The sequence below is a fragment of the Salmo salar genome, chromosome ssa25, assembly GCF_905237065.1.
Source record: "Salmo salar chromosome ssa25, Ssal_v3.1, whole genome shotgun sequence".
NCBI classification, from domain to species: Eukaryota; Metazoa; Chordata; class Actinopteri; order Salmoniformes; family Salmonidae; genus Salmo; species Salmo salar.
This window is the reverse complement of record NC_059466.1, coordinates 32,075,701-32,146,198: the sequence shown is the minus strand read 5'-3', so window position 1 is coordinate 32,146,198 and position 70,498 is coordinate 32,075,701. Positions and strand designations below refer to the sequence as shown.

At 45.6% G+C, this 70,498-nt stretch overlaps 3 protein-coding genes across 15 annotated transcripts; 2 read left to right on the top strand and 1 right to left on the bottom strand.

The window, feature by feature from the left end:
* Positions 1-14,006: 14,006 nt before the first annotated feature.
* Positions 14,007-40,865, top strand: rnf17 (ring finger protein 17). Of its 5 annotated transcripts, none has more exons than XM_014174081.2 (37): positions 14,007-14,233; positions 14,700-14,812; positions 20,170-20,267; positions 21,454-21,517; positions 21,689-21,778; positions 22,025-22,128; positions 22,318-22,507; positions 22,592-22,668; positions 22,791-22,865; positions 22,949-23,376; positions 23,493-23,600; positions 23,739-23,900; positions 24,031-24,202; positions 24,325-24,466; positions 24,694-24,884; positions 27,429-27,579; positions 27,687-27,864; positions 28,928-29,043; positions 29,201-29,321; positions 29,437-29,557; positions 29,707-29,967; positions 30,215-30,362; positions 30,582-30,694; positions 30,919-31,009; positions 33,786-33,907; positions 34,033-34,337; positions 35,385-35,548; positions 35,712-35,831; positions 35,907-36,014; positions 36,202-36,327; positions 36,455-36,508; positions 36,660-36,767; positions 36,871-36,994; positions 37,156-37,291; positions 38,172-38,358; positions 38,807-38,924; positions 40,652-40,865. In XM_014174081.2, the coding sequence occupies exons 1-36, from the start codon at positions 14,155-14,157 to the stop codon at positions 38,900-38,902; spliced, it is 5,043 nt and encodes a 1,680-aa protein (XP_014029556.2). In that variant the 5' UTR covers positions 14,007-14,154; the 3' UTR covers positions 38,903-38,924; positions 40,652-40,865. The 5 variants fall into 5 exon arrangements, with proteins under 5 accessions (XP_014029556.2, XP_014029559.2, XP_014029557.2 ...); XM_014174084.2 differs by having other exon boundaries at positions 14,073-14,233; positions 22,396-22,507; XM_014174082.2 differs by having other exon boundaries at positions 14,073-14,233; positions 22,339-22,507.
* Positions 40,866-40,906: 41 nt separating this feature from the next.
* LOC106586611 (centromere protein J) lies at positions 40,907-48,985 on the bottom strand. Of its 5 annotated transcripts, XM_045707483.1 has the most exons (19): positions 48,851-48,976; positions 48,061-48,480; positions 47,665-47,791; positions 47,284-47,508; positions 46,931-47,099; positions 46,708-46,813; positions 46,160-46,537; positions 45,860-45,982; positions 44,918-45,764; positions 44,690-44,798; positions 44,402-44,567; positions 43,863-44,144; positions 43,688-43,766; positions 43,420-43,562; positions 43,130-43,216; positions 41,787-41,927; positions 41,579-41,663; positions 41,385-41,478; positions 40,907-41,200 (listed from the first exon to the last, which is right to left on the bottom strand). In XM_045707483.1, the coding sequence occupies exons 2-19, from the start codon at positions 48,457-48,459 to the stop codon at positions 41,008-41,010; spliced, it is 3,753 nt and encodes a 1,250-aa protein (XP_045563439.1). In that variant the 5' UTR covers positions 48,460-48,480; positions 48,851-48,976; the 3' UTR covers positions 40,907-41,007. The 5 variants fall into 5 exon arrangements, with proteins under 5 accessions (XP_045563439.1, XP_045563436.1, XP_045563438.1 ...); XM_045707480.1 differs by having other exon boundaries at positions 45,860-46,537; positions 48,860-48,985; XM_045707482.1 differs by having other exon boundaries at positions 43,688-43,757; positions 45,860-46,537; positions 48,851-48,977.
* Positions 48,986-49,058: 73 nt separating this feature from the next.
* On the top strand, positions 49,059-56,683 carry ttf2 (transcription termination factor, RNA polymerase II). 5 transcript variants are annotated; one of them, XM_014174078.2, is made up of 23 exons: positions 49,059-49,174; positions 49,514-49,628; positions 49,804-49,890; positions 49,995-50,064; positions 50,194-51,207; positions 51,327-51,447; positions 51,556-51,732; positions 51,851-52,008; positions 52,131-52,212; positions 52,347-52,466; positions 52,609-52,759; positions 52,888-52,993; positions 53,111-53,268; positions 53,385-53,538; positions 53,613-53,704; positions 53,800-53,888; positions 54,022-54,161; positions 54,603-54,776; positions 54,889-54,947; positions 55,339-55,492; positions 55,601-55,683; positions 55,762-55,836; positions 55,980-56,683. In XM_014174078.2, exons 1-23 carry the CDS (start codon positions 49,147-49,149, stop codon positions 56,122-56,124), a joined length of 3,552 nt encoding a protein of 1,183 aa, XP_014029553.2. In that variant the 5' UTR covers positions 49,059-49,146; the 3' UTR covers positions 56,125-56,683. The 5 variants fall into 5 exon arrangements, with proteins under 5 accessions (XP_014029553.2, XP_014029554.2, XP_014029552.2 ...); XM_014174079.2 differs by having other exon boundaries at positions 53,084-53,268; positions 53,800-53,843; XM_014174077.2 differs by having other exon boundaries at positions 53,084-53,268; positions 53,800-53,879.
* The last annotated feature ends 13,815 nt before the right edge of the window (positions 56,684-70,498 follow it).

Here is a 70,498-nt window from a genome sequence, read left to right as displayed (position 1 = left end):
AGTCCACATAGTTCCTCTGCTGCGCCTTCCCCCGCTGCTTGGTCTGTTGTTGGTGGGAAGTTCTGTAACGAGTGTCGTACGGAGTAGACCAAGGCGCAGTGGGTTGCGTGCTCATTTGAACTTTTATTGAACACTTAACAAAACAAGAAAACGAACAAACGCACAGTATTGCAGGCTACACACACAGCTATGCAAAAACAACTTCCCACAAACGACAGGTGAAAAAGGGCTACCTAAGTATGACTCCCAATCAGCAACAACGATGTACAGCTGTTCCTGATTGAGAGCCATACCAGGCCAACACAAAGAAATATACAACATAGAAAAACCATAGAAATACAAAACATAGAACAAAACCCCAAAACCCAGACCACACAAAACAAACACACCCCTGCCACGCCCTGACCAAACTACAATGACAAATAACCCCTTATACTGGTCAGGACGTGACAGTACCCCCCCCCCCAAAGGTACAGACCCCGGATGCACCTGAAACAAAACCCAACAAAACAAATACCCACAACAACAAAAAATCCCAAAACTACATGGGAGGGAAGGGAGGGTGGCCACCGTCGCCGATGGTGCTTCTGCAACACCCCCCCTTCCCAATACTCCCCCCTACGGAGGTGGCTCAGGAGCGGGACGCAGACCCCGCTCCACCCCTGGCTCACCCCACTTACATGACGTCTCTAGAGCGAGGTCCCTCTCAGTCGACCCCGGACTGGGGACCCTCGCAACGGGCGATTCTGACTGCGTCGTACTGGAGGGCGACTCTGGCTGCGTCGGCTCCAGACTGGAGGGCGACTCTGGCTGCGCCGGTTCCGGACTGTAGGGCAACTCTGGCTGCGCCGGTTCCGGACTGGAGGGCGCCGGTTCCGGACTGGAGGGCGACTCTGGCTGCGCCGGTTCCGGACTGGAGGGCGACTCTGGCTGTGCCGGCTCCGGACTGGAGGGCGACTCTGGCTGCGCCGGCTCCGGACTGGAGGGCGACTCTGGCTGCGCCGGCTCCGGACTGGAGGGCGACTCTGGCTGCGCCGGTTCCGGACTGGAGGGCGACTCTGGCTGCGCCGATTCCGGACTGTAGGGCGACTCTGGCTCAGGGCTGAGGAGTGTCTCGGCAGGCTCCGGAATGTGGGCCGTCTCTGCAGGCTCCGGACTGTGGGCCGTCTCTGCAGGCTCCAAACTGTGGGCCATCTTTAGACGGGGCACTGTTGCCGGACACTCTGGACGGGGAACTGTTGCCGGACACTCTGGACGGGGCACTGTTGCCGGACACTCTGGACGGGGCACTGTTGCCGGACACTCTGGACGGGGCACTGTTGCCGGACACTCTGGACGGGGCACTGTTGCCGGACACTCTGGACTGGGCACTGTTGCCGGACACTCTGGACGGGGCACTGTTGCCGGACACTCTGGACGGGGCACTGTTGCCGGACACTCTGGACGGGGAACTGTTTCCGGAAGCTCTGGACCGGGCACTGTTGCCGGAAGCTCTGGACGGGGCACTGTTGCCGGAAGCTCTGGACGGGGCACTGTTGCCGGAAGCTCTGAACGGGGTACTGTCATCGGAAGCTCTGGACGGGAACTGCGCACTGAAAGCCTGATGCGTGGGGCTGGCTTAGGAGGCGCCAGCCTAAGGGCACGCACCCCAAGGCTAGTGCGAGGAGCAGGAACAGGATGAGTTGGACTGGGCTGATGCACTGGAGGCCTGGTGCGTGGGGCTGGTAGTGGAGGTACCAGACTGGAGACACGCACCCCAAGGCTAGTGCGAGGAGCGGGAACAGGATACACTGGGCCGTGGAGACGCACTGGCGGTCTCGAGCGCAGGACTGGCACCACCTGTACTGGCTGGGTGCCCGCTTCCCTCTGGCAAATGCGGGACACTGGCACCGAGCACACCGGCCTGGGAGTGCTCGACCTCGACGCCGTGCGCATCACCCCATAGCACGGGGCCTGACCAGTATCATGCAGCCTTCGGTAAGCACGGGGAGTTGGCTTGGGGCTCAACCATGGCCCAGCCAAACTACCCGTGTGCCCCCCCAAAACATTTCTTGGGGCTGCCTCTCACACTGTCCAATCGGCACGTAAAATGTCTCATAACATTGCCGTTCCGCCTTGGCTGCCTCTATCTCCTCCGGTGGGCGACGGTATTCACCAGCCTGGTGCCATGGTCCAGCCCCGTCCAGAATTTTCTCCCATGTCCATGATTCCTTGTAGTCCACATAGTTCCTCTGCTGCGCCTTCCCCCGCTGCTTGGTCTGTTGTTGGTGGGAAGTTCTGTAACGAGTGTCGTACGGAGTAGACCAAGGCGCAGTGGGTTGCGTGCTCATTTGAACTTTTATTGAACACTTAACAAAACAAGAAAACGAACAAACGCACAGTATTGCAGGCTACACACACAGCTATGCAAAAACAACTTCCCACAAACGACAGGTGAAAAAGGGCTACCTAAGTATGACTCCCAATCAGCAACAACGATGTACAGCTGTTCCTGATTGAGAGCCATACCAGGCCAACACAAAGAAATATACAACATAGAAATACAAAACATAGAACAAAACCCCAAAACCCCGACAACACAAAACAAACACACCCCTGCCACGCCCTGACCAAACTATAATGACAAATAACCCCATATACTGGTCAGGACGTGACAATTTCTGTTTATTTTATTGTTTTACTACAATCCCTACCATTAATAGTGTTGGATGTTCCATTTTATTTAGAATAGCCATGGAGTGGTCTTGGTGTCTCAGAAACAGTTGGTTATCAATGTATAGCTTGTCGACTACGAGAGCACTGAGAGCACTGTATATTCTTAACCAAAGACCAAAAGCTACAGCCAACTCCTCTGTGTGTCAATATCCTCAAAGGCTAAATAAACTGGTCCTGATTTCTTCATTGCTGAAGCATACAGTACTGTAAATACATACCTCTAGACAAAGACCATGAGTACAATGGAGGATTTAAGTCAATGGGGCGAAAAATCACGTTGCCACTTCCTCTTTTGTTGAAAGCACATTCCACATATTTCTGGGCATGCTACCTGAATTTACAGATAGTTTTATTCCAATCTTGAAGTTGAAATGAGGGGATTAAGAAAACTTGAGCATTGGAATGTGGTCGTACAGGAATCAAGTGAATGGGGCAATATGTTGACATTATGTTCGGTCTGAAAATGTGTTCTGCTCAACCTTCAGTCCTATTGACCTATTTTCACAGAGGAGAGACCGACAGTGCTGGGGCCAGGCTAATGAGGTATGGCTGGATTCCCATTTGGCCCTCACTCCACCCACACTGTAAAACAAAGCAAAGAAACACAAAAATGCACAACGCTCAAATATTTAGAGTCTCACTCAAGCTTAAGAGCTGTGACTGCAAATTTTCTGATTGGACTGTTTTTTTCCTCCACTGTTTTTACTGTGTAAATCTGATCCACTTGTGCAACATTGTCTGTTTGACAGGTAGAGCATATAGAACACAAACATATTCATTCCTCTCATCTCTCACTCTGAGCCGACTATGGCTCTTGTGCAAGATCTTAAAACAGCCCGAAAACCCAGTTCACAGTTATGTTGTTGTGCGTAGACCCAAACGTCAATGAAAACCTGTCTTGTTATTATCCTAAATATTGTGTAGACTCTGCCTCAGCATGAGAACCATTACATTAAAGTCTTAATGGATGTCACAGATTGAGCCGCTGCACAACACCAATTAAATAAAATTATATTTCCAGATTACATTCAGAAAGTGTTAATCAAATCCTGTTCCCCAATAAACTGTGAATACCTCAACATAATATATCGCCATGGTAACCCATTGTTTTACAAGATGGTGGCAGTATCCAACGGGCGAGGTCTTCGGTGTGGGCAGATTAGTTCCACATGTAAATGACTCAAACCCAGTTGGATGGAGAGACATCATCAGTCCTATATCACATAAACAAAGGGGCGTAGTCCCAGGCTGATGGTCTATGCTTGCATCTGGCTAATATAGTGCAGTAAAATCCCAAGCACATGACATCAGGGTGCAGGGGTATAGGGAGACATTACAATAGGCAAAAAGTGGCCTAACAGCCTCACTTAGAGGTATTGTCATCATGACCACCCCTCAAGAGAACACCTGGTTTGACAAGCACTTCATCAGTCAGTACACACAGAGAACTGTGTCTAGCTACCAAAGTGTGTTAGTGTTGATCTTTTCATTACAGTGACATACATCCCAGAGTCCGTACTAGTGTGCTTGTGTGTGTGTGTTCATTCGCGCATGCCTGTGTGTGTGTCTCCCTGTTAGGTTGAGTGCTAATGCAGCGCTGCATCACCTAGAGCAGTGTCTTCTCTCATTAAGAAGTAGTGTGGAGCCTAGAGCTGAGTGATGGGAGCTAACTCTCAGTGGATTAACATGAGGGGACGTCCACGGTCATGAGAGTGTTAGCTAGGTTAGTGGTTATGCTAATGCCAGGAAGCCAAAGGGCCATTTAAGGCACCATATGAAATGTGACTAGGGATGAGCGAACGACGACAGTGAAGAGAGAGACAGAAGGCAAGATAGGGACAGAGAGAGCAAGCCTGGAGAGAGAAGAGAAGAGGGACGGAAAAGGGAGGGAGGAGAGATAGAACATCAAAGACTAGAGGGAGTGCCTGCGGAGGGCATCGGAAACCCCGGCAGAGTGAGGGGGTGACACAATGGGCAAAGGAGTGAGTGTGTTTGTTTGTTTTTGTGTGTGTCCATACGTGCACCTAAAGATATCTGCCAGTCAAACCATCGCTTGGTTGAACCCATGACCTCAATTAGATACGTCTACCAAACATTGTCATTCATTAGAAAATCCACAAACAAACACAAGACTACCAAGCATCCAAACTGTTAGGCTACAAGTGCTGTGCCTTGTGCTCTCCATGCATTTGAGAACAGCACATGTACAGTATATGTACATACTACCTCAATCAGCCTGACTAACCGGTGTCTGTATGTAGCCTCGCTACTTTATATAGCCTGTCTTTTTACTGTTGTTTTTATTTCTTTACTTACCTATTGTTCACCTAATACCTTTTTTGCACTATTGGTTAGAGCCTGTAAGTAAGCATTTCACTGTAAAGTCTACACCTGTTGTATTCGGCGTACGTGACAAATAAACTTTGATTTGATTTGAGGCCCGTGGCAAAATGAACGGAGCGCTGGTCATGTGAGAATACACATCCACTACAGTTTTGAGTTTTGATAAAGAACTTAAATTTGTCTTAATTGTCATGGAGTCCCCCGGTACTGTTGCTCATTCCAAGCACCAGTTTCGGAGGTCTACGTCACCGGCCTGAACTGTGTCATTATGCACACCTGGTCCCCATATTCTCCCCTGATTAGTAATTGTATAAATGTGCCCTTTGGTTCCCATTGAGTTTTCGATTATTGTTTCAATGTCCGTTGTGCCTGTGAGTACCTGTGCTGTGTTGTTTTGGCTTTTGTACCATTTGGATGTGCATATATGATTACGGGTCTCGTCCCGTGGTGTATCATTGTGCGCTTGTGTTTTCGGGTCTCGTCCTGTGTATGTATTCGAGGTACTCCTCGCTCTTTTGTTTGGGTTCAACTCTGTGTTTTGTATATGTGTTTGTTCGGTCTTTGTCCCCATGCCTTTACATGGCACGCTGTAATTTGGGTGGACATTTTAAAAAACAATTACGCATTCCTGCGCCTGTCTCCCGATCCTTCACACAACGTGACATTAATAAAAAGTATGTTATCTTATATCTATTTCCACAGAATTCCTCATGGTTGGTTTTATATACAAACATGGCATGCCTTTGTAGCTTAAGACCAGGTGTAAGATTTCTCTTAAACTGGAGACAAAGATTCTCCCTAACTAGAGCTGAAGTGACTTACAGCATATCTCAGGAAGCTCTTCATTAGAGAGGGCATGGAACCTCTTCCCTGTAGATAAGATTTCTCTCTATCCTGAAACAGACTCGAGAGAGTAGGCCAGAGCTCTACCTTCAAATGTCCAATCAGAATGACTATGATGATGGAGAAATGTATGGAACCAATAGAACCAATGCCTTCCTTGAATTTGATATGCTTCAAGAACTGAGCCCTGGGGGACACCAGTGGTGAGAGCACGTGGTGCGGAGACGGATTCTCGCCACGCCACCTGGTAGGAGCGACCTGTCAGGTAGGACGCAATCCAAGAGTGTGCACCGGAGATGCCCAACTCGGAGAGGGTGGAGAGGAGGATCTGATGGTTCACAGTATCAAAGGCAGCAGATAGGTCTAGAAGGATGAGAGCAGAGGAGAGAGAGTTAGCTTTAGCAGTGCGGAGAGCCTCCGTGACACAGAGAAGAGCAGTCTCAGTTGAATGACCAGTCTTGAAACCTGACTGATTTGGATCAAGAAGGTCATTCTGAGAGAGATAGCAAGAGAGCTGGCCAAGGACGGCACGCTCAAGGGTTTTGGAGAGAAAAGAAAGAAGGGATACTGGTCTGTAGGTGTTGACATCGGAGGGATCGAGTGTAGGTTTTTTGAGAAGGGGTGCAACTCTCGCTCTCTTGAAGACGGAAGAGACGTAGCCAGCGGTCAAGGATGAGTTGATGAGCGAGGCCAGCCGTCACAAGACGCAAGATTTCATCTGGAGAGAGAGGGGAGAAAAAGGTCAAAGCATAGGGTAGGGCAATGTGAGCAGGACCAGCGGTGTTGTTTGACTTAACAAACGAGGATCGGATGTCGTCAACCTTCTTTTCAAAATGGTTGACGAAGTCATCCGCAGAGAGGGAGGAGGGGGGGAGGGGGATTCAGGAGGGAGGAGAAGGTGGCAAAGAGCTTCCTAGGGTTAGAGGCAGATGCTTGGAAGTTAGAGTGGTAGAAAGTGGCTTTAGCAGCAGAAACAGAGGAGGAAAATGTAGAGAGGAGGGAGTGAAAAGATACCAGGTCCGCAAGGAGGCTAGTTTTCCTCCACTTCCGCTCGGCTGCCCGGAGCCCTGTTCTGTGAGCTCGCAATGAGTCGTCAAGCCACGGAGCAGGAGGGGAGGACCGAGCCGGTCGGGAGGATAGGGGACATAAAGAGTCAAAGGATGCAGAAAGGGAGGAGAGGAGGGTTGAGGAGGCAGAATCAGGAGATTGGTTGGAGAAGGTTTGAGCAGAGGGAAGAGATGATAGGATGGAAGAGGAGAGAGTAGCAGGAGAGAGAGAGCGAAGGTTGCGACAGCGCAATACCATCTGAGTAGGGGCAGAGTGAGTAGTGTTGGAGGAGAGCGAGAGGGAAAAGGATACAAGGTAGTGATCGGAGACTTGGAGGGGAGTTGCAGTGAGATTAGTAGAAGAACAGCATCTAGTAAAGATGAGGTCAAGCGTATTGCCTGCCTTGTGAGTAGGGGGGACGGTGAGAGGGTGAGGTCAAAAGAGGAGAGGAGTGGAAAGAAGGAGGCAGAGAGAAATGAGTCAAAGGTAGACATAGGGAGGTTAAAGTCACCCAGAACTGTGAGGGGTGAGCCATCCTCAGGAAAGGAACTTATCAAGGCGTCAAGCTCATTGATGAACTCTCCAAGGGAACCTGGAGGGCGATAAATGGTAAGGATGTTATGCTTGAATGGGCTAGTGATTGTGACAGCATGGAATTCAAAGGAGGAGATAGACAGATGGGTCACGGGAGAAAGAGAGAATGTCCACTTGGGAGAGATGAGGATTCCAGTGCCACCACCCCGCTGACCAGATGCTCTCGGGGTGTGCGAGAACACGTGGGCAGACGAGGAGAGAGCAGTAGGAGTAGCAGTGTTTTCTGTGGTAATCCATGTTTCCGTCAGCGCCAAGAAGTCGAGGGACTGGAGGGTAGCATAGGCTGAGATGAACTCTGCCTTGTTGGCCGCAGACCGGCAGTTCCAGAGGCTGCCGGAGACCTGGAACTCCACGTGGGTCGTGCACGCTGGGACCACCAGGTTTAGCAGATGCTATTGTGGGTGTAGTGAAATGCTTGTGTTTTTACCTCTGACAGTGCAGTAATATATATCAAGTAATATCTAACAATTTCATAACATATACCCAATACACACAAATCAAAGTAAAGGAATGGAATGAAGAATATATAAATACATGGATGAGCAATGTCAAAGCGGCACAGACTAAGATACTGTAGAATAGAATACAGTATATACTGTACATGTGAGATGAGTAATGCAAAATATGTAAATATTATTAAAGTGACTAGTGTTCCATTTATTAAAGTGGCCAGTGATTTCAAGTCTATGTATATAGGCAGCAGCATCTAATGTGCTAGTGATGGTTATTTAAGTCTGATGGCCTTGAGATAGAAGCTGTTTTCAGTCTCTCGGTCCCAGCTTTGATGCACCTGTACTGACCTCGCCTACTGGATGGTAGCGGGGTGAACAGGCAGTGGCTCGGGTTGTTGTTGTCGTCCTTGATTATATTTTTGGCCTTCCTGTGACATCGGGGCTGTAGGTGTCCTGGAGGGCAGGTAGTTTGCCCCCGGTGATGCATTGGGCAGACCACACCACCCTCTGGAGAGCCCTGCATTTGTGGGCAGTGCAGTTGCCATACCAGGCGGTGATACAGCCCAACAAGATGCTCTCAATTGTGCATCTGTAAAAGTTTGTGAGGGTTTTAGATGACAAGCCACATTTCTTCAGCCTCCTGCGCCTTCCACTGTGGGTGGATGATTTCAGTTTGTCAGTGATGTGTTTGTCGAGGAACTTAAAAGCTTTCCACCTTCTCCACTACGGTCCCATCAATGTGGACAGGGGGGTGCTCCCTCTGCTGTTTCCTGAAGTCCATGATCATCTCCTTTATTTTGTTGACGTTGAGTGAGATGTTATTTTCCTGGCACCACACTCCCAGAGCCCTACCCTCCTCCCTGTAGGCGGTCTCGTCATTGTTGGTAATCAAGCCTACTACTGTTGTGTCATATGCAAACTTGATGATTGAGTTGGAGGCGTGCTTGGCCACGCAGTCCTGGGTGAACAGGGAGTACAGGAGGGGGCTGAGCACGCACCCTTGTGGTGCCCCACTGTTGAGGATCAGCGAAGTGGAGGTGTTGTTTCCTACCTTCATCACCTGGGTGCGGCCCGTCAGGAAGTCCAGGACCCAGTTGCAGAGGGAGGTGTTTAGTTCCAGGATCCTTAGTGTGTGTGTGTGTGTGTGTGTGTGTGTATGTGTGTGTGTGGCCTTCTTCCTAGAGACACTGACAACATCTGTTGCATCATTTCTCAAAAGCGTACAGACATCCCATCTCTCTTCATTCAATGACAGAGATACAGTGTACAGTAAGGTCTAACCATTCACGCTATTTTTTTTGTATTTTTTATTTCACCTTTATTTAACCAGGTGGGCCAGTTGAGAACAAGTTCTCATTTACAACTGCGACCTGGCCAAGATAAAGCAAAGCAGTGCGACAAAAACAACAACACAGAGTTACACATGGGATAAACAAACGTACAGTCAATAACACAATAGAAAAATCTGTATACAGTGTATCCAAATGAAGTAAGGAGGTCAGGCATAGTGGTGAACTAATTACAATTTAGCAATTAACACTGGAGTGATAGATGTGCAGATGAGGATGTGCACATAGAAATACTGGTGTGCAAAAGAGCAGAAAAACAAAAACAAATATGGGGATTGGCTAGGTAGTTGGTTGGATGGGCTATTTACAGATGGGCTGTGTACAGCTGCAGCGATCGATAAGCTGCTATGACAGCTGATGCTTAAAGTTAGTGAGGGAGATATAAGTCTCCAACTTCAGTGATTTTTGCAGTTCGTTCCAGTCATTGGCAGCAGAGAACTGGAAGGAAAGGCGGCCAAAGGAGTAGGGACACTATGATGTCCAGGGACACTATTCATATTCAGCGGATTTTCCATTCATTTGTCTCATCTAGTTTGGTTGGGTCTCCACCAGACCAGGTGTAAGCCTGAGTCACAAGGCACAAGACAGCACACTACACCCCTCTATGAAGAGTCATAATAAACAGTGGTCTAAGTTATATGGACTTCAATCCACTTTGGTTTATACTAGAGCAAAGCTGGGAGCTTTAGTAGACAGTAGGAGAACGTTTAAGTATAGATTAAAGTGCCAATCTGCGATTGCTATATTAATTTTTTTATTATTTACACTCCCCTGCATATGTATTTGGACAGTGAAGCTATTAGGCGACAGTACAGAATGTCATCTTTTATTTGAGGGTATTTTCATACATATCTGTTTTACTGTTATGTATCTAGTCCCCCCATTTGAAGGTGTCATAAGTATTTGAACAAATTCACTTATATTGTATTTAAGTAGTCTAAAGTTTAGTATTTGGTCCCATATTTTTTGCACACAATGACTACATCAAGCTTGTGACTCTACAAATGTATTGGATAAATCTCGGTTTGTTTTAGTCGTGTTTCAGATTATGTTTTGCCCAATCCTGAACTGAATGGTGAATGATGACTGGAGTCATTTTATTTCTAAGTGAGTGGATATAAGATGTTTCTGAACCCTTATAAATGAATCCTGATAATGCCATGATTAAGAGAAATCATGAATGAATCATGAATAATGATAAGTGAGATGTTGTGGGATGGAGTTAACTTTCCAGATGTTTATGGAGTAAATGGAGTGGTATCAAACCTGGTTTCCATGTGTTTGATACCATTCCATTCACTCTATTCCAGCAATTATTATGTGGAGGAGAGACATGTAGGCCAAATGTTCAAGTAGTGAGTCATCATCAATAACACACTGTGGTGTGAAAACCAAATCATGTTTTGTGTCAAACTATATTTATGGACAACAATTACTGGTACACATGAAGAGTTTTGATGTTTGTTACAATATATCTGCCTCTTCCAAGTTTTCTAAATAAATATTTGTCATAATGTTGATGTAGTAACTAGTGAGTTATGCATAACAAGGCCTGAGAATGAAATCAAAGAGATTACAAAGACGAACACATTTTTTTTTAAATGCCCTATTCTGTACTGTTTGACGAAAGTTTGTGTTTCATACAGTACTTATAGTGAATGGAGACCTACAGATAAAACACATACACATACATTCTCGCTCTCTCTCTGTCTCTCTCTCTCTATCACTCATTCACAAACACACTGAAACGCACTCACTCCTTCACACACACTGGAACCCTCAGTAACAACCCCCGCCTCGCCCTGAGAATGTGTATCAATGCTGAGAAGCAGGTCAAGCATTCTGAAAGTGCAGCAAAGTGAGATAATTGTCACACTGTGATTTACCCAGACAGCTTAGGGCTTACCACTCAAATATACCCCCACCTCTAATGACCCCACCCTCCGCACACCCCGGCACAGTACCATTCAAAAGGCCACTGTTTCAAAGGCAATTGTCCCCGATCAGAGGGGGCGGGGGGAGTAATACCTGTTTATGACTGACAGGCCCTGGGATGGTTGGCGACAGTGTGATTAGTGCCCTGGCGAACGAAGGCCCTCTGATGTGGCTGTGTGTGATATCCCCGGCTATTAGGGCCTCCAGTCACTCCTAAATACCCCCTTTAGGTCCGACTGGTACCTCCACCTCCCAGCACTGCTTTGAAGACAGGGTAAATAAAGAGTGGAAGGGATGGGGGAATGGATGGGGGAATGGAAGATGGGATGGGGGAAGAAGGAAAGCCCTGAGAGAGAGAGGACCAGGGCACCTGAGGGTTCACACAGAGTAGTATGTCGTGGCATCCACTTCTTGAATTCAAATTAACTTGGAGAACTTAGTTCCCAACTTAAACGAGAGCAATATTTTCCAGAAACTTCAACATATCCTCTCGCATCTAACAATATTATATACTGTACAAAGAATAATAAATCAATGTTGGTTGTTAAGAGCCATATTGGCTTTGAAATTTAAGGACTGATTCCAGGAGCTGTTGGTTAAAGACGAAAGACCATCTGAAGACAGAAAACCTCTCTATTGAGTAGGCTTATTAATACATGGACCCAATGAGCACATTGAGCAGGATCAGTGTATTGTGGGGATACAATACGGCCCTCTATATCTCTCCCATTACCTTTCATGCAATAACGCCATAGGCACAGCTCATTTCACAAAAAGAGCAATCCTGTTTGTGTCAGCTGACCTAGATTTAATGAGAAGATCTACTGTATGTCTCTATTTTCCCTTTCCAGCCATTGGAGATATCTACAGATTTAGACTAATGAATGGTAAATCACAACAAAATCATAGCACAACTATTTTTGGGTAAATACTCGTTAATACTGTATAATGTTTGTCGTTTTGATCAATACAGTAGGAGTGCCTATGCAGTTTGCACATGGTGGAATCAAGTGCTTTCAGGTCAACAGCTCTTCCTTTTGAGTGCATGGCAAAGGCTTTCAGAGAGGAGGACAAAGAGGCTGAAAAAGGTAAAGAGACGTTTGTTCATTCTTTGCCCATGCACTTTTCACGTCATGACCGACTAGCCCAGGGGGGTGGGGGTGTACTTAGTACCAAACCCCGAGTGCGAGTCTCCTGGAGTGTCTGCTGACCTTTTCATGTGTTCCAGAGACACAGGCCTGAGCAGGGAGACAAATGCTGTTAGAACACCACACTGTCAATCCGATGAATCCAATGAATTATTGGGAATTTGGTATTGTTGTTATGAAACATGGAGTATGAAACCAGGGGTGGGGGGGAATCACCCGAGGATGGGTATTGACCCACATTTGGGGGGAAAGTTGGGGTATTCCCCCGTCGACCCCCAAACCCCCCTGGGCAGCCCACCTCATTGGTTCATTACCCGTGGTAAACATGCTTCTCCCCCTGCCAGTCTGCAGCTAGCCCTGGTAAATACCATAGGCCAGATTCCTCCACAGACAGACTCGTACATCTTATTTGCACTCTAGGCATCTGTCTGACAGGCTACAGTCAGTAGGATGAAGCCATGCCTCTTTTTTGCCATACTTATCCTAGGGCTGTGACGGTCATGGAATTTTGAATGACATATTTGGTCAGCCAAATGAATGCGGCCAATGTTATAACTGTTCTAATAGCAACAAAAAAATGGTGTTTTAAGATGCACATTTTCTCCTCTTCTCGACTCTGCTCCTGACTACATGTGCTGCTGCTGCAGAGAGGGGTCATTGCCTAGGCAACTAAAGACTTGTTTGCTACAACACCTTGATGGTTTCAGCAACAATGTTTCATCAGGTTCTAGAGTCCATGTTACAGCAGGAACAGACTCAACTACACGAATGCCCGGCTGTCCCGTTTTCAGTCTGCTGTGCTTTTTTACTGATTGGTTCTCCTCTGTGTCTTTCTCACTCAAACACCCACATGGACAGCCACACACAGCTCACAAGCCTCACCTGGTTGAACGTAGGGCCTACTTTTTTCCTTTACCTCAGGCTGGTGGACGCAGGCTGAAGGGCAACGTTGTTGTATTTGACTGTGTTTACTACATTACCTATGCCGTCTGGCCTCTCTGCTCCTGGTAACCTGTCACTTCCCATTATTCAGCCCCATTGCACAGCTTGCGCTGCCCTTAGGCACCGTGTTTGGAATACTGTAGCTGCATACAGATCGAAGTCATGTCTCCTCAGCCCCACTGCTGCACATTAATGAATGTATACTGTGGGAATCAAACAGTTGGTCACAATTATGAGATATAAATATATAGACATTAGATCAATTAGGTCAGCTTACATGTAAAACAAATTTTAAATTGTTCTTTCTCACTGTCTGCCCCAAAGCACTTGTTTCACCTGTACAACCAATTTAAATATTATTACTCATTTTAAATAGAGGGTTTACCATCGGGCTACCCGAACGGCCAGTATTAAGTAGTTTAATCTTAGCCGTCAAAAGTGATTCTATGCAGCCGGGTGTACACTCATATCCCCTTTGGACCGGTTCGTAACAGTGCACAATGGTCAACGTGTTCTTTAGCCTGCCTGTTTTGACCACAAGACTCACAGACTACATCACTGCCGGGTGCAGGCGGAAGGCCAGGGATTGCTAAAGTATGATATGGCGCCCTCAAGTGGGAATTCTGGAGAAAAAAGTAACCTTTTCCATCTATCCTGTCGTGTGCACAGTCGGCGCTTTCCATCTGCTCTTTCTTGCCTTTATGAGCACGTGACATAATTGGAAGCAAAGAGGGCTTTGACAGAACATTCTTTCAGTCGATGTGAACCGTAGTCGTCCGTTCAAAAATGTCGGACAGATCGCCTCGAGCCGACAACCCGAACTCTGTGGTTTGTAACATATGCGGTATTGCTTACACTTTACCAGGTAAATTCATTGTAATAATTATAATTTACCAGTCCACATATTGTCATTCATGTTGTTTAAAGTTTGAGCTATATCGAGCTAACGTTACCTGTCAAATTGCACACCTGTTAGCTAGCTTCGGACCACGTTGTGGCTACCAAAAGTTATACGGTCCATTTTCTTCAGTAAACAGGCGAACTGTATTTATACAGTAAAATTATATAGTAGCTAATAATACATTTTGTTGACTTGAAGAAGCTTATCAAGAGTTTGGTCCGGACACATCATCTCATAATGCCGATAGCCTGCCACAGTGCCAAAACGTCTGGACTGGACCATTATGGCCAGAGAGGAAGTATCTTCCATTAACGTTAACTCTATTATGGCACAGGAACATTTTTTGTTGCAGGTTTAGGCACCTCCTTCCCCCAACCTAAAAATGCACAAAACGTTATAAAATACATTTTAATGGCATTCATCTTTTCAGAGGACGAAATCGTTGGCAACCTTCCCAATGTCCTCCTGTGTTCCCACATCTTCTGCACTACCTGTCTGCGCTCGCTGGAGTTTAACAATGTCATTCTGTGCCCTGAATGCAAGGTACAGTACAGTACAGTACTAGCACCTGATGTCAGCTATACAACAAACACTACATGAAACTGATGGTCATATACATATTTCAAAAGGGGTAAGGCAATAAATGCAATGGTGAATGTATACACTTCCCTGTATATCTATAGTTCCTATATTTTCAACATTTTCACATTTACAGTAATATAAATCAAATCCAATTATATTTGTCACATGTGCCGAATACAACAGGTGTAGACCTTACAGTGAAATGCTTACTTACAAGACCTTAACCAATGATACAGTTTTAAGAAAATACCTTAAAAAAAAGTAAGAGATAAGAATATCAAATATTTAAAGAGCAGCAGTAGAATAACAATAGCGGGGCTATATACAGGGGGTACCGGTGTCGAGGTAATTGAGGTAATATGTACGTGTAGGTAGAGTTATTAAAGTGACTATGCATAGATAATAACAGAGTAGCAGCAGCATAGAAGTGGGTGGGGGGGGCAAATAGTCTGGGTAGCCATTTGATTAGACTTTCAGGAGTCTTATGGCTTTGGGGTAGAAGCTGTTTAGAAGCCTCTTGGACCTAGACTTGGCGCTCTGGTACCGCTTGCCATGAGGTAGCAGAGAGAACAGTCTATGACTAGGGCTGGAGTCTTTGCCAATTTTTAGGGCCTTCCTCTGACACCGCCTGGTATAGAGGTCCTGGATGGCAAGAAGCTTGGCTCCGGTGATGTACTGGGCTGTACGCACTACCCTCTGTAGTGCTTTGCGGTCAGATGCCGAGCAGTTGCCATACCAGGCAGTGATGCAACCCGTCAGGAGGCTCTCGATGGTGCAGCTGTAAAACCTTTTGAGGATCTGTGGACCCATGCCAAATCTTTTCAGTCTCCTGAGTGGGAATAAGTTTTGTCGTACCCTCTTCACGACTGTCTAGGTGTGCTTGGACCATGTTAGTTTGTTGGTGATGTGGATGCCAAGGAACTTGAAGCTCTCAACCTGCTCCACTACAGCCCCGTCGATGAGAATGGGGGCGTGCTCAGTCCTCCCTTTTCTGTAGTCCACAATGATCTCCTTTGTCTTGATCACGTTGAGGGAGAGGTTGTTGTCCTTGCACCACACGGTCAGTCCTCTGACCTCCCTATAGGCTGTCTCATCGTTGTCAGTGATCAGGCCTATCACTGTTGTGTCATCGGCAAACTTAATGATGGTGTTGGAGTCGTGCCTGGCCGTGCAGTCATGAGTGAACAGGGAGTAGAGAAGGGGACTGAGCACGCACCCCTGAGGGGCCCCTGTGTTGAGGATCAGCGTGGCGGATGTGTTGTTACCTACCCTTACCACCTGGGGGTGGCCCATCAGGAAGTCCAGGATCCAGTTGCAGAAGGAGATGTTTAGTCCCAGGGACCTTAGCATCGTGATGAGCTTTGAGGGCACTATGGTGTTGAACGCTGAGCTGTAGTCAATGAATAGCATTCTCACATAGGTGTGAAAGGGCAGTGTGGAGTGCAATAGAGATTGCATCATCTGTGGCTCTGTTGGGGCGGTATGCAAATTGGTGGGTCTAGGGTTTCTGGGATAATGGTGTTGTGAGCCATGACCATCCTTTCAAAGCATTTCATGGCTACAGACGTGAGTGCTACGGGTTGGTAGTCATTTAGGCAGGTTACCGTAGTGTTCTTGGGCACAGGGCCTATGGTGGTCTGCTTGAAACATGTTGGTATTAGACTACACTACATGATCAAAATGATGTGGACACCTGCTCGTCGAACATCTCAATTAAAAATCATGGGCATTAATATGGAGTTGGTCCCCCCCACCCTTTGCTGCTATAACAGCTTCCACTCTTCTGGGAAGGCTTTCCACTAGATGTTGAAACATTGCTGCGGGGACTTGCTTCCATTCAACCACAAGAGCATTAGTGAGTTCGGGCATTGATGTTGGAAAATTAGGTTTGGCTCGCAGTCGCCGTTCCAATTCATCCCAAAGGCGTTCGATGGGGTTGAGGTCAGGGTCTGTGCAGGCCAGTCAAGTTCTTCCACACCAATCTCAACAAACCATTTCTGTATGGACCTCGCTTTATGCACGGGGCATTGTCATGCTGAAACAGTAACGGAAGTCTGTTGCAACAAATATTTCCCTTCACTGGAACTAAGGGATCTAGCCCAAACCATGAAAACCAGCCCCAGACCATTCTTTCTCCGCCACCAAACTTTACAGTCGGCACTATGCATTGCGGCAGGTAGCGTTCTCCTGGCATCCGCCAAACCCAGAATCGACCGTCTGACTGCCAGATGGTGAGGCGTGATTAATCACTCCAGAGAACGAGTTTCCACTGTTCCAGAGTCTAATGGCGGTGAGCTTTACACCAATCCAGCCGACGCTTGGCATTGCTCTTGGTGATCTTTGGCTTGGTGATCTTTCCATGCTCGCCCATGAAGCTCCCGACAAACAGTTCTTGTGCTGACGTTGCTTCCAGAGGCAGTTTGGAACTCAGTAGTGAGTGTTGCAACCGAGGATAGACAATTTTTACGCGGTTCAGCACTCGGTGGTCCCATTCTGTGAGCTTGTGTGGCCTACCACTTCGCAGCTGAGCCGTTGTCGCTCCTAGATGTTTCCACTTCACAATAACAGCACTTACAATTGACCGGGGCAGCTCTAGCAGTGCAGAAATTTGACAAACTTACTTTTTGGAAAAGTGGCATCTTATGACGGTGACACATTGAAAGTTACTGAGCTCCTCAGTAAGGCCATTCTACTGCCAATGTTTGTCTATGGATATTGCATGGCTGTGCTCGATTTTATATACCTGTCAGCTAGGGTTGGGCGATGTGACGATAGAAAAACGTTTATCGTTTCATATTATGCTCAATCGTTTATTTCGTTGTGTCGCAAATCACACTCTTTATGGCAATATTTTTCGTCAATTGGACGACGCTTTGCGTTCACGTGTGGAAAGAAATTTGCAACACAAACAAACATGGAGGAGAGTGAACGTGGCACGGAGACACAGAGCTCGTACCTAAAAGAGGGGCTACTTCGGTTGCATGGACATCGTTTGGGTATGAAAAGTCTGACACAGACCAGAAAACTGTCCTCTGCAAAATATGCCGCAGGCTGGTCCCGACAACAGAATCAAACACCACTAACCTCTTTTACCACCTACACAAGAATAATGTGAAACAGTACGGAGAGAGTCTACGGATGAGACCCAAAAAAGTACAGTCGAGTGCTCAAAACAAACCCCCCAAACTCAGACGTTGCAAGAGGCTTTTGCCCGCGGCACACCATTATGGCAAAGAATCACGAAGATGGAAGGAGATAACAGCTGCCCAGGGGCGAAAATCTGATATCAACTTTGGAGGGGACAATTACATGACATTTTCTCAAGAGCAATTCCTGAGGGGGACACCAAAAGTAGTGCTGTAACACATAGCCTACATTGTAATATGGTAAATGTATATTGAGGAACCAAAGAAATAAGGTGTTTGCCGTACTCCTAACTACCGGTACCCAAAACAGCAATACCATTGCCTTTAACAAATCTTAGTTCAGTCACCAGTTTAAGTTGAGAGTGGGGGTATCCATGGCATTTTCCAATTATGTTCCTATTTTACAAGTCAAAAAAATTGAGAACCTTTCATAATGTTGCCAAACAAAGACTCAACAAACTTACCTGAGACTCCCTGTCTCTGCCAGTCTGTCCCTGCATATCTGTCCCCAACTCTGCTGTCTGTGTGCCATCTGTTGCCTGCTCTGCCTAATGACATCATTGTGAAACATTTCCATTAGAATTTCATTTCTTTCTTATGAACATTTTATCAACTAGTCTTTGAGATATTAGGCTACTAGGGTTCTTACTATGCGTTTTGGTGTATTGAAAAATACTCTGATGTCCGTCTTTTATTTTTCTGCCATTTTTCTACCTGGCTGGCTGGCTGGCTACACACACACAGTGTGTAGGTTATTTACAGTAGGAGATGGGCTTCTATCATCTTCAATCATTTTATTTGGGCTTCGATCTAAAAGGTAGCTAGCAAATGTGAAACGGATTAAAATGACAAGAGTTGACAGCTGTATGAGTTCACCATTTACACAACATATGCCGCAACCTTTTGTAATTTTACTAGTTTGTTTCATATTGGCTGGCTTCCAACAATAGCTGAATTTGCAAAGCTAGCGAGCACCAATTCAGTTTCAGTGGTGTTTGCTATGATCTTTGCTACCCGGGTTAAATAAAGGTGAAATAAAGTAAATAAATAAAAGTTCACTTGCGACAATTTAGCTTTTGCAACGAGACCATTAAATATATTTAAGACAATGGTAGAAGAGAGTGTAGTTCTGTTCAGATTTCAGTTTATCGCTAACCTTATCACAGGGACTTTGAAGCACTAACTTACATCATCTGCATGCTGATTCCATCTTTGACGACGCCACATAAATGGAATGGGTACTAGCTAGCTTAATAGTTCATATTTGCGCGCTAGCTCTGCATATTCAGCTAGTGTGTGTGCGCGATTGACTGGATTAACCTCACGTCAGTTACGTGCATTGAGTGCCTTTCAGACAGTAGATATGACCTCTGTTACCTAGCAAGCTAAGGAACTGGCAGGAGATCAAACCATTGTGAGGCAAAGGGTGGGGGGGTTGCAATCTTTTGAAACGTACAAATGCGCTATTAAGTGTCTATAATCAGCACAATTGCTTTCATTGCGTATTATTAATATTATTTAAATTACATAGTTATGTTTCAGTGATATATTGGGGGGGACAAATCATATTTTTCCCAGGATGGGGGGGTCGTGTGTCCCCCGGGATTTCCGCCCCTGCAGCTGCCGTTACAATTTACATCTGCAAAGACATGGCCCCAATTTACACGGTTGAGAAACATGCAAAACAGGCAAGCCCCCCCCAAAATATATATATTATTTATTTTGTTTGCAACTATAGTTGAAATGTTTTCTATTTACCTTTTTACATTTTATACATTAATATTTTGTTTTGTTACATGCTTAATTGAAAATTTGCACAAAGGTTCTAAATTAAAGGAGAAATAATCAAATGAGTAAGTACCTTTTTATTTGTTGAGTGTAATTCAAAGAGAAATAGGCCTTTACATGTGGTCATTTTATATAAACTATTTATTCATTGAATTTACAGAAAATGTGCTATATCGTGATATGTATCGTTATCGGGATATGAGATTTTGGCCATATCGCCCAGCCCTACTGTCAGCAATGGGTGTGGCTGAAATAGCCGAATCCACTAATTTGAAGGGGTGTCCACATACGTTTGTGCCAGTTCATACAACTTACCAGCAGGCTAAGTGGCTGCAGTGTGAATTAGTAGTGTAGTTGTATGAAATGCAGTGGGTGTTCCTGCAGGTTGAGTCCACTCTTCCTGAAGGAGGGGTGGAGGGACTCCAGGTGGACAGCAGAATCATCGGCCTCATCTACACAGCCAAAATGAACAAAATGAAAAGGTATATAACAGTGTATTTCACATACTTATAAATACACACATGCCAGCCACTATGATTCACTTTGGCAGTTTACAATGCAGAAACTGAATTGCTGTCCAGTTGACCGTACACACATATTAAGAGCATGATTATAAATGGAAAGCATTTCAATATTATTTCTCCCTATTCTAATTTTTCTTTTCAGTGTCCATTTAGCAGCTAACTCTGAGCGAACACTCTATACCATTCTCCTCAGACCATTATGGGGCCATTAGTTGGGAATCAGAGATTCTGTCTCGTATCTCAATGATGAACAAACACTCCAAACTGGAAATATAATGCATTTGGAAAGTATTCAGACCCCTACATTTTTTCCACATTTTGTTCACATTAGACTTATTCTAAAATTGAGAAAATTTATATATTTTTCCTCCTCATTCTACGCACAATAACTCACAATGAAAAACCGAAAACACGATTTTTGAAAATTATGAAAATGTATAAAAAATTATAAATCTTTATTTACTTCGTAAAGTATTCATACCCCTTGACTTTTTCCCCAAACAATTACGTTACAGCCTTATTCTAAAAGGGATTAAATTGTTTTTTTCCCCCTCATCAATCTACACACAATACTCCATAATGATGAAGCAAAAAGTTGGTACTTTTTTTTTTGCTAATTCAAAATAAAAAACTGATATCACATTTACATGAGTATTCAGAGTATTCAGACCCTTTTACTCAGTACCTTTGGCTTGGTTTTTGCTCTGACATGCACTGTCAACTGTGGGACCTTATATAGACAGGTGTGTGCCTTTCCAAATCATGTCCAATCAACTGAATTTACCACAGGTGGACTCCAATCAAGTTGTAGAAACATCTCAAGGATGATCAATGGAAACAGGATGCACCTGAGCTCAATTTCGAGTCTCATAGCAAAGGGTCTGAATACTTATATAAATAAGGTATTTCTGTTTTTTTTTTTTTTTTAAATTAGCAAATATTTCGTAAAACCTGTTTTTGCATAAGAGGTTTTGTGTGTAGATTGATGAGAGAAAAAAGAACAATTTAATAAATTTTTTAATAAGGCTCTAACGTAAAAAAATGTGGAAACGGTCAAGGGACCTGAATACTTTCCTAATGCACTTTATGTAATCGTTCTCATTCTGTAGACAACCTTTATTTTTGTTTATTAAAACTCTGGTAGAGACAGACCGAGGCATCACAGAGTCAAATCCTTGTCTTCACCTGTCGAGGAGGACACAAAACAGGTATGGTTTAACGTTAATATAAGTGTGCTTGGCCTGTCTGATCGGTAATATCCAAGCTCCTGGGAGTCGGTCAGCCAAACACAGATGCAGGGCATTGTTTAAAGAATGCTGCAGAAATGGACACATTTCTGTTGTTTCTATATAGTAGGCAATATATGTATTCTGTTCTAGGGTCCAGATGTAGAGACAGCACTGAAAGCAGTAGAAGAGGCTCTGTCTCAGGCCTCTGAGAACATGGCCAATCTGGACAACATCCATCAGGTGAGCGACAAAAGGACTGTCCCACATCTCCTGTCCTTCCATCTGTACTGATCCAATAATACTATGGCCTGGTTTCCCAGACAGATTAAGCCTAGTCCTGGACTAAAAAAAACACATTAAATGGAGAATATACATTGCGCATGCTTTGTAGTCCAGGACTAGGCTTAATCTGTGTCTGGGAAATCAGCCCTGTATGAAAGCAAGATGTTACCTGTAGCATACCTGCTGTGTTGCTTGCCTCTGCAGACTCTGGTGAAAGGCTTGATGGTGCAGGTGAAGAGAGAGAAGGCCAGACTGCTGATGGAGATAGATGAGGCTATGGACAGGGCCTTCACCATCCTCAATAGAAGGTACACTACTCTACAACCACCTCATACCTTCCTCTCACTAATGGGCTAGTGTGTTATGTGTTTGTAGCTTCTGCTACTTATTGTGTGTGTATTGGGCTTGGCTGTAATGCTTTTTATCAGGGCTGATCAAATAGACGCCGTATACAGTGAGTGGACCCTCCCATTATTTTTCTGATTTCATGGGGTGAGGTGTAATTCCTGCATTGTCAGGAAGGGGGCACTGGTGGCTGAGCTGACCAACATGGAGCAGCACTTCCCGTCCAGCAGGAGGGAACTGGGCCGGGTGGAGGAGAGGATGAGGGCCCTGGACACAGCCATGCAGAAGGCCAAGCAGGTCGGACAGCACCCCTCCCTGGAGAGCTACTGCGACCTGGAGCAGGTACATACATACACACACACACATACTAAACGCACCTTCTGGTTGCACTTCAAGGAATACGAGGTGTGTTTGTGTGTTGAACAGTTGTTGGAGACCCTGCAGGCTTCTGTGGATGTACAGTCATTTGACCTAAAGTGTCTGTCTCTGGGCTCTGGACTGAGGTGAGTCAATAAAGTTGACCTGAATTACAATTTGAAACCCTGTAGCTATGTGGCCTGACCTGAATTCTGCTACTGTAGTTTGAACTCACGTCTGACCCATGGTGCGCATGTGTATGTGTTAGCTGCATAGCACAGCAGGATGCGCTGGGCAGGAGTCTGAAGGCGTGTCTGAAGATCAACATTGGGAACGCCAAGATGTACGTCCTGTAATTGACTACAGATATATATTTTTCTATCTTTGTTTACATGGTTTAACTGCCTTTTGAACTCCCCCCCTCAGTCTGACAGATGAGCTGATCCACAGAGACAGAGAGAGGCCCCAGGAGCAGGCAGTGCCCAATAGGAAGGCCCCCCTGCTCCCACACTCCCTTAGCACCAGAGAGCCCAGCCGCCCCCAGCAGCAGCAGCAGGAGAGCCAAACGATGATGAGGCCTCCCCCACCTAGCACCAGAGAGCCTGTTCCACCTCACCAGGAGCAGGAAAGCCTGAGGATGACTAGGCATACCTGGGTACCCTCTCCCAGCGCTGGCCCTCGGCCCTTACCCAGCTCCAGCCCTGTCTCAGACTCCGGACCCAACGTCATCATAGAGGAGATTATAGAGGAGATTGAACAAGGAGGAGAAGGGAAGGACGAAGTCAGTTTGAAATTCTGCCATCAATTCACCACAGCCTCATCCAAAACCACTGCAGCAGGGTTTTCAGTTGGAGGTTAGTGACAATGTCACAGCAACATTTAGAGAGCATGTCAGTGCATGTCTGCTGAGGTAAACTGCATCCCCATTACCCATAGGATTATAATGGTGTTTCTTGGTTTCTGCTTGTAGTTGTCCCAGCCCATCTGTCTGAGCTGCAGCAGGCCAGTGAGAGACAGAGAGCCCAGAGGAGCAGCAAGAAGATCCAGGAGGACCTCCCACCTGTCAGTCAGGGGAAAGGTAGAGGAGAGACAGACATATAGTCTGGGCACTGTTGATCCGCACAACACACATTTCACATGATAACATGCACAACAGTTATGGCCACGTAATCTATAACTTCATGAATAGAGACACATAAACTGTGAGTGTGTGCAGTGTTCCAGGAGTGGGTGATGGTGACCCATGTGGTGAACCCTAACCACTTCTACATCCGCCACGTGGCAGAGCAGAGGGCCTGTATTCTGCTTTCCAAGAAGATCAACTCCCTCTGCTCTGGAGAGAGAGGACTGTTCACAGCCAGCGACATACTGGAGACTGGTGAGATCACTGTGTGTGTGTGTGATACCTTACTGTGGGTATGTCCCTCTCTCTAGGCTCTATGGTGTTTGTGAAATGAAAGCAGTGCGATGTTGCCACTCTGACTATTGCGCGTGTGTGTCTCCGTCAGGCTCCACAGTGTTTGTGAAGTGGAAGGAGGGGATGTGGTGTCGGGCCACCCTGACAGAACTGTTCCAGAGAGGTCACCTGGACCCGGTCCGCAGCTGTCCTGTTCCTGAACTTCACCGTGTCAGAGTCTACTTCCAAGACTACGGTTTCTGCAAGGGAATAGCCCTGCAGAGGTACAGACACACACGCACACACGTGAAAAACCTAGTAAGCATGAAAAGGGACAGAACATTGATTTGTTTTTTCAGTCACCCAGGTCTGTCTTTCTCTTCCACCTCTACTTCCCCATTCCCAGTGAGGAGGCGGGTCCAGACCTGTTCATCAGGGACATGAATGAGCGTCTGAGAAGAGTGGACGTGGCCGGCCAATCAGAAATGAGCCGCTGGCTCCCTCAGGCTATCAAGTGTTCCCTCAAGGACATTGTGCCTGCAGACCTGGTAAGTGGAGGACTGCATGCCTGCAGTCCTGGTAAGTCGATGACATCGTGCCTGCAGACCTTGTAAGGGGCACACATTTGCATATTGTCCATATTCTGACATAACATTTGTGTATGTCGCCATCTATCTTTTTCTTCAAGTGAAGGGCTGTTGTACAAGTGACTAGGATGAGTTTAGATTTGTTTTCTTTACCTGCATCCCCCTCCTTTTCCTCTCCTCTCTCCCAGACTAAAGGCTGGAGTGCGGAGGCCCAGGATGAGTTTCGTCGCGTGGTGGGCTCAGCCTCAGTAGAGATGCAGGTGTTTGGTCAGGAGAGAGGTGCTCTGCTAGTGGACCTGAAGAAAGCCCCCATGGACAGCGGTTCCAGCAACATGCCCATGTCCCTCCGAGAGTACCTGGTCTTCCTCGAGCTCGCCAGGTACATACATACTCAGGGTTCGTATGGTCATGAAAATCCTGGAAAAGACATGGAATTTTTTTTATGATGTTTTCCAGGCCTGGAAAGGTTTTGGGAAATGATCAAATCTGAAAAGTTGTGGAAATAATAATTTCTGTTAATGTAATTTATTTAGAGACCATTTTTAAATATTTTATCAATCAAACTAAAATCCACATATCAGCCAGGATTGGAATGACACTTTTGCACAGCTGTGTTTACACGCATCACCTGCATTTGTGAGAAAAGAGTGGGCTGTTGCTCAAGGAGAGCATTGCAGCAGCAGGTAGGCCTAGCCTATAAAATATGTTATACAACGGGTGGGTCTAATGCTGATTGTTTAAAATCGCATTCCAGCCGGTGTCTATTACATAAGTTACCACCGGCTGAATCTATGACGTTAAAATGCGTATTTACTCTGTTCCATCTGACTGGGCAACCCGCTGTCCATCAGCCCAGCCAAGCAATTTATCAACTCGATCTCCACTGTAAAAATCATCTAGACATTATCTCACATTTCTTTTAGACTAACATTTAGTTTTCAACGGCAGAGATTGGTATAAACCTTGCTGTCTGTCTCCGACATTTTCAACATTGTTTCAATATTCAAATTTGATCTCCAGCTGTCCCATAGTAATGAACGTGACAAGACAGGCAGGCAGCGTTTCTCAGCCAGTCGAAATCATGAATCAGCTGGCATCATTTGTATGGGTATATACAAAGAAATGTCAATTGAAAAAAGGTAAAACTAAACGAAGTGCAACTAGTTTGCAGTCTTTTCAGTTTGAAGTTGTTGGCTAGCTCCTCTGAACAACAGTGTACTGACAAGTGAGCACATTTCTATGCCAGGCGAAATTGCGCATCATTGGCTCATTGTTATGGATGTATCCAAATAAATGTCACTAGAAAACAACTTAAACAAATGCAACTACTTTGCTGTTATTCTGGCTGCACTTTTTTACGTGACCGTAAGTTAGCCGTAGTTGGCTAGCTTGCAAGCAATGGATAAGAACATTGCCAGCTAGAATTGCAATGGAACATTTAGAACGAACGATTGGGTCACATCCATAGATGCAGAACAAAAAGACTGAATGACTGGGTCGCGTCTCTGGCAACCGAACCGATAGAACGAACGACCAGCCTGCTTGGTTAGCAACCTTAGATTTGTGTTGGGACTATATCTTGCGGAAGGATGAAATAGTATGAATAAATTCATCAAATTAATGTTTTTTTCTTTTTTTATGAAAATATGTCAATCATTATTGTAATATGTTGGTAACGCGTTGTATAAAAGTGATAATGCCCTCGAAGCCGGTGTTTGGAGGATATATTGGCACGATTTGGCCCTGGACTTTGTCTCGGGCCTAACAACACCCATGCCAACTTCTTTGGCATTATCACAGAAATAGAGAACAGACTAATAACTATGTAGCCAATTCAAAACATATCTTGTGCCCTTTAGTTAACTGTTTAGCTATTGTTAGCTTGTATTAATGTTTTCGTCATTTCCAAAACACTCGCGAATAAGGCCATACAAAGTTGATTTACTTTTTTGAATGACAGATTCATTTTAAACTATTCTTTTTTTATGAAACAATCAATACACTTCACCATTGTATTAGTTGGGATTTGGGTCAAATGCAGTGAATCAAAATAATAATTTGTGAATCGTGAACAGTAATTTTAGGAAAACGGATTAGATGTAGCCTTTCTTTTGGATTAAGTGGCTTCAACTTGTTTTGTTGATACTTATATTTTATTTGGGCATCCAATGTATAGGACATTGCAACTCAATAGATGCTAGTCAACCTGCAACGTAAACACTTCTAAGGTAACTCAAATAAATTAGAAAAGGTACATTTCCTGAAGAAAATGTGTGGGCTTGCTTCAGCTGAATAAAAATAATTGTAGCCTATCAAAGCCATTTGATCTTTTGATATATTGAATGAGCAAATTATTTCAAAAGGCATAAAATGTATTTGGTTGCAATTTTATACATCAAGGGTGGTCAACCATCCTCGAGGAGAGCTAATGGGTGGGCAGGCTTTTATTCCAGTCCCCCTCAAACAAACCACATTTTAGAAATTAGCTGCTGAACCGGACTTGATAAACTGTCTCTGTGTTTGAGCAGGGCTTGATCAAAAGCCTGCACACCCAGTAGCTCTCCAGACTGACCTCTTGCTTTGTACAGTTGCCTAACAGGTATTCTACTTTGTGGGGGGTTAAGTGCTTTGCACAACGACAGGAGATGTTACATTGGATCAGAGAGCAGCCTACCAGGGTCGATACCACATTACATACTGTTTTATACGTACACATAGACAATGCCAATTATTGGTCATGGAAATTTGGTTAAAAGTTATGGAAAAGTCTTGAAATTCCATTTGTCAAAATGTGTATGAACCCTGCATACTGTACTATATCCAGTGTTTCCCTTATATGAGTTTTGCAGAAGGCTGCATCAGTTTCTTCCTTGTTGCCATGGATAATCAGTAGTAATATGTTTGTCCCGTTCTGCTGCTGTAGGTTTTACTCTCCGGTGGCGTGGAATGCCAAGACTGTGCCGTGTGGCAGGAGGCCTCTCCAGTTCTACCTTCCTGTCTTCCCTCGTACCAACGTAGAGCTCAACGCTGTGGTGTCCCACATAGACACACCCTCACACTTCTACATCCAACTGGTGGGTCACACACAAACACACATACATTCCACACATGTACATGAAAGCATTATCAGCTGATATTCCAGTGCCGTCTCTAACTCTTCCCCCTCGCTGATTAAACGCAGGTTGACAACATGGAGTTCCTGCTGCTGACAGCCAAGCTGCAGGAGTGTTACAGCTATGACTGCCCCAGCAGGGGGACCAGAGGAGAGGACCAGGACTTGGAGGTCTACTGTCCTGTCCTGGATCAGGCCTGTGTGGCACGCTTTGACGACAAGGTCTGGTACAGGGCCCATGTCATCGGTCAGTACACTGTGTTTGTGCGTGGGTACACTTAGGGCAGTTGCGGTGACCAAATTACCGCCACACCGGCAGTCATGAGTCACGTAGGCCTACATGAATGCTCTCTGTAGGCCTACATGAATGGCGCTGATGCGTAAGGTAGTATAATCAACTGACTAATGAATGGCTTGGTACTCAGCGCCCTGTTGTCCCTCTAATCTGAATGACCAGGATAAATGGTGATGGGAGTGCCAAAATGGACCCGGGGCTTTCCCAGACGGACACAATATGCACAAGTACACTTTTTAACATAGAGACCCGGTCAGGTCCACAACCTAGCATAAGAAAATTCCATTTGTTTTGGTACTTTATTAACCGGAGTGGAGGAAAGGAGAGGGAGAGCAACAGAATGAGCATGGCGCTAGGGAGAAGGGGCCTGCGGTGTGTGTGTGCGCAGTGAGTGACACAGCAAGCACTGTTAACTCGCGCTAGCAGACTTCTTGCTTGTTATTTCTCATCCTATCTGATTAAATAGTACCCGTCTTGACTGCGTCAAACTGAGAATCTAGCTAGGTAGGTTAATTGAGGCTAGTCTACATAACGTTACTGCGCTTCTTTTCTTCCTTCAGTTACAAATAACTCCATTCAGATTATTAAGGAGCAGCCTACCTGTTTGTTTTTGGTCTTTGAGACCGTGAGACTAGCAGTCATTGGCATGGCGGTTACCGACTGACAAAATGTAATGACCGCCACAGCCCCTAGGTACACTTATTGAGGTCACAATGTGTTTTTTTTTTTTTACGGTATTGTCCCCTTAGATCAGTGGTTCTCAAACCTCTCCTGGGGGCCCACAACCGTTCCATGTATTTTATCTATTCCAGAACTAGCACATCCTGATTTCAAATAGTCAACTAAGTGAAATCTGGTGATCTAGTTCAGGGTTACAACAAAATTGTGAAATGTCTGGAGATCCCGAGGAGAGGTTTGAGAACCACTGCCTTAGATAATAAATTATATGCAAACTCCAAAAATGTATGGAAAAGAGTCTACCTAAAGACTAGAATGGTATTGTGTGTGTGTGTAGGTATTCCCGGGGGCAGGAAGGTGGAAGTCCAGTTTGTAGACTTTGGCAACAACAAGATTCTGTCAGTCAACGACCTGAGGAAGATCAAGGATGAGTTCTTTGCCCTCCCAGCCATGGTGAGGTCACACTACACTAGAGTATGTTGGATGGAGAATAAATAAGGCTGACTATCCATATACCATCTCAGCATTAACTGCTAGGGTTGGTAGACCAGGCAGGGCACTCCTATTATTCATCTGGCTCTCACAATTACCTCCCCCCCCCCCCACCCAGGCCATCCAGTGCTACCTGGCTGATGTGATTCCTCTGGAAGCGGGTGAGACGTGGAGCGAAGCGTGTATAGAGAAGTTCAAGAGTCTTGCTGACCAGAGACTTGTGACCGCTGTGGCCACAGGTAAGACAGGTAGAACTGGAGAGTTCTCCTTTCACACGGCACTATCTTGGCATCCCACGACAACCATGAGACTGTTCTGTAGTTGATTGATTTGCGTGTGTCTTCGAACCCTCAGAGGCTGGTCGAAGGGGCAGGGGTCTGCCAGTCAGGCTGTTTGAGACCAGTGATTCCAGCGAGCCGTTAGCAAACATCGAAGATCTGCTGGTCAACGACCAACTGGCCTGCTTTAAGAAGGGGTGAGTGTGTGTCTGTCATCTCACAGAAGGATACTTCATGGGGTAAAATCAATAACTAATCTTATTCAGACTTTTTGATACCTGCACACACAGATGTGGGTATGGTTCCAAAAATATGTTTTGTTTTACCCCATTTCCCTCTCCCTTAGCATCAAATCTAAGGACACCCAGGCCCCGGTGGTAGACACCACAGTGTGGGACCCCCCACTCGAGGGTCTTCTGGGAGAGTCTGAGCCAGCCCCTACCTCCCTGGGCCAGGAGACCCCAGAGCAGGACCAAGACCCCCAAGAGATCCAGCCCTACCTGATGCTGCCGACCAATCTGAAAGACCTGAGGGTCAGGTTGACCCACGTGGTCTCACCCGGGAGCTTTTACGTCCAGCTGCTACAGATGGACACCCAGCTCAAGAGGTCAGCCAGTGGGGATGGAGAGGAGGGCAAGGAGAGACAGACAATGGCTTACTGAAGCCTCACCGAATCCAGCAGAGAATCTTGGGCTGTGTTCACGAGGAATCTTGTAACTGTAGAGTGGATTGACAGACATTGACTTGATTTTCTATGATGTGTGACTTTAGAATGAGATGCTGATGAGAGGTCTGTGTCATTTAGTTATCGCTCTCTCTCCCTTTCCCTCTCGCTCTCCCCCTTTCTGTTTCAGGGTGTATGAGTTGTTGAAGCAGGAGTATGCCCGTACAGAGCCCCAGGAGATAGAGTGGAAGGCAGACATGTACTGTGCTGCCTACAACAACGGGGTCTGGGAGAGGGGCCAGCTCTGCTCTCCTGTTTCCCTCGGCTGCATTGCCGAGGTAACACACGAGCACACACACACACACACACACACACACACACACACACACACACCTATCCTTTAAGAGCCACAGAAGTGGACTAGGAGTGGATTTAGAAGTAATAACATTGTAGCAGCTGATTGCAGCCGATTTGTCATTACTGTTTCATCAGTGATTGACAGATGGGTACATCCAGCTGTAACTGCAGTATGGTGTTTTGTCTCCACATGGTGTTAGGTACTACGCTGTGATTTTGGCAACAAGGTGAAACTCCACATGAACAACCTGAGACCACTGCTGCCCAGTCTGGTTGGCTGTCTGGTGCTGGAGTGTTCCCTCAGTGAAATCAGGTGAACACACACACACAAATGCAGGTATACGAAGGGCTGACCTCAAACACTGATCCCTGGCAAAATGTCCTGAATTAGTAGGCCTTTCACAAAAATAGATTCTGACAGGTTTCCTCAGGGCATGAGCTAGCTATCCTAATAGTGGAGCAAGGGGCATGCTAAATTCTTCAAATTTCTCACTCTTTCTCCCTCTCTCGCTCCATTTCTTTCTCTCTCCCTCTCAGACCTGCAGGCGGTCGTTCCACCTGGACAGCCACAGCGTGTGACTTCATCTCCTACTACCTGACAGGAGCCATGGCCATCATGACCATCAAGGTGACGCCACATCACACACACCTTTTCCTAGCCCTACCACTTCCCCTAGTCCCTACCCCTTCCCCACACTTATGTGAACTCCAAGCAAAGAGGGCTAGGGGTGGAGATGGAGCCTAGTCTCTGATGCCTCACTCTTTTGCGTTATGGCATATTTGACCATCCATGTTTTTTTGTTTTTCTAAATATATATATAAAAAAAACTTGAATGAGTAGATGTGTCCAAACTTTTGAAAACATTTACACAGATCAGACACGGACAGAGTAGGTTTCTCAGTTTCAAAGGTGTTTATTAAAACAATAGTTCAAAAAGAAAAGAATAGGTCTCCCCCATGAGACCCTCTCCGGGAAACCGTCTTCTTGGCTCCAGGTCTTGCTGTATCCTGTGGGGATCAAAAACTGAACTCACTCCTGTTACCTCTGCAACTCACTCCTGTTACCTCTGCAACTCACTCCTGTTACCTCTGCAACTGTCTCCAACTATACGGGAGTCCTTTCTTCACCCACTCTCTCCCCTGTGTGCTGCCCTTCTGGCAGCTTTATGGGACTTGTTCAGCTGGTGAGCAATCAGCCCTTGATTACTCCCAATCAGCCCCAATTAGTCCTGGCTAGAGAGCCCATCGAGACCTGGTACGTCCAGCAGATGGAGCCATCGCCTTGTGATGTATACTCCGTCTGTCACCAGGCCTCCACGAGTCTCCCCTGGTGGCTGACCTGCTGCATGTGTGATATATACTGCTCAAAAAAATAAACGGAACACTTAAACAACACATCCTAGATCTGAATGAAAGAAATAATCGTATTAAATACTTTTCTCTTTACATAGTTGAACGTGCTGACAACAAAATCACAAAAATAATCAATGGAAATCCAATTTATCAACCCATGGAGGTCTGGATTTGGAGTCATACTCAAAATTAAAGTGGAAAACCACACTACAGGCTGATCCAACTTTGATGTAATGTCCTTTAAAACAAGTCAAAATGAGGCTCAGTAGTGTGTGTGGCCTCCACGTGCCTGTATGACCTCCCTACAATGCCTGGGCATGCTCCTGATGAGGTGGCGGATGGTCTCCTGAGGGATCTCCTCCCTCCTCAAAAAAATAAAGGGAACACTTAAACAACACAATGTAACTCCAAGTCATCACACTTCTGTGAAATCAAACTGTCCACTTAGGAAGCAACACTGATTGACAATACATTTCACATGCTGTTGTGCAAATGGAATAGACAACAGGTGGAAATTATAGGCAATTAGCAAGACACCCCCAATAAAGGAGTGGTTCTGCAGGTGGGGACCATAGACCACTTCTCAGTTCCTATGCTTCCTGGCTGATGTTTTGGTCACTTTTGAATGCTGGCGGTGCTTTCATTCTAGTGGTAACATGAGACGGAGTCTACAACCCACACAAGTGGCTCAGGTAGTGCAGCTCATCCAGGATGGCACATCAATGCGAGCTGTGGCAAGAAGGTTTGCTGTGTCTGTCAGCGTAGTGTCCAGAGCATGGAGGCGCTACCAGGAGACAGGCCAGTACATCAGGAGACGTGGAGGAGGCCGTAGGAGGGCAACAACCCAGCAGCAGGACCGCTACCTCCGCCTTTGTGCAAGGAGGAGCAGGAGGAGCACTGCCAGAGCCCTGCAAAATGACCTCCAGCAGGCCACAAATGTGCATGTGTCTGCTCAAACGGTCACAAACAGACTCCATGAGGGTGGTATGAGGGCCCGACGTCCACAGGTGGGGGTTGTGCTTACAGCCCACCACCGTGCAGGACGTTTGGAATTTGCCAGAGAACACCTAGATTGGCAAATTCGCCACTGGCGCCCTGTCCTCTTCACAGATGAAAGCAGGTTCACACTGAGCACATGTGACAGACGTGACAGAGTCTGGAGACGCCGTGGAGAACGTTCTGCTGCCTGCAACATCCTCCAGCATAACCGGTTTGGCGGTGGGTCAGTCATGGTGTGGGGTGGCATTTCTTTGGGGGGCCGCACAGCCCTCCATGTGCTCGCCAGAGGTAGCCTGACTGCCATTAGGTACCGAGATGAGATCCTCAGACCCCTTGTGAGACCATATGCTGGTGCGGTTGGCCCTGGGTTCCTCCTAATGCAAGACAATGCTAGACCTCATGTGGCTGGAGTGTGTCAGCAGTTCCTGCAAGAGGAAGGCATTGATGCTATGGACTGGCCCGCCCGTTCCCCAGACCTGAATCCAATTGAGCACACCTGGGACATCATGTCTCGCTCCATCCACCAACGCCACGTTGCACCACAGACTGTCCAGGAGTTGGCGGATGCTTTAGTCCAGGTCTGGGAGGAGATCCCTCAGGAGACCATCCGCCACCTCATCAGGAGCATGCCCAGGCGTTGTAGGGAGGTCATACAGGCATGTGGAGGCCACACACACTACTGAGCCTCATTTTGACTTGTTTTAAGGACATTACATCAAAGTTGGATCAGCCTGTAGTGTGGTTTTCCACTTTAATTTTGAGTGTGACTCCAAATCCAGACCTCCATGGGTTGAAAAATTCGATTTCCATTGATTATTTTTGTGATTTTGTTGTCAGCACATTCAACTATGTAAAGAAAAAAGTATTTAATAAGATTATTTCATTCATTCAGATCTAGGATGTGTTATTTTAGTGTTCCCTTTATTTTTTTGAGCAGTGTATAATAGTAGATCATCTGCATACTGTGACAGTTTGTTCTTCACCAGCTCGGTGGAGACCATCCATGGTTTTACTTGAGTCTCTCTTTACCAGCCTTTTCCTCTTCTCTGCAGGAGAACACAGAGCAGCGTCCGGTGCCGGTCTCTCTGTGCTGCTCCAACCGGGCCGGGCAAGATGTCAGCATCGCAGACTTCCTGGTTAGTGAGGGCCTCGCACTGAAAGAAAGGAAGCCACAGTGAGTAACAGAACTCTGTGTGTGGATGTATGTTTCACAGTTGAGTGTAATATGTTTCCTAGGACCCATGTCTTTCTGCTGGCTCTACTTATCTGCCCTTTTTGTCCCTGTGTTCTGTGCTACAGAGCATCCCCCATGCCTAAACTAGAGGAGTTATCAGACTCTGACTCCAAGTTCAAGGGCCTTCAAAACAGGACACCTAACACAGAAAACCAGCCCCCCAACCCCTCCTCTGACTGGTCAGTCTCCCCCCGACCCCTCTCCACTGCCCCTACGCCTCCCAAGCCGGCCCCCCGTACTAACCCCTCCCCAGAGAAGGTGAAGACACAGGCCTACTGCCCCCCTGAGCTGCCCCACTGTGGACGCACTCTGATGACCATCTCTGCCATTGGAGAGGACGGCCTCATCTACGCCATGACGCACCACGCAGGTACTCTCCTTTCTACTCCTGTTTAACCCTGCGCACTCACTCACTCACTCACTCACACTCTCTCACCCCCCCCACATACACTGAGTTTTACACAATTTGACAGACTTTCCATGACATAGACTGACCCCTTATTGATGTCACTTGTTAAATCCACTTCAATCAGTGTAGATGAAGGGGAGGAGACAGGTTAACTACTTACGGATCATTGGGACGCTAGCATCCCACCTCGACAACGTCCGGTGAAATTGCAGAGCGCCAAATTCAAATTACAGAAATCGTAATATTAAACATTAATGAAAATACAAGTGTCATACATAATTTAAAAGCTTAACTTCTTGTTAATCCAGCCGCTTTGTCAGATTTCAAAAACGCTTTACGGTGAAAGCACACCATGCGATTATCTGAGGACAGCGCCCTGCACACAAAAGCATAACATACATTTTCCAACCAAGCACAGGCGTCACGAAAGTCAGAAATAGCGATAAAATAAATCACTTACCTTTGAAAATCTTCATCTGGTTGCAATCACAAGGGTCCCAGCTACATAACAAATGGTCCTTTTGTTCGATAAAGTTCTTCTTTATATCCCAAAAAATGTAAGTTTCATTGGCGTGCTTGACTCAGTAATCCACCGGTTTCCCTCGTTCAAAATGCATACAAATGAATCCCGTAAGTTACCAATAAACTTCTTCCAAACGTATCAAACAACGTTCCTAATCAATCCTCAGGTACCCTAATATGTAAATAAACGATAAAATTTAAGACGGAGAATACCGGAGACCATTACCGGAGATGAATAACGAAGTGCACGCCCTCACCGGAACGCGCAACAAACACTACAGCCAAAATGGGAGCCACTTGTATTGTGTAGTGGCTTTGCTGGCATGTATCTAAGAAAAATTATTCAGTTTGCCCCACCAAGATTTACATGCCAAAATCACCACTGTGGTCATCATAACAGCCCTAGGTGACACACTCAATATTAGGAAGGTGTTCCTAATGTTTTGTACACTCAGTGTACATGCGCAACTACTGTGTGTTTGTCAGGGCGTCAGTTTGAGCAGCTGCGGGAGCGTCTACAGCAGCACATAAAGACCCTTCCCAGGCTGAAGCCCTACACCTGGAAGAGTGTCCTGGGCTGTGCTGTCATGGGCTCTGACATGCTCTGGTACAGAGGAGAGGTGCTGGAGGTCATCGGAGGTCACGTTAAGGTACAGACATGTTTTTTGTGAACAAATAAATACTGGGATTTTGAACAATTTATACAAATTATGTCTATACAAAACTTACAAGACCCCAACGTGTGTGTGTGTGTGTGTGTGTGTGTGTGTGTGTGTGTGTGTGTGTGTGTGTGTGTGTGTGTGTGTGTTCCAGGTGCGCTACGTGGACCAGGGTCTAGTGGAGAACATCCCAGTGTGTCACGTCTACCCCACAGTGTTGTGTGAGGACATTCCCCAGCTCTGTATACCCTGCCAGCTGCACGGCGTCATCCCTGTGAGTGGACTAGATTCAAAATCGTGGTGGTTCAGTGTTCCATCTCAGTAGCTTCCTCTCCTTCATCTTCAGTAGCTCCCCCTCCCCTCTGTCTTTGTTCAGGTGGGCAGGACGTGGCAATGGGATGCTGTGGCTCTGCTGAAAGAGCTGCTGCTAAACCGCTGTGTGGACATGCAGGTTATGGTGAGGTGGACACTACACACGCAAAGATGGTATGTTAGTGATTGGGGCATATGAGGTGATCCTGTCAGTTTGAGTAAGTGTGAGTGTCTCACTATAAGCTGCAGGCAAGGCCCTGTATCAGTTGTGCATGGACTCACTGACCTGATGTATGATGAAATGTAACAAAAAACATGACTGTGTGTGTTAGGAACTGCCTGAGGACCCTCTGGGCTGTCTGACAGTACAGATTTCTCTGGATGGCATGACTCTAAGCAGAATCATGGTTCACCACCAACACGCCTCTGTGGACCAGGTTATTGCATCCACGCAGGAGGTAAGAGGGAGGGGTGGGTATGTTACCTTAACATAACCGTTGTTTCAATCCCCCTTTTTTTTTTGTTTTTTTTTTTTGAAGTAGGCTTTGATTCAACACAATTGTTTAAATCTGTGATTTTCCTCAGGAGCTGGTGGTGTCATCTCACCTAGCTCTAGATGACTGGGACATTGACACAGAGGTACGTTGGTTATTCAGTGCCATCTGTATAAGATGTTGTTTGAAATTGCTAGTATGCACACTGCGATATAACTTGCCAATTACATTTGTTTATTTATTTATTTATCGAGTGTTGGATTGTCAGTCATCCCCACTGCTCTGCTTATGTACAGGGGTTGGAGGACCCAGAGCCAGTACCGAGGGTGTTCTCATACCCAGACCTGCCTGAGAAAGGCGAACGCTTCCGGGTCAGGATCAAACACCTCCGGACCCCCAACGAGGTACTACCACTTCCATATCTAACTAATGTCAATTCTGAAAATATTTGTTACGCCTTTTGCAACATTTTCCACTTTTTCTAGTGTGTGTGTGTGTGTGTTGCAGGTGTTCTTGTATCCCTTAGATGGCAGTAGTTGTGTGGAGTCTGGTGGGGAGAGTCTGGAGGAAGCACTGAAGAGAGTCCATGACAGGATTGACCGTCTGGCCATGCTCTCAGACTTCGCCATTGGTAAACCACAACACGATCACAAGCACTTTCCATGGACTAAATGTCACACTTAATTCTTAATGCTTTTACGAAAACATTTCCATAGGGTCTTGTAACAGGGACTTGTAACGAGCTAGGTGGTAAAGTGCTGACTTGTTGATCCTGTGTGTCCATCTCTCCAGAGGCCCCATGTCTGGCAGAATACAGTGATGGTAAGTACTACCGGGCCAAGCTGCTGGGCTTTGCTGGCCTCAACCCTGTTAAGATCCTGATCAGACACGTGGACTTTGGCTCTGACGACACCCTTCCCACGAACAAGTAAGACATCTCACTGTGGGCCCAATCCTACTGGAGATTGGAGCATAAGTAAATCCCATTTTCGTGCAGATTGATTGTCTATTATATTGACGAGATAGTCAAGTGACCGCTCTAACAATGGAAATACACCCTCTTCGATGGAAGGCAGGCGGAAGGAGGCGAGATCAGGTGGGACCATTCTTGCCAATGAGAGGGCATGTGAACAACAGGCCTTAGAGCAAGAGCAGTGTTTCCTAACCTTTTTCGGTTACTGTACCACCAACTGAATTTTGGTCTGCCCTGAGTACCCCTGATTTACTCTCATGTGCATTTTACCAGTAAGCCTATGGTCTTATGAGTCCTAGTACCCCTGGTTGGGAACCTTTGAGATAGAGGACTCATCTCTGTATCTGTGCCATTATAGCGTCTGACAGCATGGGCAGTGCCATTGAGGCTGTCTCCATTTTAAAGTAGTCACTTTTCTTATTCTTCATTGGCTGATTGCTCCCAATTCATAGGAATCCCCACCCTGTTGACTACTTTAAAATGGTGGAAGTCCTCAACGGCAATGTCCACGCTAAAAGGGCTTATAGAGTCCTCTATCTCTATGACAACAGGCAAAAAGTCATTTTTTTCAAAGTTGCCGGAATGCCATGTGCGTCCATTTATATCAGTGCATTTGTTTACAACCTAACCATTACAAAACGTATATTAGATCAAATAAGCCCCACATAGCAATTTTTTTAAAATATGTTGACCAAATTAGACACACTCATTGACCTCCATACAAAAATGTCTGTCTCATTTTTGTGGACATATTTTGGGCAGAGTAAAAACCTCTCGCTTTGCCTTTTCCTCTCTGGTTACCGGAGGTAATATGGTGTCTTTTTCTCCCCGTCAGGCTGCGTCAGATCCCGGCCCATCTCCTGCAGTTTCCGTGTAAGGCCATCAAGGTGCGGGTGGCGGGCTTCAGACCACCCCGCCTCAACCTGGAGAAGGAGCGCCTGTCCTACCGGCCAGAGTGGAGCCTGAAGGCTGCCCTGGAGATGATTGACCTGCTGCACAGCTGCTGCACCGCATCCGTTACCGTGAGCAACATCTGCCTTAGTTATCCCCGTCATATCAGTGGCAGTCATAAAAAGCTGGATAGACAACGACGACACATTAAGTGTGGTCATGGTTATGATAGTGGATTTTTGGCATTCAGCGTCACTGTGGTCTCTGCACAACAAGGGCGATAACAGCAGAATTGTTGCATGTGTGTATTGTGGTTATAAACTGTATACCGTTCAAATACCATTCAGCCAATTAGGTCATTGTGAGATGGTAACCTTAGTGCTGTTGGTCATCTCCGCCAATCATGATAATGGTGGTAATGAAGCTATAGTGTAGTTTTTATGATAATGGTGATAATGGAGCTATAGTGTAGTTTTTATGATAATGGTGATAATGAAGCTGTAGTGTAATGTTTATGATAATAGTGATAATGAAGCTATAGTGTAGTTTTTATGATAATGCATTTCCTGGTTGTCTCAGGCCACTGAACCGGAGCTGTCTGTGTTCTTGTATGACGAGGATGGTGCTCTGGTCTACCTGCCTCTGGTGGAGAAAGGACTGGCTGACTTTGACTAAGACACTACAGCAAGAGACAAAGGTGGGTTTGGCTCTCATTCAGGAGTAGTGTTGCACAGTATACCGGTACCAAAACGTCATGATACCAACATTTTTGAATCACGTTGTACAATATGATACTATATTTTTCAGCCCTACCGATCTAAACAAATCAGCTGACGCTGTTTATAAAGTCAGTTTTGTTCATAAATTGTTTTCATTAAGCAACATCAACTACTCTTGCGCCAGTCTAGTAATGTTCACTTTCAGGTGCATCTCACGTGTGGCAGCTATAATCAGCCAGCCGCATCCCCTACCAGCCTTCACTCACCTGCTTCTCTCTGCATCCCCTACCAGCCTTCACTCACCTGCTTCTCTCTGCATCCCCTACCAGCCTTCACTCACCTGCTTCTCTCTGTCCGCTCTTCCTGCGTATCTATTCTTCCATCAGTTTTTAAAATATAATTTGGCTGTGAAGGCGAGCCTGATGAGCCATCCGTTGTTACATCTGTACATTTGATACATTGAATAATTTCATTGCCTGGTATGACCAAGGTCACAGGCCAGTCCAAGTAGTCTTTGCAATTTCAAGTTCGCTGTCACGCAGCCTCTGAGTGACAGAGGAAAAATGGAGCACCGCTTCGCGACAGGCATGCTTGCAGATTTACAGCAGAGAACACTGTGTCTAGCCCAAATGGTTCCAGAAATATGACCCATATTAGCAAAGCTACCTTTTTTTCTTCCTGCATGATTTTGCACACATTTTATATAATTTCACAAACCATGTCACCGGCTGTTTTAAACTAATCCCGGGTTTCTAGTTATTGGTTTGATAAACGTTCAGTCATGTTACCTAGCTAGCTAACAACCAGATAACTTTGACACTAGGTCTAGGCAATTTTGATTGGCACAGGAAGAAAGTGAAGGGTCTTCTACTCATGAGATGTGCTTTGAAGGTAAGTGTGGGTAGCTACAGCCTAATATGGCGACCGGATGTGTCGAAAAGAGTGGGTGAATAGAAAGCAAATCAGCTAATTTTGCGTGGCTGATTGGGCTGCACGACAAGTTAAGCCGGGTAACTAACGTGGCCATTTCATTATATTTCAAGTAGGATAGTAGCCTACACAAGAAATAACTAGTATTGATAACCATGCATGCATACTCGACGGGGAGGGCATGAATGGCAACACCGCGACACAGTACTCTTCGCTCCCGCTTGCCCATCACTACTGTCCAGCAACGGCGTGGGAAGTAGCTACCTAGTAGCCAATGTCCGGGTGATAGTCACAGTAAGCACACACATACAATACATTAAGCATATTGGGATACACTACCCCCTTCTCAAGGTAGGATTCATATAGGCCTAATGTAAACCTAAACTATATAAGAAATTATCTTTCTGGTGATCCATAAATTCTGTTCTTTTAAAGTTGGGAGCTGTGTGTGTGTTTTGGGAGAGTGAGTGGTGTGTTTCCTCCTTGCTGTCACTACGCATGTATACATCTTCCTCCTATTCCATGCAGTTTTCCATTATACAATGAACAGTGTGAATTTAATTAATTACGTGTTGTAGAAGTGAATGAATATCAGTGACAGGTTTTTTTGCGTAGCACATAACGTTTAGAAAACGGGAACGGGCTAACAAGACCCCAGGCCACTCAGCATCAACACTGCTCAGGAGTTAACACTAACCAGTTTGGTCAAGAGAGCGACGTCAAGTCTTTCTGTAGTCTGAATACGTTATCAAGTAACCTTTGTCTCCTCCCCCAGAGATCTGCTGTGACATTGGACAGGTTCTTCAGTTCCCTGTTCCTTCTGCATTGTAAGAATGCTGCCTTCGATATACAGTACATAAATCTTGAACATTTGTTTTATTTAAATGTTTTTTTGAGCAGAATGTATCTAAGTTGGCTGAGCACTTTATTTTCTATCTGCAATACTGTCTGTATGAAGGGTACAGAAGTAAAGTTTTCATTTAAAACTGCTTCAATGTGTCTGACTCTTAATACACTCCCTAAATGTATGCACAGGGATTTGATAAACATTTATTTTACAAATAAAACACTCGCACCACATTAAACTAAACTTCGAAACTCAACTGTGATTCAGCCTTAGCGTAAACAGTCCTAGGGCCTGTTGTCCATGACAACGTTGCCGTCGTTGTCTTTGACTCTGAGGCGTCCGGTGGTGTAGCGGGTCTCCTGTCTGCCATCTGTATAGACCGTCTTCAAAGTGCCATCTGGGTACTCCCTCCTTTTATAGTCTGCTGTGTGGACCTCCTTCTGGCCTGTGTTGAACTGGATCTCCTTACTGCCATCCCTGGAGGAGAACGTGAACATGAGGACAGTGCTGAGATACACACGTACTTAAACAAAACCCCTTGTAACCACTGACTTCACGAAAGGGACAGATTGGGAACTCTTCATCAAGAGCTTTTACCTGACCAGATGCATGTCAGTGTAGAGAACGTGGATAGATAGAGGTGTGAGCTCCGTGGACTTACAGGTTAACTTGTATGATCGTCCCATCTGGATACAGGTTCTTAACTGTCTGGTCAGGGTACGTGATCTCCTTACGGCCATCAGGGAAATGCTTCTCTACAAAAGGAAATGAGGACTTATACACGGTTCGGGTCAGAACAAAGTGGTGGAGGAGGAGGTAATTAAGTATAATAATGAAAAGTTTATCAAATCTCACCAGTCTGGTTGTTGGGGAACTGCAGAACCTCGATGCCGTCAGGATAGGTGGTGTGAGTGGTCTGGGCATCAGCATAGTAGTAGATCTGTAAGAGGACCACACACACTGATCTGGGATTCATGTAAGTTTAATATCCCACTTAAGATGTCTGCACACTGATTAAGAAAGGTGTTGAGCTAAAGCACTAAGGTCACTGTCAGTAACCCACCACTCTCTGGTCGGCCATAACCTGCTTGATATCCCTGTTGAAGAAGGTGACTTTGGCTGTCAGTCCGTCCGCTAACACCTCCTTCCTGGTCCCATTGGGAAAGATGATGAGTCTCCCTCCACAGGCCAGCACCCTCTCCATCTTAGACAGGAACACATACCCCAGTCAATGTGGAGCACTTTGAGCTCCTGGAAAAGCACTAAATAAATCCATGAATAAAATCCAGAGTCATGTGCACAAAACATTAGGCACACCTGCTCTTTCCATGACAGACTGACCAGGTTAAAGCTATGATGGCAGGTAGCCTAGTGGTTACAGCGTTGGGGCCAGTAACCGAAAGGTTGCTGGATCAAATTCCCAAGCTGACAAGGTAAAAATCTGTCGTTCTGCCCCTGAACAAGGCAGTTAACTCACTGTTCCTAGGCCGTCATTGTAAATAAGAATTTGTTCTTAAATGACTTGCCTAGTTAACTTTTTTTATTTATGTTAAAAACACTTCAATCTGTGTAGATGGAGGAGATGGGTTAAAGAAGGATTTTTAAGCCTTGAGACATGGATTGTGTTTGTGTGCCATTCAGAGTATGAGTGGGCAAGACAAGATTTGAATGGGGTATGGTACAGTTGTGTGTCAAGAACTGCAATGCTGCTGGGTTTTTCACACTCAACAGTTTCCCGTTTATCAATAATGGTCCACCACCCAAAGGATATCCAGCCAACTTGACAACTGTGGGAAGCATTGGAGTAAACATGGGCCAGCATCCCTGTGGAACGCATGACACCTTGAGTCCATGCCCCGACAAATTGATTCTGTTCTGAGCGCAAAAGGGGGTGCAACTCAGTATTAGGAAGGTGACTCAGTGTGCAGTATTTAGAAAGTCGGGCCACTGCGGTTTCTGTCTGAACGTTCCGAGACTCCACTTTCTCCTCCATAGCCGTTGCTAAGTGATAATTGACGCTTCCGCCTTGTGCTCTTTATTTCTTATAGGTTTTGAAAACTATGATGATGTCCAGTGAAAGCAGATATGCAGTTTGTTGACACCACAACACAGTACTGCCTTGGATACACATTATCCTGAATCCTAATAAATAAAACGCCTGTCAAATTAGCTGCTCCGTTTTGCTTGTTTACAGTCGTTTCAGCGGGAACTGTCAGAGGCGCTCTCATTTTGTTACATCGACATTTTGAGAATAAAGGCGCTAACATGGCATCTGTTCTAAAACCTGGCCGAACTCTCTTAATATAATGAATGTATGGCTCTGAGACAATACCTGCTTTGAGTGACAAACTAAATTCAAAATAATTTTCACAGAATTCCCTCCCAATCCTTCTCATCCCTCCTCACCTTTCCATCACGGTGAATGATGACATCCTGACTTAGCTCTTGCTGCTCGTTGACCTCTGTGGACTCAGTCTGCAGACCTGGAGCCCTCTGTGGGTACAATCAAACACCACAGCAACACTCAACAACAATGGTGGTGTATACACAGAGATCCTATTAAAATGACTAATACAGTTATGTAATTTCTCTGGGTGTATAGCAGTGTGGAGCTATGCCATGGAGGTACTTTCATTAAATCATTAAAAAGGCTAGTGATTTATGTCAGATGAAGGCTATGCGCGGTCCTAACTCACAGGGGATAGGTTGTGTGAGTGGTCGTGGCTCTGTGGTGGGTGGTGACTTCTGGTCAAAGATGGTTGTTCGTCTGAGCTGTAACTGGGATCGGGTGCTGCGGCTGGTGTAGGGGCTGACCTCTTTAGGATGCCCCTGATACCGTCTGTTAAAGAAACACAATGTAGAACAATACCTCCACATATGAATGAATAAATATCATTTCTTGATTTAACTCCTAGTCTGTGGTAAGTATTATGATTAGTCCATATGTAGCTGCATTCCTTGTACCTTCAATAGCAGCACTGCCTCTAGAGGAGCTACTGCTCTGTGGTGGGCTGCTCCTCACTGTGTCAGGACTCTGAACACACTGCATTAGTCCAACAGAGAAATGAACAACCTTCGTGGTGAATTCAGAACACAGGAAATTCACAAAATGGTGGTAGTAGTAAATCTGTAAACTCACTGCCGATTTGAGGCCCCTGGCTCCAAGAGCAATGTTGCTGTCGAATGGCCTGGGTCCCTCCCTCTCATTCTCCCGCCTGTCTTCCTCTCTGTCGCTGTCTGTCCCAGTCTTCCTCCAGGTGCTGAGGCGTAGTTTCTCCAGGGTGCGGACCTCGTCTCTCAGGGCACTGTTGTCTGAGCTCAGGGAGTCTATCTGCTGTCGGAGACGGCTGTGTGTGGTGGACCAGCGGCTCTCTCTCCACTTCAGCTCCTTGTGTAGGGAACTCAGCTGCTGCTTCAGGGCCTGGGGGGGGACAGGGGCAAGGTCGTTGACGGATACAAGACCTGTCTGTGTGTGTGTGTGTGTGTGTGTGTGTGTCTGCGGCAGTTAGTCTAACGGTTAAGAGCGTTGGGCCATTAAGCGAAAGGTTACTGGTTCGAATCCCCGGGCCGACTATGTGAAAAATCTGTTGATGTGCCCTTGAGCAAGGCATTTAACCCTAATTGCTCCTGTAAGTCACTCTGGATAAGAGTGTCTACTAAATGACTAAAACATCTCACCTGGATCTCGTCGCGCTCCCTCTTGTCTGGTATGGCCCTGGCGGCGGCGGTGTGCTTCTCAAACACCTTGCGTTCCTTCTGCAGCTTCTTAGTCTCCTCCCTCTTGAAATCTTCAAACCTGGCCAGCTCCTCAGCCTTCTGCTGCTCAAACTCTGCCCTCTCCTTCCTGGAATAGAATAGCCAATATTAATAATTTTAATATGGGGGTTATTAAATATTCATTTTGTAACAATGCCTTTGAATGAGGGGAAAACCGTCCCATTCCAGGTCAGACCAGATGGTTGTTACCTGAGATATTCCTGGTTATTTTTGTTCTCCAGTCGGAGTCTGGCCAGGGCAGCGTTCTCTGTCCTGAATCGTTCTCTCTCCCTCAGCTGGCTGGACTGCAGCTGCTGGCCTGACCACCCACCCACACACACACAGTTTTAATGCTGGTGCTACCAACTTTGGAAGGGAAAACAGTTGCTGTTGAGATGCTCCCCTGGGTTAAGAGTGTGTTTGCACCGTCTCTCTCACCTGGTCCGTTCTCAGACTTCCTAGGCTCTGGTGGAGGGGGGGCCTGGGTCTTGGGCTTCAGCGAGGGGAACAGCCTGGCCATAAGCTGGGAGGCGGGAGGAGAATCTGGCTCCTGGTTGGCTGCTGTGATAATTGACACCCTCTCCAGCTCGGCCCCTTTGGCCACAGCCACCTTTCTCTTCAGCGTCCTCTCTGGGGATGAGACGTCGTTCCCTGTTACTGTGAGAGTGTGGCTGTTTCCTGTAGCAGCGCCTTTTGTTCTGATGGGGTCCTCAACGATTCTGCCAGCCTCCTCCAGGTCATTCCAGGTGTCATCGTCATCAAACACCAACCGACCCTTGTGGTCCCCCTCTTCTCTGTCCTCCAATAGGATGGAGTCATCAAGGTCACTCTCCCTGCCCCCCTCTGCCTGGCCTAAGCCCCCCTCTCTGTCCTGATATGAACTCTTGTCGTATGGAGGGTTGGATGTGGGGAGCGTGTTTTCCCAGGGGTTGCTGGGAAATATAGTTTGGTACGGCAGTCGGGCTACTTCCTCCTGATCCCCGAATTCAGAGCTTCTGTGGAACGAGATACAGATTTCCTCATGTTGTTTGCAGTCACTCATTTCATCTTCCTCCTCAGTGGCTTTTCCTTTTTCCCTCATCACAACCTCCTTTGCCCTCACAGCAGATACTCCTGATGATTCAGAGGAGCTGGTCCCTGTTCCTAGGCCACTTTTACTGGTGCCTCCGCTGTGAATACCTTTAGTTGGTGAGGGTTTGGGGGATTTGATTGGAGTGGAGGACAGGCGTCGCGGGTGGCGCCCCCAGCTGCCATGGAGGGGGTGTTGCTGGTCCAACTGCAGCACCTGTAGGTTTACATTTACTAAGCAATTGTGTAGCATTAATTTGTGAAACATACAAAAAAATGTTAATGCCATACATGATAAAAAGCATTACAAACCTTCATGACGAAGGATGAGTTGGAGGAGAAAGAGAGCTCCTTGGCTGCCCGCTCCAGCAGCTCAAACTCTCCCAGCTCCACACACTCCTTGTGACGGTCATAGTCCCAGCGCTGCAGCTTCTCCTGAAACGACAGCTCAAAGGAATACTCTGAAACAACGCCTGGTTTTCCCTCTGCTGCTCCATCTAGTCTCAATGGACCACTTCCATTCCTCTGCAGGGCCCCAGTCCTCTCCTCAAGCCCAAACTGTTTAATTGCAGCTGCAGGAGTTCTACTCACAGGCTGAGAAGTCCCACCCACCTTATTACTAATCACATCCCTAGGTCTCAGAAGGTCAGGTGTCGCCATGTTCTGTCTGTGGTGACTGCCCAGGACTCCGGGTCTCACTTCCTCTGGCTGCGCTGCCTTGCTGTCTGGACTGCCACTGTCCAGGGGGGGTGAGCAGGGATCTCTGGGTCTATTCGCCTTGTTGAGCACAGCAGTCTTGCGCTGTATGGGAGGCCACTGACTGACCCTCTGGGTGGGATTGGGTTCTAAGGTCCCCTGGGGTTTGGGGTCTTTTTGGGGTCTCTGTCTGTTGGGTAATGGGGCTTTGCTTCTATTGGTGAATCTGGAGAGGCCCTCCCCTTGCCTCAGGAAGACCCTTTTGGGAATGGCACCTTCAACTGCCTCTGGGCTCTTTTGGGATGGAGAGAAGAGCTTAGCATTAGCAATGTTGCATGCCCCCCAAAAAAGGGAATGGTACTGTAGCTCCAAAGACCACCATACCTAAATCAACCTCAAACTTGTCACTTGTGTGAGCGCCACAGCCCATATTTAGTGTAGTGATGATAGGTTTAGTTTCTGACCTGCTGCTGCTGGGTGGTCTTCAGTCTCTGCTCCTCCAGTCTCAGCTCTTCCTCCAGGAGCTCCTCAAACGTCTGCTTCTGCCCCTCTATTCCTTGTTTAATGGGTCTTTAATGAGTAGAGCATAAACACACAGCTAAATCGCTTCTTTGTAGTCAGCTGACAGAGAATAGTGAAATAAAGTGTTAAGACATTTTCATCTCAAATATTAAATTAAACATTTACCTGTCCTGTGAGTCTAGTTCACTGTCATCTCCTCTGTATGCTTTGCATTCTTCAGTCATAGAGGGAGTAGAATGGGAGGATAACATGACTTCTTCCATCTCATTATCACCCATATGATCAGCATTCCCACTCAGCTGATGTTTGTGTGGACTGCTCCATGCTTCTGTCCCTGTTTGAGTCAACGCTCATGTAAAAAGCACTTAAAATGCTTTTAAGCACTTTGGCACATTTTAGTCAATAAGCAGACGCTCTTATCCAGAGCTACTTACAGTTAGTGCCTCCCTCTTAAGGTATCTAGGTAAGACAACCACATATCACAGTCATGGTAAGTACATTTCCCCCCCAGTAAGCACTTTTCCAACCCAGTGTTCGGTCCTGATCCTCTCCCTCCTGCTCCTGGCCCCTTGGAGGCTGTTGGAAGGTAGGCCCCTGTCTCCAAAGCTGGGAAGACGCAGGCCCTTGTGGGGGGCCTATAGGGAAGCTCTGGGCTGTTGGGGAACTTTGAGAGAGGGGGGCGTCTCCCAATAGAGTGCCCTCTCTCCAGTCTGCTCCCGTCAACCTGGAGGTCTCTATGTAATCTGTGGGAAACCACACAGTCTTGTCTAAATCAGGGGTGTCAAACTCAATAACTGGTGCTTCCTGCTCCATCCAGATTGCTGAGTAATACCACCGAAATAACAACAATGACATGGCAATAACACAGCAATAATACAGTGTGAGCGTGTTTTCAGTACCTGCTCCATCCTGTTGAGCCACATGCACCATGCCCAATAGCCTCTGTTGCTCCTCCTGGAGACGGACCAGCTCCTCCAGCTGGTGGGCTTTCAGTTGCTCCTGCATGTGCTGCTGCCACTGCCTCAGCTGAAACACGGCACATTATACTACCAATAAGCACTGCTTCCAAATACAGCACACAACATCAATAATCAGTGCCTCAATTACAACAAAGCATAGGCCTAGATAACAGCACTATGGGCTGCAGTGCTTATGTTCCTGTTGTACAACACTAGACAGGCCTACCTACATGGAAGTGACAAGCTGTGACAAGCCATTCCAAACAGTTTGCCATTCAGTTTGACAAGCCATTCAAATATTTTATGAAGCCATTCAACAATGGGTTTTTTTCTTACCTGTTCAAGTTCGAGTATCCGGGGTAGGTCCTGAGACTGCTTTACCAACTTCTCCATACTGTCCATCTCTCCAGGTAACGTCAACCCTTGAGACGCCGCTGTCTGCAGTCCAGCAAACTGTCTTTCAGACAAAGGCCTATCCCCAGGTCGCTGGTTCTGTTTGCTCAATTCTGTCCCAGACTCAGCATCATGGACGAGGGAATTTACACTGAGGCAAAGGAATTGAGAGGCGAATGAATCGTCCACGTCCCGGGACCCCCAGACAGAGCTATGTCGAAGAGACTCAGCCAGGTCTAGGGAGTGGTTCAGGATAACCACGGCACGAGAGCTGCTTGGCATCCATCGGGCGAGGAAGTTTGTTTGGCACTGCTGAGCCTGTAACCCAGCTGGAGATGCCATGAAAGTACTCTCCAGACAGGGCTAAACCGAGAGTAAATCAGATTTTAGAGACAGGTCAATAATAAGGCGTGCCTCATTCAGAATGAACGATCAAGTGGCTAGCTACCTACTTTAGCTAGTTATGAATGGCACAGTGTAGTTAGGCATTAGCTACGGCAAAAATGACAGTTTAAAAGTACTGTTAGCAACAGCTTGCTACCTACAGTTTGCCCACTGTGCCTTTTACACTAGATGCAAGAAGTTAGTCTAACGTTAATAACGTTAGCACCTGCCACTCCATTGACAACGCCTTGGTTTGGCTAGCAAGCTTGCAACAAAGTCTTACCATGGCAGGCAAGTAAGACAACATTTGTGCTTCAATTATATAATGATGGATACATAGCGAACTTACATAACGTACCTTGTTTACATGCGACAAGTACACGTTTTCAGGGTATTTTCGTTGTGAAGACAACGAATGGGAGTTTCGAGATTTCGAAGTGTTCCGCCACACCGAAACAAAGCTCGCGAGAGAGAAAAAAAAATGGGTCGCATTGCAACTTGGGTAATGTAGTAACTAACGTTAAATAATTGACTCGGAAGGGATTTTCAAACACAATTCCCATTGGTCAATTGAAAGTTTCAAGAAGTTCAAACGCATTTCTACTTTTGGACGTCTTTGACCATTATCTTAAACTTTTCTTGATAATGGAGATTGTACTATGCAATACCCACGGTAACTGTGTTTATTTTTTGCATTGACATAGTCAAAGTGTTGCATTATCATAACGATTATATTGTTATTCGTGCCTGCTAAAACGAGATGCTTTTCTGAAACGTATGCTAGCTTGCTATTGTAGCCATCTAACGTTAGCACGTTGGGAACATGGCTCAATGGTGTTTTCTTCATCTCTTGAGGCCGAATATGATGCTAGCCACCTGCCTAATAATAATATTAACAGAATTGAGCCATCATATTAACCAATAGGGGTGATAACGTTAGTAAGGCAAGGACGTGTTTTACTGAATATGAACTCATGTTTTGATCTATTTGACTTGTATTTACACTAACCAGGCAGCACATGTATGCTGAAGACGGGAGTAAAAGAAGGGCCAAATAAGGGTAAAAGCTTCTACTTGTGCGGGGAGCGTCAACAGGGGTCTCCCTGCGATTTCACCAAAGTGGCAGGGTTGGTGGTTCTCTCATGTCAGTTCATTGACGCATGTTTCTCTTTTCATGAAGAGCACTAGCTCTATCCTAACTGATATCTGACCGTGGCATTCTCAAAAGCCATCTAACAAAGTACAGGACTTATGCAATAGTCATTTACTGATATGACTGATCTGTTTTATGGCTTTCATTAGTATCCCGGCCTCACACTGCCTGCTTCATGAGGATTCTATGGTGGAACTCCAGACTCTCATCCACAGTCAGCAGCAGCAGGGCTACAGGTCTGTCTGTGTGCATGTGTGTGGATGCTTACTCTAACTATGAGCTGTGGTTTGTGTTCAGGTGCATTATCATACTCTGTCTCACTCTCTTTTCTTCTTCTCAGGTTGTACTACCGGTGTGTTTTGGGGAAGAATGCAGGTCAGAGGTGGTGTGGCAATGTTCCCTGGACAGCGGTAAGCACCTCTAACTACTGGTAATGATGAACATACAGAATACATTGCCTAGTTCATAGCCTATTACTGTCATGGCAAGCACTCGTTGAATGTGTTTCAAAATGGCTGACTAGTGCTCCACCCCTGCAGCCAGAGGCAGAGAAACGCAACCCACTGTCTGACAGACAGCTGCATCCCTCCAGCCTGCCCCCAGAGAGAAATCCATTCAAGGCCCCAGGCAAGACTGACCAGACATCAGAGTGGAGGAGACTCCAAGATGGGGGGAGACTGGAGGGTAAAGGAAAGAATGAGAAAGGTGGAGAGAAGGAGAGGCTTCACAAGAGTGTAGGTAAAGAAAGCGAACATGGTCGAGGTATGGGGAAGGAGGAGGAGGAGAGGGGGATGTCAAGTCCCTCGGAGTCTTGGAGAGACAAACAGCTTCCAGCAGGGATGAAGATAAAGAAGAGGGTATCAGGTGAGGAGAATAAGGAAAGTTCTGAAACATCACCTGAGGAAAAGGAAAAGACTGCCAAGGAGACGAAAGACAAAAACAAGAACTCAAACAAAGACAGCCAGAGAGAGGCTGAGAAAAGCAAAAACTCTAGCCCGAAACCCCAGGATACAGAGGACCCACACAAAGCCTCAAAGGGTCGTCATGGATACTCCCCAAGAGAGCCACCAACCAATAGCTTTAAAGAGTCTGGAAAGCATGCTGGGAAAAAGCCAAGCACAGAGAGGAAGAAGAGCAACCCCTCCGACCCAAATGGCACTACCTCTAAAGACGCCCAAGCACCTAAGAGCACAGAGAAGACCAAAACCCCAATCCCACAATCCGATAAACCAGCGCAGCGACTTTCCACTCCAACAACTGAACAGGATAAGGAGGCAGAGAAAAGGACTGCTTCATCATCACAGCAGAACCAGGACAAGTCCCATCGTGGGAACCAATTTGGAGAGTGGCGTTGTGATGAAGATGATGATGATGATGTCCAGTTTGTGTCAGTTCAGCCAGGTACACAGACGACGACTCCAGTACCAGTGCCCCTGGTCCAGAAAGCCCTGACATCCTTCCCAGGGTTCCAGCCTGCCTCTCAGGTCAAAGGTCAGCGGGAGGACCCCAGGGCCCTGCACAGCCAGCTCACCGCTCAGCTCAAACAGAAGAAGGTGAGGGACTGTGTGTGTGTGTGTGTGTGTGTGTGTGTGTGTGGTGTGTGTGTGTGTGTGTGTGTCAGAATGTACACTGAAATAAATAGTTAAATATTAACTCTCCTTCCCTTTCTCAGGCCACTCTGTCGGTGGTGAATATGTCTGCTCTGCCCGATAAAGGGGAGAGGTTGAAGAGTCAGATCAAAGACCTGGAGGAGACTCTGGAGTCTCTCTGCCTCACCACTTCCACTGAGCCAGGTAAGACCCTAGCAGGATACTGGACTGTTTGGCTAACCACAACATTGCCTACTGTATGGTCATTGTAGGTACTTCAAGCACAGACTCAATTTAATGTTCTGTTTTTAGAGCCTCGGGGTGACGAAGGTAATGCCAAACCGAAGCCCACACCCAGCCAGTACAACCCATTTAGCTGCCCGGGAGGCACCGTCCTACTGCCCATTGCTCCTGCCCCCCTCCAGTACCAGGCCTCCACCAGCTCAATGGGGCTGCAGCTCAGCCAGGGATACACTCAGATGTATGGAGGTATGGAACAGGGCTACACACACACACACTTGGTATTCTTGTAACCTGCTCTAGTCAGATATAGTCGTATCTCTGTGATCACCGTCAGTAAATCTTCTGTCTTTCCCTGATTGTCCAGTGAACCCCCAGAGCCAAGCGTTCTATGGAGGCAGGATGACAGACAACCGTCTGCTAGCGGTGAAGAACGCCACATCTGAGGCCATTGACCACCTCCACAGCTCCCTGGAGTCCTGCCCCGACCCCGACGCTGAGGTTACGGACCCGAAAGGCATCAAGGCAAGACGACCTTGTACACTACTCAATGCCTCAACCCTTCTAAACCTCATATTGTACACACTGTTGTCTATGGGTATGGTACCCTAATCTACTGTGGTGTTGTGGTCGTTCTCATTCGTCAGGTGCCTCTACTGGCCCATCAGAGACGAGCCCTGGCCTGGCTGCTGTGGAGAGAGACCCAGAAACCCTGTGGAGGGATCCTGGGTAAGGTCAACCAGCCTGTCTGTGTAGTTGCTTTGATTGCAGCAGCCCCAGGGGTTTTGTAAGGAGTTGAATGGCCAGAGTATTTCAAAAACCTAAAGAAAATGCGTTAACAACATTTCTCCCCTAATCCTCAGCTGATGACATGGGCCTGGGGAAAACCCTCACCATGATCGCTCTCATTCTGGCCCAGAAGAAGAAGCAAAAGGAGGAGGAGGAGAAAGACACTATATTGGAAGGCTGGATCTCCAAAAATGGTAATATCAAATGGCAACTTCTCATGTAATTATTAACCTGTATTATGATATATTTGGTAATGTATGTGAACAATGTGTATATATATAATGTATTTAGTAACTTGTGTATGATATATTTGTTATACCCTGTATTGTGTTGCAGACTCTAGCCTGGTAGTGTCTCAGGGCACTTTGATCATCTGCCCTGCCTCTTTGGTTCATCACTGGAAGAAGGAGATCGAGAGACACGTCAAGAGCAGCCGACTCAGTATCTACCTGTACCACGGGCCCAACCGCCAGAAGAACGCCAAAGTGTAAGACACACACCTGAGTCATCTGTTTCCCTGAGTTTAACACACTTGTGTCACCTGAAAGACTGTCAAGTGTACAGGTTGCTTTTGACACACGTTTTATTTGTTTTCTATCTCCCGCTCTCTGATAGGCTGGCTGAGCATGATGTGGTGGTGACCACCTACAGCCTTGTCTCCAAGGAGATCCCAGTCCAGAAGGAGGATGCAGAGAAACCTAGCAAGGATACTAAGGATGTGGTAAGAATAAACACACAGAGATAAACAGTGTGTAATGTATTGATGGTGCTCATGATGCTACGACGTTGTCCCCTCGCTCCCTTTCCCCAGCCATCAGCCCTCCCTCCTCTGCTGCGGGTGGCCTGGGCCCGCATTGTGCTGGACGAGGCCCACAACATCAAGAATCCCAAGGTGCAGACCTCTTTGGCTGTGTGTAAGCTGAGGGCCAAGGCCAGGTGGGCTGTTACCGGGACCCCCATCCAGAACAACCTACTGGATATGTACGCCCTGCTCAAGTAAGTCCATCAATATCTTACTCTACCCTTATATTACACATATCATACCACATGTCCAGTAACAATACACCCCCTCCACAGAATCCTCTGGTAAAGTCTCTGCCTGTGTTTGTCAGGTTTCTGCGCTGCGCCCCATTTGATGAGTTCAAGCTTTGGAAAACCCAGGTAGACAACGGCTCTAAGAGAGGAGGAGAGAGACTTAACATTCTGACCAGAACTCTGCTGCTCCGACGCACCAAAGACCAGATGGACTCTACCGGAAAACCTCTGGTACATGACACACAGACACACACATTAGCATATGTGGATTATGAGCTAACTTGATTTCCTTCCTCATTTTCCAGGTGAATCTGCCAGATCGGACCTGTGAGGTGCATCGCCTGAAGCTGTCTGAAGAGGAGCAGTCTGTTTACGATGTGGTGTTTGCACAGTCCAGGTAACAACTATGTCTGATTGGTATCTGAAACTTCTCTCTCTGGGTCTACGGCTTATGACACCTGGATGACCGATTCTTTAAACTTTTTCTCCTAGGTCCACTCTGCAGAACTATCTGAAGAGACATGAGGGAGACAATGGTAAAAAGGGAGACAACTCCAATCCCTTTGACAAGGGTAAGGGAGGTAAACTTTCTGTTTAAATGTATTTTTAATAATAATCTGTTTGAGTTCATGTGTCTTTTTCTCCAGAGGCATGTGAATTTGGACAGGATACTAATGTGAGACCTTAGTGTGTGTGTGCGTGTGTGTCCCCCAGTGGCTCGTGAGTTTGGCGTGTCCCAGGCGGACTCTGTGTCCTCCTCCCAGCAGACCCAGGGACCCACCAGCACTGTTCACATCCTGTCTCTATTGCTCCGACTCAGACAGAGCTGCTGCCATCCGTCTCTGTTGAAGAAGGTACAAACACACTTTTACCTTTTTTATTTTTTTATTTAACCTTTTATTTAACTAGGTAAGTCAGTTAAGAACACATTCTTATTTACAATGATGGCCTACCCGAGCCATACCCTAACCCGGACGACGCTCAGCCAATTGTGCGCCGCCCTATGGGACTACCAATCACGGCCGGTTGTGATACAGCCTGAAATTGAACCAGGGTCTGTAGTGGGGCCTCTAGCACTGAGATGCAGTGCCTTAGACCGCTGCGCTACTCGGGAGCCAGACCTGTGGAGAGGGCCTGACCTGCGCTCCTCTCTTTTTTTTTTATCTCTGGGGTCTATGGAACAGGCATCTGTTTTGTTTTTACCTCCTGCTCTTCTCTGTGTGTCTTGCTCCACAGACTCTGGGTTAGTTTGGTCTGTCTTTACCTGGTGTTCTCTTTGTGTGTCTTCTTCAAAGACCCTGGATCCGTCTGAGCTGCAGGGGGATGGGATCTCTCTCTCCCTTGAGGAGCAGCTCAATGCCCTGTGCCTCTCCTCCGAGCCCTCGGGCCCTGACCACAAAGCCACTGTGTCCCTCAATGGGAGCCGATTCGCCTCCGATCTCTTCAAGGACACCCACGAGAGCACCAAGGTGACGTCAACTGCCCCCATGTATACTAAAATGTTTCTGTTTTATATGGCTATCCGGTGCATCTATATACTCTACTACCTGCTTGATTCTCTTAATGTTGTTGTTGTTTCAGATCGCTGCCATTCTCACAGAGCTGAAGGCGATCGGGCAGCAGAGTGAGGCTCAGAAAAGGTAATTCCACACACCTAAATGTAGCCCATTCAGACTACAAATGTTTGGTGTCATCTGGATGATGTAGTCCTGGCAGACAGATATAGAGGAGTTTGATAGACAACTAAAGTCCATGACAAATAAAGGATTATTGGTAATAGAAAATGTTTCCCTCATGGTAGGGTGGGGTATGCAAAATGGGTCAACTTTGAGCACCTCTATCTCCTGAATGTTTTGGCATTCGGGTTCAAAAAATCACTTTCTGACCACTTCTACCATGAGCAAACACGTCTGGAAGGCTTCGTTCAAATCTAAAGGGGTGCAGTCAGAAAGTGATTGAATGCATGTGTCGTTATGTTGCAGTTTGATTGTACAGTAATCATATATGATAATCATCCATTGTCTCTGTCAGTGTGATAGTGTCCCAGTGGACCAGCATGCTTCACATCGTGGCCGTTCACCTGAGGGGAATGGGCCTGAGCTTTGCTGTCATCGATGGAACTGTCAACCCCAAACGCCGCATGGACCTGGTCGAAGAGTTCAACACCAACCCTAAAGGACCACGGGTATCGTATGGACAACCGTGACCATAAAATAGTGATATGCGCTACCTACTTTCAGCTTTGGATACAGTGTAGGGGGTAGAGTTTAGACAAGGTGTTTTGTGTTTCTAGGTGATGCTTGTGTCTCTGTGTGCTGGAGGAGTGGGCATTAACCTGATTGGAGGGAATCACCTCTTCCTCATGGACATGCACTGGTGAGACCCACAACACACACACCCATCCACCACTACCATGTGAGTGTTCTTTATTGATTTATACTATGGTTCTGACAGGAACCCAGCTCTAGAGGACCAGGCTTGTGACCGCATCTACAGAGTGGGTCAGCACCGAGACGTCACCATCCACAGGTAAGAGCATGCTCGGGTGCAGAGATACTGTAGGAAAATCTCACTGACATATTTTGAGGTTGTGCCCTGTTGGATAAAGACATTGTATAAATCTGATTGCTGATGTGAGTGCTTACACATAGCATGTGTACCTATCCCTGCAGGTTTGTGTGTGAGGGCACAGTGGAGGATAAGATCTCCATTCTGCAGGAGAAGAAGAAGGATCTCGCACAGAAGGTGCTGTCAGGGACTGGAGCCTCCTTCACCAAGCTCTCCCTGGCTGACCTCAGGGTCATCTTTGGGGTCTGACGATCAGGAAGTAATGGTGGTGGGGGCAGCCAGACTGAGGACCAGGTAGTAGCGGGGCCAGCCATACTTAAACAATTATGTTTGCTGGATTTATGTTGTGTTGGTAAAGGCTTCACACTTGCTGTGTATGAATCTGGTTGAGGAAAACCCCCTTTGCTCTTGTTGGTTACTGAGCACTACAGTACATTTTGGCACATAGTGTGGCTAATTTGAATGCTTTGCTGCTACATTTCTCCATATGGTCTTCTGGCAGGTTGCAGAGCCTCAGGCCTACTAGTTGTGTACTGTTGTATTTCCCATATCCAGCACTCTGTTTCACATGCTGTATTCCATGTGTTACGGCAATGACCTTGAGCTTCTCCTGGTCAGGTCACATGGTATTTTCATTGAATACACTAAGTGTAATTTATAAGACTGACTTATCTCTGCTGGGTCATGTTATTTCTAATCCTAATTACTTTCACCTCTTATGCTGTGTCTGTAAACTCTTAGTGTTTGATTATTAGGACTTCCTCAAGGCTGTTGGATGTTTTTTAATAAAATATTATTTATTACAGTTGATCAAACCGCTTATTCTGAGAATGAAAAGTTGCATGAATTCCATAAGAACAATCACTGCAATGGGTGAAAATATGTTTAGATTTCGAATTAACAAAGAAATATACATAAACAAAGTTGATGTTTATAACAGAAAGCATCCTAAATAATCCACCAGTGAAAATGACCCAGGGTCTTCATAAGTGGCTAAGAGAATAATTTAAAGTGGCAAATAGCAGATAATGACCCATCTGACCGTTGATAACCCAGTATTGTAATAAAGACAATACAATCAGTAATCATACAAATGTACAGCCAGATGTATTACAAAAGTGTGTGTTATGACTTGGGTTGTTTGTGAAAGTATTCTGGTTAAAACCATACACAGTTCAGAGTTTTTCAAACCTGAGATGATGGAATGATTGTCCCACTGAAAGAGAAAGTCCCTAAACCACCAGTCACATGGTTTCGAATAAAACTCAGGCATGTTAACTCAGACAAGTACATACAGGGGAGGGGTTATGGAGTAATGTTTAGCAACACTGTAAATATACACATTGTTCAAGCTAAAATGTTCAGTAGCATTAGGCTACAGGCAATATTAATCAATTTGCTGATGTTAAGCTGTGTAGATTCTTATGCTTAAAATTTTAGGATTTGCCTTTTTCTATGGAGGTTGTTGACAGATATTGCTAACGCTCAACCACCTTGCAAAACCAGTGGTTATTCACAACCAATCTCGTCCACTGGCAATAACATTTTGTAAGGAAACTTGACATGCTAATAATGTAATTTACTTTAATTGGTCAATGTGTCCTGTGCCAGAAATAAATATTCCTAATATACTCTGGGACAGTTGAGAAATAAATATTCCTAATATACTCTGGGACAGTTGAGAAATAAATATTCCTAATATACTCTGGGACAGTTGAGGGATGTGATGGAGCCCAAATGAATACAAGACTTCTAGCATCAAAAACAAAAAAACTTAAAAGCAATGAGGCTGATGCAACAGATCAGAACGTTTAGCTGAAAATGTTGATAAACTATCAAGACTATTTCTTCATATTATAAGCACAGCAATGTGCACAAGGCAGTAGGCTATTAGCACGAATGTTCCAAAATGCAATCAATTAGCGGGAAACACCATTCTCAAAAGGCTCTACACCGGTTGTAAAGCAGATTAATTTTAAGAAGTTATTTGGCCACTTTAGTTGTGATACAAACCTTAAAATATACAACTATGTGCTATGCTACATGAGGTGTGTGACTATAATTTTAAAAAGTTGCAAAACAAAGGCATGTGCTGTTTCTTGCCTTACTGCACAGGCTGGCCATCATTCACAAGTGAAAGGCTAATATTGTCACGCATCAGACTATTCTTAATTTGTATCTTGTCTTTGCATATAGGCCTACTCAGACCTGATGCCAGAACGAATCAGTTGTGTAATATTCATATGTGAATACATACCGAATTATAATTGGATGCATTTTACCGCCGTATCCTACTGTGCGGTGATTGGTTAAGACCACCCAGACGGTTAGGCCATGGTCAGTTGATCGTGGTTGGAGATAGGCGAACATACAGTTGTAGCTAGTTAATTAATAAAGAGTTATGTTAAGAAACATCCTGTAGTTCTGCGTTTTATTTTGTACAAAGCGTACAAAACAAGACATGGTGTCAGAGTAAATGGTCTTAAAATATGGATTTTTCTGGAGTTCCTTCACCTCGAATGGACTGGGAGTCTACAAACTTACCCGATGCATGGCGTAAGTACAAACAGCATGTGGAGCTAATGTTCACGGGTCCTCTGAAGGCAAGAGGAGAAGAGGAAAAGTGTAGCTACCTGCTCCTCTGGATCGGTGAAAAAGGGAGAGATATTTATAACACATGGACACTTAGAGGCTGAATCAAAGGTACTGAAAACATACTACGATCGTTTTGAAGCATATGTTGTGCCGAAGACTAATGCAATTTTCGCTAGGTACAAATTCCATGAGAAAGTACAGGGAGCTAGCGAGTCTTTTGAACCGTTTGTGACTGAGCTGCGTCTGCTTGTGAAAGACTGTGATTATGCAAACAAGGATGAGATGGTCAGGGACCGTATTGTATTTGGAATACACTCACCGCGAGTGAGAGAGAAACTTTTGAATGTTGGGTCTGAGCTAACGCTGGACAAAGCTATCGACATAGCCAGATCTCACGAGCTAGCACAGGCTCAGATGAAAACCATTTCGCGCCGCAGCACGAGCGCATCACGTGAACAAGCAGTGCACGCAGTCAGGCAGACATCAAAGCCCCCTCCGGTGCCCAGAGAGCGCGTTTCAGAACGGAGAGAGACATAACTCCAAAACAGAGCGACACAGACTCAAAACGCCCCAAAACATGTGGATATTGTGGATACAAAGTGCATGGCGAACAAGGATATTGCCCAGCTAAAGGAAAACAGTGTACTAAATGTGGTAAATGGAATCACTTTGCAAAAGTGTGCAGAGCTTACCGTGGAAAAACAGTACACACAGTGAGTGAAGATGAAATGTCAATCAAAGAGTCAAATGATGATGAACTGTTTATTGATTCAGTGACACAGAAAAGTCACATATCAGAGACAGAGCAAGCCTTTGCTGACATTGAGATAGGAACACAAGGAATAAAGCTAAAGTTCAAACTAGACACTGGTGCACAAGTAAACATTATTCCTCTGAATAAGTACTGCAGCTTGACATCTGAGTGCGAGCTACAGCCCACCATGCGCAGACTGAATGGTTATGGTGGTGAACAGCTCCCAGTAAAAGGCACATGTACTTTCAAATGCAAATACAAGGAAAGTGACATGATGTTGGACTTTTACGTTGTTGACACTAGAGCACCTGCAGTGCTAGGTCTTAAAGCATGTTTAGACATGGACCTCATCAAGCTAGTTTTATCAGTAACAGCACCAGTAGAGACAGAAAATGTACTGGAGGAGTTTGCTGATGTCTTTACAGGAATAGGATTATTCCCAGGAGAATGTACCATTCACCTTGACCCAGACGCAACCCCTGTGGTCTACCCACCGAGAAAGATTCCCCTTGCTCTCCGTGCCCGTCTGAAGAAAGAGTTGGAGAGCATGGAGCAATCTGACATAGTCACCAAGGTTACAGAACCGACTGACTGGGTAAACGCGTTAGTGGTGGTGCAGAAATCACACACAGGCAAGCTCCGAGTATGCCTCGACCCAAGAGACTTGAACAAGGCTATCAAACGGCTCCATTACCCTTTACCGACGCTAGATGGTATCACACACAAGCTAGCGGGAGCACACTACTTCAGTGTCATGGACGCTAGATCAGGCTACTGGGCTATCAAGCTCACAGAAGAGTCATCTAAGCTCACAACATTCAACACACCGTTTGGACGCTACAGGTTCCGTCGCCTGCCTTTTGGGATTATCTCAGCCCAAGACGAGTTTCAGCGAAAGATCAACGAAGTGTACGAAGGCCTCGACAGAGTTGTGGCAATTGTGGATGACATCCTTGTCTATGGTCGAACCAAAGAGGAGCACGACCGAAACCTCCGCGCGATGCTGCAAAGATCCTGCGAGAGAGGAGTCCGGCTCAACCCAGAGAAGAGCACAGTCGGCGCTACAGAGGTCAGCTACTATGGACATCTTCTCACAGCGAATGGAATCAAGCCAGATCCACAGAAGATCTCAGCCATAAAAGAAATGGAGCCACCAAAAGACCGTGCAGAGCTGGAAACAGTGCTTGGCATGGTCAACTACTTATCCAAGTTCGCAACCAGCCTCTCCAATGCTAATGCACCCCTGCGTCAACTGCTAAAGCAGTCCAGTGAGTTTCTCTGGGACAAGCAACACGACATTGCTTTCCAGAATGTGAAAGACTTGATCACGAGAGAACCAGGACCAATCCTTGCCTACTACGACCCCAACAAAGAGCTCAGACTCCAAGTGGATGCTTCGAAGTATGGACTAGGTGCAGTGCTACTGCAAGAAGGAAAGCCCATCGGCTACGCTTCCAAATCTCTCACAGACTGTGAAATCAACTACGCTCAAATCGAAAAGGAGCTCTATGCCATTCTGTTCGGATGTAAACGTTTCCATCAGTACGTATATGGACGACAAGTCATTGTGGAATCCGACCACAAGCCCCTTGAGTCAATCATGAGGAAACCACTAGCTGCAGCCCCGCCAAGGCTACAGAGAATGATCCTTCAACTACAAAAATACGACTTCACAATCACTCACCGTCCAGGCAAAGACATCCCTGTTGCAGACACACTCTCCAGGAAGTTTCTTACCTACAAGGACAGCAGCCTCAGTGAGGGCATGGACATGCAAGTGCACACTGTGTACAGCAACTTACCAGTTAGTGACACGAAACTGAAGGAGATCCAAGCAGAAACAGACAAGGACTCACAACTCACACAGCTGAGGAAAGTCATACAGGATGGATGGCCTGAGGAGAGGAGAAAATGCCCTCAGAGCGTCTCAGAATTCTGGAACCATCGTGATGAACTATCACAGATCAACGGAATCATTTTCAAAGGAGAGAAAATCATTATTCCTACCAGTCTCAGAGAAGAGATTTTGACAAAGATCCATGCTGGACACATGGGCATGGAAAAGTGCAAACAGAGAGCACGGGACATTTTGTTTTGGCCTGGAATGTGCAAACAAATAGAGGACATTGTTGGTAGATGCACCATCTGTCTTGAAAGATGCCCCTCAAACACCAAAGAGCCCATGTTACCTCACTGTATCCCAGACCGACTCTGGCAGGTCGTGGCAACCGATCTGTTCACCTGGAACAACGAGGACTACATCGTAACAGTGGACTACTACAGCAGATACTTCGAACTCGACAAGCTTCACAGCACCACATCTGCAGCTGTGATACACAAGCTGAAAGCAGCCTTTGCCAGGCATGGCATTGTAGAGACTTTAATATCTGACAATGGGCCCTGTTACAAATCAAATGAGTTTGAATCCTTCACAAAAGCATGGGAGTTCACACATGTCACCACAAGCCCACATTACCCTCAAAGTAATGGCCTTGCTGAAAAATCTGTGCAGATTGTTAAATCACTCATGGACAAAGCAAAAGCAGACAAGAGAGACCCCTACCTCAGTCTCCTTGAATACCGCAACACTCCAGTTGACAACTTCAAATCACCAGCCCAGCTGTTGATGAGCCGCAGACTTCGCTCAACCCTTCCCAGCACCAACCAGCAGCTGCAACCTGAGGTCGTCAGCTACAAGGAAATGCATGAAAAACGTGCACAGAGACAACAACAACAAAAGCGATACTACGGCAGGTCAGCTAGACCACTGCCACCACTGATCGACGGAGAGTCAGTTAGAATCCAGGAGCATGGCCTCTGGAAACCAGCAGTCGTCATCCACCCAGCTGACACTGAACGTTCATATCACGTCCGCACAGCAGAAGGAGCAGTGTACCGCCGCAATCGTCGTCACTTACTGAACACAAAAGAACAACACACTGATGAGATGAACTGTTCCCCTGAAAGAGAATGTGATGGACTAAACACACACACAGCACAACATACACCACACTTACCTGCAACACCACAAGAGCTGTTGACTGACACAGAAGCATGCTCAACATCATATCGCACAAGGTCAGGAAGAGAGGTCAAGCCCAGAGCTGTCCTCGACCTGTGAAATGTCAAAGGGTGTAGGCGGATCGCTGCCCTAAAAGAGTTCCAGACTGTAAACTTGTTATTGAAAGTTCACTTGACATGCTTTGGTATTGTATTTGTTTGAAATGTTAAGATGTCATTTCTACAGTGAAAGCTGAGTTGCTGAGAATCCCTTGTTTGAAAAGTAACAGTATGTTGGATCATTGTTTCAGAGTCTATGTTGATTCAGTTGGTGTATTATGCAATATAAATGGTTACTTACCTTTTGTTCAAACTACAGAGCATGTATTCAAAAGAAAAGCTTAGAATATGTAAAACATTTGTATTTTGTTTTAAAAGAAGGGGGATGTAATATTCATATGTGAATACATACCGAATTATAATTGGATGCATTTTACCGCCGTATCCTACTGTGCGGTGATTGGTTAAGACCACCCAGACGGTTAGGCCATGGTCAGTTGATCGTGGTTGGAGATAGGCGAACATGCAGTTGTAGCTAGTTAATTAATAAAGAGTTATGTTAAGAAACATCCTGTAGTTCTGCGTTTTATTATTTTGTACAAAGCGTACAAAACAAGACAAGTTGGAGGAGTATTTGAGGTGGGCCCGTTTCTTTCACAAGACGTCCTATGTGTTCACGCGCTTGCACGCATTTAGGCGGCTCATGAGTTTCAAGTTTGGGGAAGCTTACAATTTATCCTGCCATTTCTACCGATATTTATATATGCACATTTTCGTGGAAGTTTAATTTCAATAATAACGTTTTCGTTTCTCTAAATCATTGTCCTGTGGTTAATCATAAAAATCTGAAGTAAAATGATACAAATCTAAAAGTTCAAATTCAACTATGGCAGAGCACTAGCCCCTCGCGCTAGCTTGCGACTCAACGTCTTGTAATGAAACAGCAGGGAGCAGGTCTCGAACCCTTGACCTTCTAGCCCGAAGTCCAGCGCGCTATCGTCTGTGCCGCAAAAGCATGCTGGAGCGGCAGAGTCGATATCCACGCTTATAAACCCAGGGTCGTTACACTAGACACCAGTGTAATGAAACTGGCAGAGAGCAGGTCTCGAACCCTCAACCTTCTAGCCCGAAGTCCAGCGCGCTATCGACTGTGCCGCTCCAGCATGCTGGAGCGGCAGAGTCGATATCCACGCTTATAAACCCAAGGTCGTTACAGTCTTATAGGAACATGCTCACCGGCCAAGCATACGCACTGTCGTGGATGCAAGGTCCGATCCCACTTCTGACACCAATGTAATGAAACAGGGAGGGAGCAGGTCTCGAACCCTTGACCTTCTAGCCCGAAGTCCAGCGCGCTATCGACTGTGCCGCAAAAGCATGCTCAAGCGGCAGAGTCGATATCCGCGCTTATAAACCCAGGGTCGTTACAAACATTTGAAATTATACTCGAGACACATTATCTTCAAACATATTTTAGACACTTTTCACTGACAGCTGCCACACAATCAGCTAGACCTAAAAAAAAATAAAAAAAAATAAGCTAATGATTCTCTGTGGCTAAGTCATACTCCCTGGTGATGTATTTTGAAATATTTTATTTAGACAGGAACATCTATTTACTTTAGGGCAATCCACCTGCATCCTAACAGTTCACTGCGTTTCAAACTCATAAAAAAACACCCTCCTCCACTTACCCTCGCCTTATGCCTTTGGGGGAATCCAGCCATTTTTGTCGTCTGTCCAAATGATTAGCCAAGCAAGGGAAGTCGGCAACGTATGCACCTCAGCCCTGGTTTTTGAACGAGTTTGCGAGAGTACAATTATGTTAACTCCCCAGAAAGTGTGCTACTAATGTACATGACGGCTCAAACACTTATCATAAAAGTAATTCTGCTGTTGTTTGGTTAACTTTAGGAAATGTTCGCTTGCACATACTATCCCTTACATCACTCTTATACTTCGTACATTTCGATTTACCTGATATAGTCGGATGGCTAACATTCGATGTCTGCGGATTCGTTGTCTTCTAGCCAAGATATGAAATGCGATCATAATTGACTGTAGCGCATATAAGACACATGCAACAGCTACCAGTTGTTCCATGAAGAATGAAGGACACATTTTCGGGTGAGAGCGTCCATTTCAAATTAATTCATCCTTCAACTCATCAGTGGTCATGATACGTCACCAGAAGAGTCCACTAAATGTGAGGGTTCAGTGGAGAGGGTGTGTCTTAAGTGTTTGGAATGCAGGCATTCCTTAACAATTCGTAAGAAGCTGAAACCAGATATCAGTAGGCTATTTAATGACGAGATGCCTTTGCCCTAACAATGGGAGTCTGTCCCAAAGGCGAGAAGGCAGGCTGCGACAAGTTTAGGTCTGAATATTATTCCAATAGAAACTCATTGGGCTTATAATGGACAGATTTTGGCGATAGTGAGCCTTCTCGCTTCGCCTCTTCCTCTCTGATGAAACTACTATATATTACAAGAGAAAGCACCCGAGCTAAGTTATTTTTCTTGCGCAAAATGATAATTATCTGGCTAATACCGGGGCCCAAAGAAAAAAATTGGACCGGTGAGGGGGTCTCAAGTTTTTTTTTTTAAATGGGACGGTGTGTTAGAAATGCCAAGTCCAATTTCTGGTCCCGGTCCGCCGCTGTTTACCATTCAGATAATTCTGTGCCAAAATAAATGAAACACAACCAAAACGAACTGCAAATGCATCCAACAAGTTTCTAGAGTCACACGCTTGATATAGTCATTGCGTGCTAAGAATATGGGATCAAATACTACACTTTTGACTACTTTCTAAATACACATTGATAAGAACTAATAATAATATCACATTGACCATTTCCTTCCTTCGAAATGGTATGATTGTGAAACAATCTTCTTTTCTAGCCGTTTTTTTAACTAGGCAAGTCAGTTATGAACAAATTCTTATTTTCAATGATGGCCTAGTCAGTTATGAACAAATTCTTATTTTCAATGACAGCCTAGGAACAGTGGGTTAACTGCCTTGTTCAGGGGCAGAACAACAGATTTTTACCTTGTCAGCTTGGGGATTTGATCTTGCAACCTTTTAGTTACTAGTCCAACGCTCTAACCACTAGGCTACCTGCCATTGTCTGGTGAGTGGTGGATTGAGTCAGAAATGCTGTGAATGTCTGCTTGAGAGAAATGCCAGCCTCCAGAGTGTTGTTCTGATACTTTTAATCTGAAACTTTATATAAAAAGCGCATTCAATGTAAATTGTCCAGTGGCGATTTTTATTAAATGTTCAGCAGTCTAATGGCTTGGGGTTAGAAGCTGTTGAGGAGCCTTTTGGTCCTAGACTTGGCGCTCCGGTACCGCTTGCCGTGCAGTAGCAGAGAAAACAGTCTATAACTTGGGTGATTGGAGTCTCTGACAATTTTATGGTCTTTCCTCTGACACACATTTTTATTAAATGTTCAGCAGTCTAATGGCTTGGGGTAAGAAGCTGTTGAGGAGCCTTTTGGTCCTAGACTTGGCGCTCCGGTACCGCTTGCCGTGCAGTAGCAGAGAAAACAGTCTATAACTTGGGTGACTGGAGTCTCTGACAATTTTATGGGCTTTCCTCTGACACAGCCTATTATTTAGGTCCTGGATATCAGGAAGCTTGGCCCCCCAGTGATGTACTGGGCCGTTCGCTCTACTCTCTATAGCGCCTTAAGGTCAGATGCCGAGCAGTTGCCATACCAGGCAGTGATTCAACCGGTCAGGATGCTCTCAATGGTGCAGCTGTAGAACCTTTTGAGGATATGGGGACCCATGCCAAATCTTTTCAGTATCTTGAAGGGGAAAAGGTTTTGTCGTGCCCTCTTCACGACTGTCTTGGTATGTTTGGAGCATGATAGTTCGTTGGCGATGTGGACACCAAGGGTCTTGAAAGTCTCAACCTACTCCACTACAGCTCCACTACAGTTCCATAGCAGATATTAAAACATTATGAAATCCAACATTTATTGCCGCTACAATTGAAGAAATAAACCGTAGCTTTGCTCTCAAAGTCCCAATGCTACGGCCCTTGATTTCTCAAAGTTTCACCTCCAAGTAGCCTAATGCCTAAAAGGCACCCTGCCTGAAACTGGTACTACTACAGTTACTGTCTCTGTAGTCCTGGCAAACTGCACTTTTTACCGGTAATATGCATAGCGCTTCATAATTATCTGAACTGGAATAAACTGTGCCTTATACAGATTTCAATGCCTTGCTCTAAACCTCAACAGGGGGCTTGAAATTATATTGATTTGGATGTTTCAGGAAACAATTTACACGAGCTATGACATGAGAAATGCGTGTGTTCCATGTGGACCAACAAGCACATCACAAGAGAACAACTGTGTTACTATGCCTGGTGTTAGCTTTACATCTGGTTGAATGCACAGTAGGCATGTCAGTGGTGAATCACTGCAAGTACACATGATGATCAAAAACTTCTACTTTGATCAGTGCTTATAACCTCTCCCAGCATGTCTACCTTATCATGTTCTGTCAGCTGTACAAAGGTGAGATCCTTGTTTGGATACATTAATGTGAAGACACTATACAGATCATTCCTTTCTTTACTTGCTATGACAAACATCTGTTTAGGGGGCAGGCAAATGATGTCTGAGCTCACTGCAAATTCAACACTGGTCAAATCCTTATTCTCACTCTGATCAATGGCATGTAAGTACTTGGTAGCATCAGGACCTACAGTTGAAGTCGGAAGTTTACATACACTTAAGTTGGAGTCATTAAAACTCGTTTTTCAACCACTGCACAAATTTATTGTTAACAAACTATAGTTTTGGCAAGTCGGTTAGGACATCTACTTTGTGCATGACACAAGTCATTGTTCTAACAATTGTTTACAGACAGATTATTTCACAAATAATTCACTATCACAATTCCAGTGGGTCAGAAGTTTACATACACTAAGTTGACTGTGCCATTAAACAGCTTGGAAAATTCCCGAAAATTATGTCATGGCTTTAGAAGCTTCTGATAGGCTAGTTGACATAATTTGAGTCAATTGGAGGTGTACCTGTGGATGTATTTCAAGGCCTACCTTCAAACTCAGTGCCTCTTTGCTTGACATCATGGGAAAATCAAAAGAAATCAGCCAAGACCTCAGAAAAAAATTGTAGACCTCCACAAGTCTGGTTCATCCTTGGGAGCAATTTCCAAACGCCTGAAGGTACCACGTTCATCTGTACAAACAACAGTACGCAAGTATAAACACCATGGGACCACGCAGCCGTCATACCGCTCAGGAAGGAGACGCATTCTGTGTCCAAGACATGAACGTACTTTGGTGCGAAAAATGCAAATCAATCCCAGAACAACAGCAAAGGACCTTGTGAAGATACTGGAGGAAACAGGTACAAAAGTATCTATATCCACAGTAAAACAAGTCCTATATTGGCATAACCTGAAAGGCCACTCAGCAAGGAAGAAGCCACTGCTCCAAAACTGCCATAAAAAAAGACAGACTTTGCAACTGCACATGGGGACAAAGATTGTACTTTTTGGAGAAATGTCCTCTGGTCTGATGAAACAAAAATAGAACTGTTTGGCCATGATGACCATCGTTATGTTTGGAGGAAAAAGGGGGAGGCTTGCAAGCCGAAGCACACCATCCCAACCGTGAAGCACGGGGGTGGCAGCATCATGTTGTGGGGGTGCTTTGCTGCAGGAGGGACTGGTGCATTTCACAAAATAGATGGCATCATGAGGGAGGGAAATTATGTGGATATATTGAAGCAACATCTCAAGACATCAGTCAGGAAGTTAAACTTGGTCACAAATGGGTCTTCCAAATGGACAATGACCCCAATCATACTTCCAAAGTTGTGGCAAAATGGCTTAAGGACAACAAAGTCAAGGTATTGGAGTGGCCATCACAAAGCCTTGACCTCAAGCCTATGGAAAATCTGTGGGCAGAACTTAAAAAGTGTGTGTGAGCAAGGAGGCCTACAAACCTGACTCAGTTACACCAGCTCTGTCAGAAGGAATGGGCCAAAATTCACCCAACTTATTGTGGAAGGCTACCCAAAACGTTTGACCCAAGTTAAACAATTTAAAGGCAATGCTACCAAAATGTAAATTATTGTATGTAAACTTCTGACCCACTGGGAATGTGATGAAAGAAATAAAAGCTGAAATAAATCCTTCTCTCTACTATAATTCTGACATTTCATATTCTTAAAATAAAGTGGTGATCCTAACTGACCTAAGACAGGGAATCTTTACTAGGATTAAATGTCAGGAATTGTGAAAACTGAGTTTAAATGTATTTGGCTATGGTGTATGTAAACTGTACATGTATGTCATCTCTCATGACCGCCTGGCCAGCATGCTCTCAACTTCTTGCGCACTGAGACTGAGATGCTGTGATTGTTGGTCTTCTGTTTACCTATGAAACCATTTTCTCGCTCTAATGGAAAGCACCAAAAACTATATACTGGACCATAGTTCAAGACACATTTCTTCAAGTGGCTATGGATATGCATATTTGGTGTGCAATACTGTTTTCCATAGAACATTGCAAAGCTCTCACAGAATTGTTGCGAATGGCGATGAGCCTCTCCAACTAGCTCCATTGTGATACATCTTGTACATAAGATGTGACAGGTTTTGACAAAATGGGTCCAGCAATCATAATAGTCCCTTAAGAGTGAATAAGGACTAAACGCATGTCAAATTGTTCCATTCTTGTGCATTGAAATTAGAAAAACATGATGAGATTTTAGCGGGTAGTTGGCCTATGTCTGTACGTGCTTTCAGTGCATCAACTTTAAGCTGAATATTTCATCATCCACCGCAGCAATAGTCTTCCAGATGGTAGAAAGGTGTTTTGCTGTCACAGTAAAAGATTGTGCATAGGGCCCACCAAAGCCATGACTATGGGCATGAAATATGGCTATTTAAATAGCTTAGAGAATCTGGCCTCAGTTTGTCTCTGTTCTCCTCTGTCTTGGTCTTCACCTGTGTCCACATACTCCCTTGCATTTTTTAACTTCATTCTGACGTTGTCCATCCAGTCCATGATGGAGTAATCTGCTTTTTCACCCCATTTCCAGGGAAATGTCTGTAAGCATTTGTTGCAGCTTGACCTGGATCTGTGTTGTTTAACATATAAATAGATGGTGGTGAAATCCCAAGTAGGCAACATGAAAGTTAAAAACATCACACTAACAAAAAAGTTTTCAAAAAAAGTTAAGAAATGAATGACATTGAAAATGAACAGGGGCCTGAAAAGCACACCAATAAAATAGAAAACTTTATAAATTGTTATAATATATCCCTATTACACTTGTAGTTGGACAATAGGCTGCTGGGGGATGAGATTATGAATGCTTTTAAAGAGACACGTGACTCTGTAATATTAAACACACACATACTATGTTCATCCTGCCAAAAATAACTCCTGGGTCTGTTCTTGCTGCAATGGCAATTCCTCTGGAAAAGTGGCTGTGTCTTGCTTCAACTCTCCATTGATGAGTGAATTTATCATAGAACTTAGCTCAGAGTTTATAGTTCACGGTCTTTCCCAAAAGTCTATGGCAGTGGCCACACTTTCATGGGCCAAATCCTGGGTTTGAGATAATTTGCCTTGCGCTTAGACATGATAGTGACACTAAATATATTCTTACAGCCAATAGTCAATAAATAATATGTGAGGCAGAGATTCTATAGAATGACCGATATAGTGTTCCACCCGTGTGGATTCTGGTGCATATAACCATTACTAATACACCACACTGACTCCTCAGATGCAAGTGCAAATCGGTATTGAACTGAGAGAGAGGCATAAGTCGTCGGACGCCCCAGACAGAGAGCAAAGGAACGGGACATAAAAAAGCAAAGGCGTCTCCAGAGACATATTATTTTATAAATGTAAACCAATCCATAAATTTTTCAATACAGTACTGACTTTTGAAAAGTTGAGACTTGTTCCACAGATTTTAGTGTGTGCTTTCTTAGCTTTGCGATTCCAGTGTTGTTTACTGGCCAGAATAACATAAGTGGCAAGTACGTTTATGTAGGGAAAAAGCGCTGTCAGAATGAAAAACGAAGCAACCGTCCACTTCCACCACAGCCCTACCCAGTATATCTGCAATACACCACGGACACTCACCTAGACTATTTTCACTGACTCTTCACACCTGCTTCCCAAGATTATTTTTGCACCGACTCCCACTCA

Excerpts from the sequence above, each read along its gene's own strand:
- rnf17 (XM_014174081.2), top strand. The coding sequence starts at position 14,155 with ATGTCGGACAGATCGCCTCGAGCCGACAACCCGAACTCTGTGGTTTGT. Across the intron at positions 22,866-22,948 it reads AACATTGGGAACGCCAAGAT|TCTGACAGATGAGCTGATCC; the intron begins GTACGTCCTGTA and ends TCCCCCCCTCAG. Across the intron at positions 29,044-29,200 it reads TCTTTGCCCTCCCAGCCATG|GCCATCCAGTGCTACCTGGC; the intron begins GTGAGGTCACAC and ends CCCCCCACCCAG.
- LOC106586611 (XM_045707480.1), bottom strand. The coding sequence starts at position 48,459 with ATGGCATCTCCAGCTGGGTTACAGGCTCAGCAGTGCCAAACAAACTTC. Across the intron at positions 43,217-43,419 it reads ACTCACACAACCTATCCCCT|AGGGCTCCAGGTCTGCAGAC; the intron begins GTGAGTTAGGAC and ends TTGTACCCACAG. Across the intron at positions 41,479-41,578 it reads GTTCCCCAACAACCAGACTG|AGAAGCATTTCCCTGATGGC; the intron begins GTGAGATTTGAT and ends TTCCTTTTGTAG.
- ttf2 (XM_014174076.2), top strand. The coding sequence starts at position 49,147 with ATGGAGATTGTACTATGCAATACCCACG. Across the intron at positions 49,629-49,803 it reads GATTTCACCAAAGTGGCAGG|TATCCCGGCCTCACACTGCC; the intron begins GTTGGTGGTTCT and ends GGCTTTCATTAG. Across the intron at positions 54,162-54,602 it reads ATCCGTCTCTGTTGAAGAAG|ACCCTGGATCCGTCTGAGCT; the intron begins GTACAAACACAC and ends TCTTCTTCAAAG.